The sequence below is a fragment of the Dasypus novemcinctus genome, chromosome 3, assembly GCF_030445035.2.
Source record: "Dasypus novemcinctus isolate mDasNov1 chromosome 3, mDasNov1.1.hap2, whole genome shotgun sequence".
In the NCBI taxonomy this organism is placed as follows: domain Eukaryota; kingdom Metazoa; phylum Chordata; class Mammalia; order Cingulata; family Dasypodidae; genus Dasypus; species Dasypus novemcinctus.
In genome coordinates this window covers 62,690,073-62,741,399 of record NC_080675.1, presented here as the reverse complement: position 1 = coordinate 62,741,399, position 51,327 = coordinate 62,690,073, and the positions used below count along the sequence as shown (strand labels likewise).

The window sequence follows — 51,327 nt, the reverse complement described above, 5'->3', positions numbered from 1 at the left end:
CATCTGTTTGGGGGCTCCAGGAGACCAGAAGAGCATCTTGCAACATCCTTGATAAAATGGAAGGAGAAGACTGCCCATCTGCAGTATATTCTTAAGTAGAGCACTCCATGCCATGGAGGCTGGTGCCCATCCTCCACTGGCAGCACAAGTCACCCAGGAGCTATTCCACAGCTGGAATTGGAAGCACCACTACCCAAAAATGGGGAAGGAAGAGACAATTGGGCACCAACTTCAGCTACTGATTAGTAAATTCAGCTGGCTAAAGCATAATCCTAGGGACAGTTAAAGTTTGAAACTGTTCAAGTCAGAAAGAGGCCAGAAGCTGCCATTTTAACTCCACCCCTGGCAGGAGGGGAAGTGCAGAGGACTGAAAATCCCAGTGCTGGTAGGAAGCAGCTTCTTTCCATCTAGATCAGATTGCAGCTCTAGCATAAGCCCCAGCCCCACCTCCAGCAGGGGGAGCTGGGGGGACCCGTGCCACCCCTGCAGGAAAACACAAGCTATGCCACAGAGGCCAGTGGCCATCCTACTCTGGCAGCACAAGCCACCTCAGGAGCTATTCTGTGGCTGAAATTGGAAGCTCCATTTCCCAAAAGCAGGGGAGGGAGAGAGAGTTGGCCACCAATTTCAGCTACTGATTAGTAAATTTGGCTGGCTAAAGTAAAACACTAAGAATAGCTAAAGTTTGAACTTGTCCAAGTCAGAAAGAGGCTGGTAGCTGCCATTTTGACTTCAGCCCCTGCACGAGGGGAAGCCCAGATGATTGAAAATCACAGTAAAGTACAGACTGGCATCTTTCACAGAGATCAGCCTGCAGCCCTAGCCTAGGCTTCAGCCCCACCTCTACCAGAGAGAAAGCTGGCAGGCCCTACACCAGCCTCTCCAGATAACTACAGGTACATTTGGCTGGCCCAGACTGAATAGTTGGAAGTCTACTGGGGCAACTGCAGTCATTTAGTCCCCACACCTGCAGCTCCATCCTGCCCAGGGCAGGGCAAAAAGGGGCTTGAAGCTTCATCAGTCTTCCTGGGCAACTGCAGTCTAGACCTACATGACTTGGATTATTACACAGGGCTATGGCTCTGTCCCTACCCCTGACAAAGAAGAAAGTTGGGAGAAGCTTCATCAGTCCCTGGGGCAATGAGGGCAGCTCGAGCCTCCACAACTTATACCACCATCTACATCCTCGGCTCCTACTACACAACCAGTAAGGGAGAAAGGGCAAGAAGCCCTAAACTAAAGAGAGAAACTGCACCCAGAATAAATATATCTATCAATAGTAAACCAGATGCTAAGACACGAACAAAAAATTACAATCCACACCAAGAAACAGGAAGATATGTCCCAGTTAAAGGAACAAGATAAGCCTCCAGAGACAAGGGAGTTGAGACAACTAATCATAGATGTTCAAGTAAATCTCCTTAATAAATTCAATGAGATGGCTAAAGAGATTAATAATATTAAGAAGACATTGGATGAGCACAAAGAAGATTTGAAAGCATACATAGAAAAATAGAAGATCTTATGGAAATGAAAGGCACAATAAATGAAATTTAAAATACACTGGAATAATATAATAGCAGTTTGACGAGGCAGAAAAAAGGATTGGTGAGCTTGAAGGAAAGGCCTCTGAAAGCAAACATACAAAAGAACAGATGAAGAAAAGAATGGAAAAAATTGAACAAGGTCTCAGGGAACTAAATGACAGCAAAAGGCATACAAACATATGAGTCATGGGTGTCCCAGAAGGAGAAGAGAAGGGAAAAGTGGCAGAAGGAATATTTAAAGAAATAATGGTAGAAAATTTCCCAACCCTATTGAAGGACATAGATATACCTGTCCAAGAAGCACAACATACTCCCATCAAAAAAGTCCATATAGACCAACTCTGAGACACATACTCATCAGAATGTCAAAGGCCAAAGACAAAGAATTCTGAGAACAGCAAGAGAAAAGCAATTCATAATAAATAAGGGATACCCAATAAGATTAAGTGCTGATTTCTCACCAGAAACCGTGGAGGCAAGAAGACAGTGGGCTGATATATTTAAGATACTACAAGAGGAAAAGTTCCAGCCAAGAATCTTATATCCAGCAAGACTGTCTTTCAAAAATGAGGGCAAAATTAGAATATTCACAGATAAACAGAAAATGAGAGAATTTCTAAGCAAGAGATCAGATTTTCAGGAAATACTAAAGGGTGTACTAGAGCTTGAAAAGAAAAGACAGGAGAAAGAGGCCTGGAAGAGAGTCTAGAAATGAAGATTATATCAATAAAAGTAACTAAAAAGGTCAAAAGAGTGGTGAAAATAAAATATGACAGATAAAACTCAAATAGTCAGGAGTAAACTTAACAAATGATATAAAGCACTTGTATTCAGAAAACTGCACCTCAGTGTTAAAACAAATCAAAAAAGCCCTAAATAACTGGAAGAACATTCCATGCTCATGGATTGGAAGACTAAATATCATTAAGATGTCAGTTCTACTCTAATCAATACATAGATATAATGCAATCACAATAAAAATTCCACCGGTATTAAAGAAAAAATTGAAAACATGATCATTAAATAGCAAAAAAAATCATAAAAAGGAAAAGTGAACCCTCATCACCAGACTTTAAATCATAGTACCTACCTATATTGGTAAAAACAACATGGTACTGGTATAAAGACAGACACAACAGACCAATGGAGCCAAATTTATGGTTCAGAAACAGATCCTCACAGGTATAGTCAAATGATTTTTGACTAGCCTGTCAAACTCACACAGCTCAGGCAGAACAATCCGTTCAACAAATGATGCTGAAAGAATTGGACATCCGTAGTTGAAAGAGGGAAAGAGGACCCCTATCTCATACCTAATCCAAAAACTAACTCAAAATGGATCAGAAAACTAAAAATAAAAGCAAGAACCATAAAACTTCCAGAGGAAATTATTGGAAAATATCTTCAAGACCTGGTGGTAGGTGGTGGATTCTTAGAGATTAGAGGAGGACTGAGTGGACTACTGGTGTTTAATGTATGCAGTAGTTTTAATTAGCTTTACTATTAAATTGTGGAAATGTATAGGGTGGATGTTAACACACAGTGAGTAACAGCTACTTTATAAATGGGGAAGTGACTGAAAATGGTAGTCTAGTTATGTAAATGTCAATTGACAGAATGCTTGAGAATAATTCAGGAACTGGATAACACAGTAAACCAAGATGTGGGTAAGAATTGTGGTTGATGGTACAGATGCTAGAGTGTCCTTTGTTAGCTAGAACAAATGTACATCACTACTGCAGGGTATTGGGAATGTGGAGAAGCATGGGAAAAACACAGCTGGAGTGACCTGTGGACTGTGGTTAGTAGTAATAATATAATATTCTTGCATCTATGTGAAAGATGTACTGTGTTGATGCTGAGGCACTATGGAAAATGTGAGCCAAATGTACACTACGGGCAGGGCAATAATCAGATGATATTATTCTATCTGTAGAAAATGACATATCACACTGTGGTGTGTTGATGGAGGGGTGTTGTTTGGGAATTCTGCACATGTGCATGATTGTTTTATAAGTTTACAACTTCTGTCATAAAAAAATATATTTAAAAAATAATAATGGGGTGGGTTGAGGGAAAAACACACCAAATGTAAGAAAAGAACTATGATTAGTAATAAGATTTTGACAGTGTTCTCTCATAGATTGTAACAAACGTCTCATGACAATGCAAGGTGTTGGTGGAGGGTTGATGTATGGGACCCCTGTATGATGTTATGCTTTGTAAGTTCACAACATTTACTATAGGGAAGCAGACTTGGCCCAGTGGTTAGGGCGTCCATCTACCACATGGGAGGTCCACAGTTCAAACCCTGGGCCTCCTTAACCGTGTGGAGCTGGTCCACGCACAGTGCTGATATGCACAACGAGTGCCCTGCCACGCAGGGGTGTCTCCGCGTAGGGGAGCCCCACGCACAAGGAGTGCGCCCCATAAGGAGAGCCGCCCAGCGCAAAAGAAAGTTCAGCCTGCCCAGGAATGGCACCGCACACACAGAAAGCTGACACAGCAAGATGATGCAACAAAAAGAAACACAGATTCCCGTGCTGCTGACAACAACAGAAGTGGACAAAGAAGAACATGCAGCAAATAGACACAGAGAGCAGACAACTGGTGTGGGGGGTAGGGGAGAGAAATAAATAAATAAATCTTAAAAAAAAAACATTTACTATACACTTAATTGTTTACATATGTTCATATATAAATGATATAAAGACAATAATTGGATTGGTGGGGGAAAATACTTTGTTTAGTAGTAATATTTTGACAATGCTCTTTAATCATTAAAAAGATTTAAAAACAATGCAAGTTATTGGTAGTAGGGTGAGATATTATATACATTTGTTTGATGTTGTATATGTTTATTTTGTAAGTTCACAGCTATTTTACATTTATTGTTTATGTGTGTTTATGTATGAGTGATATATTTCAGTAAATTTTTTAAAAATGAAGAAAAAAAAAAACAGCTGGGGAGTGGGTGTAGCCGTGTAGCTACAGAGTGCCTACTTCCCATGTATAAGGTCCTGGGCTCAATCCCCAGTACCTCCTTAAAAAATACAAACCAGGAAGTGATTGTGGCTCAATTGATAGAGCATCCACTTACCACATGGAGGGTCCAGCATTCGATACCCAGGGCCTCCTGACCTGTGTGGTGAGCTGGCCCATGCACAGTGCTGCCATGCGCAAGGAGTGTCATGCCATGCAGGGGTGTCCCCCACGTAGGGGTGTCCCATGCGCAAGGAGTGCACCTTGCAAGGAGAGGCGCCCTGCACAAAAAAAGTGCAGCCCGCCCAGGAGTGGCACCGCCACACAGGGGGAGCTAACGCAGCAAGATGATGCAACAACAACAAAAAAAGTGACACAGTTTCCCAGTGCTGCATGACAGGAATACAAGCAGACACAGAACACACAGTGAATGGACACAGAGAGCAGACAATGGGGGGAAAGAGAGAGAAATAAATAAAATAAATATCTAAAAAAAAAAAATAGCTGCAACTGCTGGCATCCTCCCCCACCAATATAGACACTTTGAATTTCCATTTATAATAGTGACAAAAAGATTCAGATACCTAGGAATCAATTTAATTAAAGAAATATAGGACCTATATGCAGCAAACTACAAAACAATGCTGAAAGAAATCAGTGAAGACCTTAACAAATGAAAAGACATTCCATGTGCATGGACTGGAAGACTAAATATCGGGAAGATGTCAATCCTACCCACACTGAATTATAGATTCAATGCAATACCAATCAAATTCCATCAGCCTGCTTTACAGAAATAGAAAAGGCAATTACCAAATTCCTTTGGAAGGGCAAGTGCACTTTAATAGCCAAAAGCATTCTAAAAAAGAAGAGTGTTATGAGAGGCATTTCAATGCCTGACCTTGATACATATTACAAAGCTACAGTGTTCAAAACAGCATAGTATTGGCATAAAAAACAAGTCACATTGATCAGTGAAATAGAATTGAGAGTCCAGAAATAAACCCTCACCTCTACAGCCAACTGGTTTCTGTCAACCTACCATATTCATGCTGATGGGATAAAACATTCTCCTCAACAAATGGTGTTGGGAGAACTGGATATCAATAACCAAAAGAATGAAATAGGATCCCTATCTCACTCCCTATCCAAAAATCAACCTGAAATGGAGCAAAGGCCTAATTATAAAAGACAGGACCACAAGGCTACTAGAAGAAAATGTAAGGAAACATATTAAAGTCCTTGTGATAAGTGGTGGTTTCCATGCAACACAACAAAAAAATAGATAAGTAGGACTGTATTAGACAGCCAAAGGGATGCTGACACGAAATACCAGAAATTGGTTGGGTTTTATAAAGGATATTTATTTGGGGTAGGAGCTTACAGATACCAGGCCATAAAGCATAAGTTACTTCCCTCACCAAAATCTATTTTCATGTGTTGGAAAAAGATGGCTGCCAATGTCTGCAAAGTTTCAGGCTATCTGGGTTCCTCTCTTCCTGGGGCTTGCTTCTTTCCAGGCTTAGGGTTCCTCTCTTCCCAGGGCTCCAGCTTAAGGCTTCAGCATCAAACTCCAACATCAAAACTCCATCAAAAACCCTTAACTCTGTCCTTTGTCATGCCTTTTATCTGTGAATTCCCACCCACCAAAGAATGGGGACTTAATGCTTTACTGGCACAAGAGGTTTACATAATTACTTATTCAAGTAAACCTATGAATCCAATATAATCTAATATGCCCAGAGGAAAAGATCAGTTTACAAACATAATCCAATATTTCTCTTTGGAATTCATCAATAATATCAAACTGCTACAGAGACTTTCTCAAAATAAAACACTTTTGCACCTCACAGGACTTTGTTAAAAGGGTGAAAAGGCACCCAACTCAATGGGAGAAAATATTTGGAAATTACATATCCAATAAGAGTTTTAGATCCATGATATATAAAGAGACACTACAACTCAACAGTAAAAAGACAAACAATGCAATTCAAAAATGGGTAAAAGACTTGAATAGACATTTGTCCAAAGAAGAAATACAAATTTTTAAAAAATCATGGAAAATGTTCAACTTGACTAGCAATTAGAGAAATACAAATCAAAGCTACAATGAGATAATGTCTCACACCTATTAGAATGGCACTATTAAAAAGACAGAGAACTACAAATGTTGGAGAGGATGTGGAAAGATATTCACTGTTATTCGTAAAGTAGAATGGTATAGGTACTGTGGAGAACTGTTTAGTATTTCCTAAAATAGTTGAATATAGATTTGTCACATCACCCAGCAATACCATTATGGGTATGGACCCAAAAGAACTGACAGCAGGGACACAAACAGACTTCTGCAAACTGATCATCACAACAATGTTATTCATCATTTCTAAAAGTAGGAAACAGCTCAGATGTCCATCAATCGATGAATATATAAACAAACTATGGTGTATTCATAGTGGAATATTATGCAGCTTAAGAAATGAAGAAGTAAACTGTATAACAACATGGATGAATCTGGAGGACATTATGTTGAGTGTAGCAAGCCAGACACAAAAAGACAAATATTGTATGACTGTGCTACTATGAAGCAAATATATTGTGCAATCTCCTAGAATTAATAACTGAATATGGGTCACGAGAAAATAGAAGAAGTTTAGAGAATAGAAAACTGAGGGTAAACTTGTGCAGAACTGGTAAAGGATGTATGTTAATCTTCAGAAATGAAAAGAAAAGATGAAAGCCCAACATAATGTTAGTAACTAGCAGTACTATTATGTCGGTACAAAAGTGGCTGAAAGGAAAGCTAAAAATGCAGCATGGGACTTTATAACACAGTAAAACTGCATGTGAAATATGAATATGGGTTAAATTGCATATGTAAGACCATCTTTCTTTGAAACTAAAGAAATGTTTGTTAATACTACGAGATGTTAACAAAAAAAAAAATGCATTATGCTAAGTGAAAGAAACCAGACACAAAGTACTCCATATTGCATGATTCCATTTATATAATATACAAATATAACTCAATTTGTAGAAATGAAATTAGATCAGCGGTTATGTAGGACTGGGGGAAGACTACTAAGTGGGTGGTGTTTTTCATTTTGGAATAATGAAATTGTTCTAAAATTTTTTGTGGTGATGAATGCACAGCATTGCAATTATACTAATAGTCATTGATCATACACTTTGGATAGATCTATGGTATGTTAATATGTCTCAATAAAACTGCTTAATAAATAAATAAATAAATAACTGTGCAAGAATAGCCAGAAATAGCAGCTATTACAGCAGGGGAAGCATAGAGAGATTGAGAGTAAAGAAGTTTCTTGTTTCTCTGTTTTTTGTTTTATTATTAGTAGTATTGAAATAATGAAAATGCTCCAATAATGATAGAAGTGATAAATGAACAACTATGTGATTATACCAAGTACCATTGATTGTACTCTTTGGATGAATTGTATGTTTTATTAATATGTATCAATAAAATTGTTTTAAAATACATACATATGATATGGGCTGTGTGTTTCTTCATAAATAACCTGGGCTGTGTGTGTAAGCTAAAAGTGTTATTTCAAGCTTACCTGGAATGTGGAGGATATGTGTTCATTCAAGCTTACCTGGAGAGTATGTGTTAATTCAAAACCTATCTAATACTCAGATAAAACACTTGAAACTCTAAAAAACTAACAAAAAGTCCTTTTCCATTCAAGCACTGTTTGACTCCCCACTCCTACATCCTCTGTGTAAAAGGAACCCAAAAATCCCTATTTGGGACTCAGTTTTTATTAGAACAGAAGTCTGCCAAGTCAGGCCAGTCCTAACAAATCTTCCTTCTCAGCTTGTCTCATCCTGGCCTTCCATACCACATACACTCGACTTCTCCCTCTCCACAACATATATACAGTGTGTGTATAGTCTTTCTCCATATATATATGTATTTTTATATAGTCTGTCAATGAGTCTTTCCATATGGTGGCCTCCGCATAACTGGGTTTTTACATGGCAGCTGAAGGCTCTCCTTATCGCAAGAAAAACCGGCAGAATTTTCACAGCCTTTTCTAATCTAACCTCAAAAGTCTCACTGTGTCCCTCCTGCTGAATTCTAGTTATGTAGGCAGTCACAACATCCCTCCCAGATTCACAGGCAAGGGACATCAATTTATCTCTTAATGGGAAGAGTGTCAAAGAATTTGTAGAGATATTTTTAAACCATCACAAGTGGGAAAAACAAATATTAAGGAGTTATAATAAAATCGCAGGGCTGGGATGAGTACTCATTTGAGGTGGATAGTCACGAATTTAAGAGCAGCCAGTTGGCACAGTTATATGTTTTCTCCAGTGACTTCTGGCTGTGCAGGTGCAGATCCAAGAGGACAAATAGCTAGACCTAACCTGGATTTTGTCCATCCCTATAAGCTCTAATAGGATTTAAGTACTATGAGGATGGGGACCTGACCTGTCTGGTTTTTGGTTGGATCTCAACATTAGAAATCGGTCTGGTAAAAGGAGTCCCTTAATATCTCTACATTGAGGTTGTACCCTGAGTCTTCTTTCACTGCCTTGGCTCAAGATATTCTTTCTGAGCAGGGTGTCTCTCTGCCTCTCCTGTCACCAACTTTACTCTATGACTAGGGGCGAGTCACTTAACTGCTAGGAGCTTCAGTTTCCACACCTATAAATTTAAGATTAGATTATCTCTAAGGTCTCTTTCTGGTGTAAAAATCGTCTTTGCTATCTTATCCCACTCATCTGATAACTTGCAACAAGGATGCTAAAATATACCCGCTCAGACAAAGACACTAGCACAAGTGCCCTCAGGTTTTTATCTTGCAACTGATCCGCTTAAGACGTAGCCTCGGGAAACACATTGAATCTAAAAGCAAAGTTTTCTACGCTCTATAAATCCTTGTTGAATTTCAGCAAGAGACCACAGAGAAAGAAGTATTGATGCTGGAGCTGTAAAGTACCTAAGAAAAGACAGCTCCAGCCCATTCTTTGCCCTTTTGGGTGTTTGCATCCTTCCTCAGCTATCACCCAGCCCAGTCAGATAAATATATCTCTTTTTATCTTTCCCCAGATGTCAATCCCTTTCTTTCCTGAATCATTTTTGTTGCTTTTCTCTGATCCCTCTCTACTCTGTCTCTGGCTTTCCAATACTTCACATCAGGGCCATCCACAGGGTAGTAGGTAACTGGGACCCCAGAGACCATAGAGATGTGGGGCCCGTAGAGACAAATACCACTTAGTCAGTAAGGCAGCATCTTCACTGAGCAGTCAGCATGCCCTGAACACTGCAGTTAACCTTGGAGTCAGATTTGCAGAGATGGCACCTGGCTCTGAAGTGGATTTGAAGTAAAATCTGCTCAGACCTGGCTAGTTCAGGTTCAAACCCCAGTTCCCTCACTAAAAAACATGTGTATGACCTTGAACAAGTTATTCCTTAATCATTCCACTCCTCAGTTTCCTCATCTATATGAAGTGAGGGTAATAGTAGTTCTGACTTCACAGGATTGTTGAGAGGATTACATGAGATAATATACACATGAAGTGCTTTGAACAGTGCCCGGCATATAGTAAGTGCTCAATAAAGGTGAACTGTTACTATTATCTTCCACAGTGCCTGAAATTCTACCATTAAGATTTCTTCCTTATGGTTAAGGCAGGGAGTCTTGCCTTGCTGCCAGTCCTGTTCTGCTCATATTTCCCAGGTTGAGAAGTACAGCTGGACTCTTGTCCTATTCTGTGATGAGATTCCTACCTTGGGCCCCTGTAAATGTGACTCTGCCTTGATAATCTTCCCAGTGTCTAATCCCTCTACCACCAACTCCTTGCCATTAGTCTCCTTGTGACTAAAATCAACCTCCTGAAACCTAGACCTATGCATGGAGTTCTGCCAGAGGGTAGTAGCTATTCCAAAAATATTAGTTGATTGACCAACTACTTTTCTGCAGGTCTCCTTGATGCTGACCTGGAATAGTGCCCCATGTTCTCTGTTCTCCCCCTGTCCTCAGCAGCTGCTCCCTCACTAACCATACCATGAGCCCGCTAGTCCTCCTACCACCCTCTAAGAGCAGACTGGCTCAAAATATCAGCCACATCAGTACCCCTTTTCCTTCTCCTTAGCTGTTTAACCAGATCGTAATGGTCAGACTAATGTGCCAACTTGGCCAGGTAATGGTACCCAGTTATTCAGTCAAGCAAGCACTGGGCTAATTGTACAGTGTATTAGTCAGGGTTCTCTAGGGAAAGAGAACCAACAAGAGATATCTCTCAATAGTATGCGATTTTATACAAGTCTCTCACATGACCGCGGAGGTGCACAAGTCCAGGTTCCACAGGCAGGCTGCAACCAGGGGCTCCAATGAAAGTTCAATGAAGGTTCTTGATGAGTTCTGGGAGACACTGGCTATCCAAAGTGAGCTAGGAAATTCTCACTCAATGCTGAAATCACTTCCCCTTTTAAGGCATTCTGATTGGATAAAGCATCACTCATTGCTAATGCTGCAGTAAAGTCAATGGTTACTAAAGTCCATAAATGCCCTTGTATTACAGTTAGCCCAGTGCTTGCTTGACCAAACAACTGGCACAATTACCTGGCCGAGGTGACACATTAGCATAACCATCACACACAGCAGGGACATACCATGGACTTTAATTATCAGTGGTGATTACATCTACAATCAGCTGAGGAGATTGCCTTCAGCAATGAGAGATGTCTTATCCAATCATTTGAAAGTCTTAAAAGGAGAAGTGACTTCAGCATTCGTGGAAAGATTTCCCATCTCTACCTCAAGCAGCCAGCGTTTCCTGGGGAACTCATCAAGGACCTTCATCTGAGTGTCTGGCTTGCAGCCTGCCCTACAGAATTTGGACTGGTTCATCCCTATGGTCATATGAGACAATCTTATAAAATCTCATCCTAATTACAAATATCTCTTGTCAGTTCTATTTCCCTAGAGAACTTGGACTAATACACAAATCATTAAATATCTAGGGTCTCTCTTCCAGAGCCCACATTTCATGATTCCCCTGCTTTAAAATTCTACCTCTTCAAGGTTGAACAAGTATCCATTAGGTACATTTAACATGTGCCCAGCTTTTTCAACCTTCTGCCCCTTCCTTGCCAGTCTCCAGAGTGTTCCAGTGAGAACCCTTCACTCCTCCCTAGTGCCAACAATCCCAAGACAGGTCTCCTAGAATCCCTGCCCAGGTCAAGGACTCCTACCTTGGTTTATCTAAGAGGAGATACAGATCTATGACAGAAGAGGTTAGGCTGCCTACAGCAAAGTGTACAGGACAAGATGGGAATGTATAATAAGACTGCAAAAGTAAGATGGAGCCAGATTAAAGATGTCCTGCTAAGGAGACAGGCAAGTTTGAACTGGAGGCTGGCATAACAAGAATGGTCCTTCAAGAGGGGGATTCTGGCCCAGGTACACTTACGTTGGGATGGGAAGAGTTTGGAGATGAGAAGACCAGCAAGGGGAACACAGATCTCTTGAAAGCTAGTAGAAAGGTAGAACTTTTAGCCAGGAAAAAAAAAATGCCTATACTGAGTCAGTTGCATAATATTTCAAAGGAGACACAGACCTTCAAAGATCATCCCTAAGACTCTCTAGGGAGTTCCTGAACTCCAGATTTAAAAATCCCTGGAGTAGAATCAGCACCTGGCATGTAACAGTCACTCAAGCAGTAGTGTTTAATCAAATAATCTACCTCACCTGGATAAGGATGGTACTAATAGAATGTACAATAGTGAATGAATTCCAGGCTATTTTAAAAGGAGAGGGGGAAAACAAGGCTTGTTTGCTTCTTGGACTTGGGAAATGAAGAAAAGGGAAGTTTGAACATCTAATCTAGCAGACCAGGTGCATGGTGGTACATCCAATTGGGAGAGGAAGCCAGTTTCCGTTCAACAAGTTCTAATAATGCACCTAGTATATACTTGGCACTGGGGACAGAAGAAAAAGAGGCAAATCCCTGCCTTGAAGGAGTTTACCATGCAGCAGTAAAACAAGCAAAGAACAATGACAACACAGTGCTTGCTGGGGTGCAGGAGAGATTTGCACAAAGTGAGGGGAGCTTGGTGGAATGCACAATCTGCTTTGAGAAATTTTTTTTTTTTAAGTGCTTCAGCTGAAACACAAGAAAACTTAAAGCTTTGCCTAATGGAATGAGGAATGCTGGTAGTACAGAGCCCTATAGTTTGAACAGGAGGAACTACACATTACACTCCGCACAGACCCAATAGCTCACAATTCCCCTTTATGTCCTTCAAGTACTGCCTGAGAGAGATAGAAGGAAAAGCACCAGGTTAAATATAGAAAAGATCACTCTGACAGCTGAAGGGAAGATGGGAAGTGGGAAACGATTTGAGGCACTGAGGAAAAAAATAACAGTAAGGAAATTGTATTCATGAGTTTAAATTCAAAGCTGTTTCCCTCACTGGTAAGATAGAGGAAAACAACAAAAGGGTGAAAATCTGGGTTAATTCTGCCAGGCAGACTCCAGTTGGACCTACCTCTGGGAAATTGGGTTTTACCAACAATGGAGCCAGATTTCTTCTGTTCTGCAGTTGTATTGGCCTCAGTGATATCTGAATAAACTGAACAAGGAACTTTTGCCAAAATGGGAAACCTTCTTTGGATAGTTTCTTGGGAACCTAGGAGGCTGTGCTTTAGCATGGGGCAGCCACCCAGCAGAGAGTCCTGGAGCTTTGATCAGGCCTGGCAGTCACACATGAGGCAAATCACACAGGTTTATACTTCTCCTTCTAAAGGGAAAATGAAGAAGGATTGAACTTAAGAGAGGAGAGCAATGAATATGGAGAGATAATAAGTACCAGAGCCTTATATAATAAGCCTGATTAATTGGAGGAGTAGAAGCAAAGGAAAAAGAAGAATTTAGATTGATCCTCAGATTTCTCAGAAAATTTGGGTTTTACTAGTGTCCGTCACTGAATAAAGAGTGGTAGCAATTCCAAGGAGGTGAGCTAGAGACAGCTGGCTGGAAAGAGAGATAATGAGTTCAGTTTAATTTTGTAAGTGTTTTTAATGTACCTTTGGAATATATAATCAAGAATATGTTTAATATACAAGCCTAGAGTTCAGGATCACAGTCTAAGCTCAACATATAGATTTGGGAATTAGCACATAAGTGATGACTAAAGTTATAAGTATAGATGAAACTGTCAAAGAGAAGATATGAAAAAAGAATGTAAAAAGACCCTGGGGAAAACCAATATTTAAGGACTAATTAGAGGAAATTGAGAAGGAACAACAAGGAGGGAACAACAAGACAGATAGCTTAACCACAAGAAGAGAAGCAAGGAAATTAAGGGAAGAATTTTAAGAATGGAGTGATCAAAAGGTCAAATGTCCCATAAAGATCAAATAAAATATCAACTGAAACATGCCTATTGGATTTTTAACAACTGGGAAGTCATTGGTAACCTTTTCAAGATAGGGGCAGAAAGTAGAACACTGAGGCTTACAATTAAATGGAAGGTGAGGAAGCATAAACAGCACTTTCAAGAAGCCTGACTGGAGGGAAGGACAGAGCTACAGGTGGGAAGGAGAATATCTAGAAGAGGAACTGGTTCACCAAGAGGTGTTTTTTGTTGACATTGTTTTCAAATGGGGAAGATTTTAGAGTGTTTCTATTTTGCAGGGAAGAATTCAATGAAGAAGAAGAGAAAAATACAGAAAATGGAAGGGCAAATTGACAGAATAAAGTCCTTGAGTTGACTGGAAAGGAAACACTTCAGCTCACAGATTAGCCTTGGCTAGGGGAGACTCATCATCAGGCTATGGTGACTGGAGGTAAAGGCTGGTGCTGATACAAGCAAGTGTGTATGTGGGAAAACTACTGTGGTTTGTGTTTTGTTTGTAAAATAGTGACTAAGTTGTTTATAGAAAGTGAGGTAGCTGGAGTGGACATGGGGACCCAGGAAGAGTAGAAGAGTGTTGAAAGAAACATTAACAGATTGTCGCTCAGTTGACAGTGAATGCTGTAAACCTACATCTGCACCTGCACACATGTATGTTGTGTGACTTCCTCCAGCATTTCTCAGGATCTCAAGTTTTGGAGAAGGAATGAGCTATGATAGAATAGGGACCTACAGAGGAGAGGCAGAAAATTTAATAAATTCCCACACAAACACCACCCAGTAGAAAAAAACTAAAGCAGCATCCTGCTGAACCCACATAGGCAGGTTATCAGAAGGCAGCTGGTGGGAAGCAGATTTAGCTCAATGGATAGAGCATCCACCTAGCACATGGGAGGTTCAGGGTTCAAACCCAGGGCCTTCTGACCCATGTGGCGAGCTGGCCCATGCACAGTGCTAATGCACACAAGGAGTGCCCTGCCACACAGGGGTGTCCCCCCGCGTAGGGGAGCCCCACACGCAAGGAGTACACCCAGTAAGGAGAGCCGCCCTGCGCAAAGAAAGCGCAGTGTAGAGCCACACACATGCAGAGCTGATGCAGCAAAATGATGCAACAAAAAGAGACACAGATTCCCGGTGCCGCTGACAAGAATCCAAGCGGACACAGAAGAACACACAGCAAATGGACACAGGGTAAAGAAATACATAAAAAATAAATCTTAAAAAAAAAAAAGAAGGCAACTGATGCCTGCTGATGTTCACAAATAAGTTATAGCTTATGCCTGCTGATGTGATGAGAATGCAGTTTATACTATTCACCCATCAGCTGCAGAAACAACACTGGCAGTGTATGACCACTGACTGTATAAACAAGTCATAGAAATGCAGCTTGCAAAGTCCACCCAGCAAAAAATGGAAGAAAAACAGGATATTCCCACACTACCCACCACCTATTTTCATAAGCCCCTCATGGGAGCAAAAGCCAGGAGCCAATCACCACCAAGCAACATCCCATCCCCCTGTGAGAATCAGATCACCCAACAGAGCTTCCCTACTTTGTCTCAAATTTGCCAATCAGCACAGACCCTGAAGTCTAGTACTGCTCCCCCACACCCCACCCCCTGCCAGAAAACAGGACCCCAGGGCAGAACTTCACATTTCTCTCCCTTGAGAATGCCCACCTTACACTCTAAAGGTGTATCTCTGTTCTCTTACTCCACCCTCAATAAATTCTCTGCTTGCCTGATTAATTTGTGGCTTGCCCTGAATTCTTTTGACGAAGTCAAGAACCTGGACACCAATTACAATAACAGGAGGACCTTGGAAATGAAGAAGATATGTGTAGCAGATGACAAAAGAACAAGGAGATTAAGGTTGGAAGCAAGAGAGAGATTGAAGGATGACTACACCATGAAATCTCATCTGGAAAGGGAAAGAAATAAAATTAGGAAAGGGCTGACAGACTTGGGAGAAGAGAGGAATCAAGAGATTGGAGATTACCAAAAGGAGAGAAAGCAGGTGGAATTTCACATCTATATTAAAGGAAATATTAAAGGGCTGTTCTTATGTTTAATCGTATGGAATATTGCCAAAGCTCTCTGTTTGTGATTAGCTTACATTGGGAAATGTGCAAATGAAGACAAAGGCCAAGTGTGTTTGTGAACCACAAGTTCTGCTTTAAAAGTTAAAGGAAACTTCTACTCATCTAAAATTGCTAACTGGGGGAGGGGGGTGGGTGGAAGCCAGGAACTGCTGTTGTTGTATATATTTTACTATTCTGAAAAAGCTAGAGACAGTGAAGCCAATGAGATATAAAGTCCTGCTTCTGATGTGACAGTCTTGGGGAGGATAAATCAATGACAAGCAAACTCCCATTTCTGACAATAGTTAGAACCAAAAGACTGATCAAGGACTCTGGCTGCTGAGCTGTAGCTGTAACTCTTTAGGTGGCAGGTTGAAATGTTGCTCGATTCATGATTTCCCCAGTGATAGCAAAAGTCATGATCCAGAAAGTATAGTCTTCACTAGGCGGCCATAGAGTAATTTATTTTGAGAACGTACTCTCCTTCCTCCTTCCCACCTCCTATCTGTCCTCCCATTCACCAAGCCCAATAGCAAATCAGATAGAAAACCCATTAATGCAGCACATACCAGTCAGTACACAGATTAGGACGGAGAAGGGTGAAGAGTAGATGTAAGGCAGAAACAACAAATATGCGGCAGAGTTTAGGTTTGAGAAAATTCTTAGTAATTAACTTCAGGTTGTGTCTCCAGCTCAAAAGACCCTGGTATAAAGAAATACACAAGATTTAGTATGCAGACAGAAGCTAGACCAAAAGTCACACACCGTGATCCCACGGGCCAAAGCCAGCATCATGACAAGGTTTGTTTGGCCCATGTAATGTTTGTATATATATGCTTTCAAATCAGAGATAATATGTTTCCAAGCGTTTTCAAAGCAGGAAATATCATGTTAAAAATATAGATTTCTGACTTCTCTTGAAAAATTGCAAGATCTAGCAACACCAGACCTGTTTCCTATAGTGCAACACCCAGATAAAGCTGAGTAGGGCCACCCCTTTACAGAGGCACACTCTCCAGTTTTCCTCAGGCCTTACAACCTTCTCATATATACCTAAAATTGAGGTCACCCTTGAGTTGCCAAGAAGCCTCGGGCCTTTAAGGTGTTATTCTTATAATAGAAAAGTATTTTTCTGTGTTTATGTTTCTGTCAAAGTGAGAAAACAAAATATACCAGGAGGGCAGATACTTTCCTGAAAATGGAAGAAAACTTTTTCCTTGTGGAAGTGAAAAGTATTCCTATGTATTTTAATATGCACACAAAGTGTTTTTGTATCAAAAGCTCATGAATTAAGAGACCATTTTTCTTTTACCTTGCTCACATCACCAAATTATGTTACCTGCCTGGAACTCTGTAGACATTTCAGTTGTGACCCTGGGCCAGACCCAACAGATGGCAAGCAGAAAAATTACCTAAATTTCATGTAACTTACCCACAGTATTCTTTATATTTATTGCAATTCCCTGCCACTAATGTTAAATCTCCATACCTCTGTGTCAAAGAGTTCATCACCACCAAGAAGACAATGTGTGAGCATAAAGAAGAATTTGAAAATATAAAAAGAAACACAGAAATTATGGGGATGAAAGACACAATCACAGAGATTAAAAATACACTACAGGGAGTTGGCTCTTCTGCTCTCACTGCTGCTGCAGCACAAACGTGACTTCCAACATTTTTTATTTATCTTTCCCTTTTCTCTTCCAAGATGTAACTACCCTCACATTTCGCTTATGTCGTTTTGGAGGAAAAGGCAGGGAGTGAATGTGCTATGTCTGGGGTAGAAATTTTCCGCTATGAGTGTTTTACAAAAGTGAACTTTCTGTTTGTTTGCTTGCTTCTTTGGCTCTTTTCTTTTTCTTCTTCCTTCCCAATTTCAGATTTATTTCAAGGCAAATTTGGTTTTGGGAGAAGAGGAAGAAAAGTCAGATTACAAGATCAACTACCAACAACAACACCTAAAACACATATATACACATATATATATGTATGTATGTATGTATATATATAATTGCAAACTTCTGAAGGCTTTAAATTCATGAAGGAATTGTCGCCTTTTGCAAAATAGCATTTGGATCTCAGAATAAGCAAGGAAAGACCCATGAGGAACATTGTCCAGAAGAAATATGATGACAGTGATGGGATTCCATGGTCAGAAGAAAGGGGTGGTACATAAAGTCCTTTGTCTCTGAAGGAATTCAAGAATGTTCAGAAGAGGCAGAATGATGAAGGACTTGCTGGGAGCCTTAAAATAGTGAATGGTCCAGAATGCAAGCACAAAGGAAGTTTGCTCAACCTCAGCGGAATGGTCCCGGGACAGTTCCAGTAAGGAGAGTGGAGCCATTGCTATACCCTCCAATTATTCAAATTTCTGACTCCTCTAATAGCAAGCTAAGAGAAGATTTTCTCTCCTTTCTCCCCCTTCGAGGTTCGTCTTCGCCACCCAACAGCATGGTATATTTCGGAAACTCTCAGGATGAGGAGGGCGTGGAAGAGGAAGCTGATGAGGCAGAAGGCGTCAAAACAGCCACCGGCAGTACTTCATCTTCATGCCAGCCAACCCCCAGGAAGGGAGAAACGCACAAGCGTGTTCCCAATGGGCTCTTTTTCGATGGCTGCAGCAGGTCATCTCAGGAGAAAGAGCCTGTTCAAAATCTCACAAAGAGGCCAGTGCCGGGAAGGAGAAGCACAGAGATCACCAGGTTGACGGCTGGAGGGAGCAGGCTTCCGTGAGCCACCCCAGCGGACCGTCCACGGGCTCCTCCACCAAGGCACTCGCTGCTCAGCACCACCACCGCTCTCTGCATCCGACTTAGACAAGCAAGGGACGCCAACAGGCGCTGTCCCTCGGGGCGGCGTCCAGGTCCACCCGCCTGCCAAGGCCAGCAGCAAGGTGAACCCAAAGGCAGCGCTGAAGGGGTGGCGGGGCCGCTGAGGGAGGGGCTGCGGAATTGTGAGACTGCAAGAGGCGGAGGGGGGGGGGGGGGCCGCAGCCGCGCCCCACCCCCCGCCCCAATCCGGAGGGAAAATGGGGTGGCCTGCTCTTCTGAAGCCCCCAGCAAAAAGGGGGCTGTGGCAGCAGCCTCTGCTGAACCAACACGTGAGAAAGGACGTGCCAGAGAGGAGTCTGGAAGGAGAAGGCCAAAGAGGGCCGCGGCTGGGAAGGGCGCGCCAGGCAGGCAAGCACACGGCCACGTGGCAAGCACCTCCTGTGAAAATCGTCCTACCACAAACCGAGCCCTTGCACGAGCCACACCACCCGTCGGGAAAGCGCTAAACGGGGAGCGGCAGGTCAGGCTGGGCAGCCGTGGACAAGATCCCTGTCCTCAGGCTGTCCGCCAAGGGTTTCCAAGGCATCGAGTCCGTCCGTGCTCTGGTAGGGAAGTACCCGACGTGCAGGTGACCCCTCTGAGGACTGGAGGCCCGAGTGCCAGCCCAGGCGTGCGCCTCGTGGCGCAGGTTCAGCACATCCACAAGCCGGGCGGGCACCGGGGCCCCAGTGTGCAGCGACTGGCCTGCATCAGGAAACGCCGCAAATCTTAGGCATAACTATGGACAAGCTCCAGCTCTTAGAAGGCTGTGAGCTCGACCTGGTCTGCTTCATCCCGCTGATTAAGGAGCTAGGCAGCATGCAGCAAATGACCAACCCCCAAAAATGGAACAAACTAGCAGTCATGCTAAGCATCCCCAAAATTGCCCAGGACTGGCTGGCAAGCTCCAGGAGACCTACTGCCAGCACCCGCTGTCCTATGACTCCCTCTCCCCTGAGGAGCACTGGCGGCTGAAGAAGGAGGTGCTGATGGAGAAAGAGAGCCTGGAGAAACTGAAGGGGCCCCTGGAGGGCCACACGGAGGATGGCCACAAGTTACACTCCCTTCACTGCTTGGAGCCCAAGAACAGGCTCATCCATGGCTGGCCCACAGGAATGGCTTCTGAAGCAAGCTCTAGGAGGTGGGCCAGGCGGGCTCAAGATGAGCAGGCGGCAACTCCTTTGTTCAGGAAAAGGAAGAGGAGGAGAATAAAAGTGTCCCCAGTGACTTCCCAAAGGGCACATATAAAGGAAGATCTGTTTCTTTTATTTTTTAATTGACTTTTTTTTTAAGATAAAGATTACACAAAATGTTACATTAAAAAATATAAGAGCTTCCCATATACCCACTCCCTCCCTCCCCCCCATCAACATCCCCTTTCATTAGTAAGGCACATTCATTGCATTTGGTGAATGCACCCTAGAGCACTGCCACACCACATGGACCATAGTTTACATTGTAGTTCACACTTTCCCCCAGTCCATCCAGTGGGTTATGGCAGGATATACAATGTCCTGCATCTGTCCCTGCAATATCATTCAGGACAATTCCAAGTCCCGAAAATGCCCCAATATCACACTCACCACTTCCTCCCTCTCCCTGCCCTAAGCAACTCCCGTGGCCACCATCTCTACAACAGTGATACAATTTCAAGATCCATTTCTTTAACAACTTTTTATCAAGCAACAAGAAATAACATGAGCATGTGCTTCAGTAAGAAACCTGGATCAGCTGAAATTGAGCAGAGTACTGGAGGTTAGTAAAAGAGAAAGACTGTCATGGTCATGTGGCAATCAACTGTGGGAAAATAGGCACCAACACTCATGAAAGCAGATTCCCGGTGGGAAAATCAGAATCATTTTCAAGGCATGGATGAAACCTCACAGTGCTCCCCAATAACACATGATCCATCCTGCATTACCTCAGTGCTGTGCCTGGAGTGACTGTTCCCTGGCTAAATATTGGCATGGTCTGGTCTACATCATACTGGTCTCAAGATCATAATCACCTTCCACATATTAACACACTGGTACTGAATGCATTCCTGCTGAGGAGAGAACAAGCTGGACGATGTGGTCCACACCTGCTGCAATCCAATAGCACCCCGAGGCTGGAGTGCTGAAAAGCAACATCATGATTTCCCCAGAAATGCTGTGCCAGGAAGGAATCAAGGTGCATGGGACCAAGCAGCAGAGCAGTCAGTTCATCGACTGCTTCCCAGGATCCTTTGTGTCCAGTGTGTTGTGGCTACAAAGTCGCTGAAACTGTGCACTTTGCTGCCATCCAGTGGATAAGCATGGACTTTGAGACCACCAAGGAAATGAAGTGTCACCAAATAAGTAAGCCATTCTCCATGGAGAAGTTACTCTACCAAATTGTACAAGCAGAAACAGAAAAGGAAAATGGCCTTACTCTCAGTACAATCTCCACCCTTCGGGATGAACTCAAGGATACAGAGCTGCAGCAGCAGAAGCAGGCTTTCAAGGCCTGCCTCCATTCCTCAACCTGCTACAGCAGCCACGATAGCAGTAGTATAGTGGTTGATGGAAAGGAAAGTCCTCGAAAATGGCTCCAGTTGAACACATAGGAGAAGAGATGTCAGGTCTGCCAACACATGTGCTGCCCATGGTTGTATAGGAGAATGAATGTGTTGTGTTCTGCCTGCAGTGTGCTCTGAGGAATGTGAAGAAGCAGAAATCCTGCTGAAGGCTGAAATTGATGTACAACTAAGATGAGGAACAAATTATCAGTCTGGTCAATCAGATCTGTGGCAAAATATCTGGTAAAAATGGCAGCATTGGGAAGTGGATTTGGCTCGACTGATAGAGCATCCACCTACCATATGGGAGGTCCAGTGTTCAAACCCAGAGCCTTTTGACCTGTGTGATGAGCTGTCCCATGCGCAGTGCTGCCACGTACAAGGAGTACTGTGCCACACAGGTGTGTCCCCTACATAGGGGAGCCCCACGTTCAAGGAGTGCGCCCTGCAAGGAGACCACCCTATGCCAAAAAAGCACAGCCTGCCCAGGAGTGGCGCTGCCACACACATGAAGAGCTGACGCAGCAAAATGACGCAACAAAAAAGAGACACAGATTCCTGGTGCCACTGACAAGAATACAAGCGGACACAGGAGAATACACAGCAAATGGACACAAAGAGCAGACAATGCGGTGGGGGGGGGGGGGGAGAGCGGGGAAGGGGAGAGAAATAAAATAAAAAATAAATCTTAAAAAAAAAACAACCAGCAGCATTGAAAACTGTCTCGGTAAACCTACACCAAAAATGAGGGCCCAAAAGAGAGTGCTGGTAGGCATGTCACCATCCTGGCTTTCATCCTTCAGTTCATCCAAAAGTGCTTCAGGCTCATCATGAAGATGCCAACTCTTACTATCGAGATATATATACATTCTGGTTTGGAATACTTTAGGATACAAACTATCTTTGCACTGGCACTAAAGATTTTCTTCTGGTTTTAGAGAACTAATTTTTGTTTCAGCATTTAACTGTTGAACTTTTTTTGTACTTAGAATGCCTAGATTGTGCAGTCAGATTTGTTAAACTGCTTTACATTCACTGTTTTAAACCCCTGAGGGGTTATTTTAATTTGTATCACCACAGTGACCAAAAAAAGCCTTTTTGTTTGTTTTAGGTTTTGTAACTATTGGGGGGGGGGGGTTGCTTTTTAACCCACTTTTGAAGAGGATGCACTTTGGAGAAAAAACTAGAAAACCATCAGTCAGGGGAGCAGATTTTCTAGACAGGAAAGGGAATAGAAGACACACACACACATAAAACAACTTGAAAAGAAATGGTTTTACTTTGGCTGTCTTTTCTTTTGTCACGATGAGTTTGTAATTTTTAAAACCAGACAGCCCCCATTCTGGTGCTTTGGGCACTTAGGAGAGCTGGAGTAAGGTGTTTCCTAAATAGGCCAAATGCAGAGATTTGAGTGACTATGTTCTCTTACCATCACATCACTGTACATCTGTTTAAGGAAAAAAGGATAAGAGAAAGAAGGAAGAAAAAGACTGCCTGCCTTGGTGGGGTCACATGAGGGAAAACTGTGCTTGATTTCATTAGGAAACTCATCATGTTATTTTTTGGTACTGTTGGCTATTTTATCACGAAAAAAAAACAACCTTCAATAGCATCCTTAAGAAAAAAAAATGAAAAAGTGATTGAAGTCAAACGTGTTTCTTTGTCATAGATGTACAGTCTTTCTAACATTCCATCTTCATCTCACTGCAATTGTTTTACACCATCACAAGTCAGCATTGATCTTCTTTTTAAATTTGTTTCATTTATAATCACATTTAGAGGCACTGGAAGGTCTGCAAAATTTTTTTTTTTTTTTACAGATTTATTTATTTATTCCCCCCCCCCCCCCCGTTGTCTGTTCTCTGTGTCTATTTGGTGCATCTTGTTTCTTTATCCGCTTCTGTTGTTGTCAGCAGCACGGGAATCTGTGTCTCTTTTTGTTGAGTCAGCTCTCCGTGTGTGCGGTGCCATTCCTAGGCAGGCTGCACTTTGTTTCACGCTGGGCAGCTCTCTTTACGGGGCGCACTCCTTGCGCGTGGGGCTCCCCTATGCGGAGGACACTCCTGCGTGGCACGGCACTCCTTGCACGCATCAGCACTGCATGTGGACCTGCTCCACACGGGTCAAGGAGGCCCAGGGTTTGAACCGTGGACCTCCCATGTGGTAGATGGATGCCCTAACCACTGGGCCAAGTCCGTTTCCCTGCAAATTCTTTTTGAAAGTAAAAATGCATTTGGACTCATCTTGCCTATTTTTTCTCTCCATGTTTTAACAAAAAGAAAATTAGGGAAAAAAAGAAATCCCATCCCTTTTGTACATATTGTACATATTTTGTACATTTTGTACATATTGTAAATTGTTTTCAATACTTAAGCCTTTTTCTTGGCAGGAGGGATGGAGAGGGGAAATGAAAAGACAAGATGAAAGAAATTCTTACATTTCAGGTTCTTCATCAGATTGAATGCTTACAGAGTTTCCTTGTAATATTTATAAGTACTGCTTACATCACTGAAAAACAATAAAAATAATAATAATAGAGTCGCTGTTGCCCTTCTCTAGTTGTATGTACAGTATGTGTGGAATAAAAAAAGGGAAATGATGTTTTCACACACATACACACACAATACACTAGAGGCATATACCAGCAGATTTTAACAGATTTGAAATAGAAGAAAGAAGCAGCAACCTAGAAGACCGGACAATCAAAATCAGACAAAAGAACAGATAGAGAAAAAGAATAGAAAATATTGAGCAGTGCTTCAGGGATTTGAGTGACACTACAGGACACACAACATATGCAAAATGGGTGTCCCAGAGAAGAGAAGGGAAAAAGGGCAGAAAGAATACTTCAGGAAAAATGACTGAAAATTTCCCAATTCTTATGAAAGACATAAATAGACATGTCCAATAAGCACAATGTACTCCAAATGGAGTAAGTCCTAATAGACTTACTGAGACACATACTAATAAGAATGCCAAATACCAAAGATAAGGAGAGAATTCTGGGAGCAGCAAGAGAAAAGAGATTCATCACATTCAAGAGCTCCTTAGTAAGACTAAGTACCTATTTCTCATCAGTAACCACGGAGGCAAGAAGGTAGTAGTATGACATATTCAACATATTGAAATAGAAAAATTGCCAACCAAAAGTTATTTATCCAGCAACACTGGCCTTCAAAAATGAGAGAAAGTTTAAAATATTCACAGATAAACAGAAACTGAGAGATTTTGACAACAAAAGTCCTGCCCTTCAAGAATTCCTAAAGGGAGTTCTGCAGGTAGGAAGGAAAAGACTGCAGAGAGTAACTTAGAGTAGTATGAAGAAAAGAAGATTATCCATAAGGGTAACTAAAAGGGTAAATGCAAAACCTAATAGTGCTGCACCTTCAATATACAACTGTACTCTTTAATTCCTATAAAAGTCAGAATACAATTGAACAATTGTTTCCTGATAATGAAAGTGGAAAATATAAAGTGATATATAAAAACCAAAGGACAAAAATGACTGAAGTACTGTCTTTACAATAATAACACTGAATGTTAATGGATAAACTCCCCACTCAAATAACACAGATTGGCAGATGGATTTAAAAAAGAAAACTAATTCGACTATACGTTGTTTACAAGAGACTCACCTTAAATGCAAAGACACAAAGTGATTGGAAGTGAAAGGATGGAAAAAGATATTTCTTGCAAATAGTAACCAAAAGAGAGCTGGGGTAGCTATACAAATATCTGACAAAATAGAGTTTAAGTGAAAAGCTAAGAAATTAAAAAGACACTATTTACTAATAAAAGGGGCAAACCACCAAGAAGAAATAATCATAAGTATTTATGTACCTAACCACAGTGCCCCAGAATGTTTGAAGCAAACAGTGAGAAAACAAAGGAGAAATAGACCCCTCTACAATAATAGAGACTTCGATACACCATTCTCATCAATAGATCATCTAGACAGAAGGAACTTGAATAATCTTATAAATGTAGTAGACCTAACAGACACAGAATATTGCACTCCAAAACAGCAGAATATACATTCTCATCAAGTGCATATGGATCATTCTCCAGGATAGACCACATGTTGGGTCACAAAACAACTGTCAATACATTTTTTTGGTATATTTTTTAATATAGTTTTATTTATTTTAAAAGATGCATATTGGGAGGTCCGCGGTCCAAACACCGGGCCTTCTTGACCTGTGTGGAGCTGGCCCACATACAGTGCTGATGCGCACAAGGAGTGCCCTGCCATGAAGGGGTGTCCCCGTGTAGGGAGGCCCCACAGGCAAGGAGTGTGCCCCGTAAGGAGAGCCGCCCAGCGCAAAAGAAAGTTCAGTCTGCCCAGGAATGGTGCCACACACACGGAGAGCTGACACAACAAGATGATGCAACAAAAAGAAACACAGATTCCCATGCAGCTGACAACAGAAGCGGACAAAGAGGAACATACAGCAAATAGACACAGACAACTGCAGGAGGGGGAAAGGGAGAGAAATTGAAAAAAAAATATATATATATATATAGGAGGGAAGTGGACGTGGCTCAACTGCTAGAGTGTCTGCCTACCATATTGGAGGGTCCAGGGTTCATGACCCAGGGCCCCCTGACTTGTGTGGTGAGCTGGCCCATGCATAGAGCTGCCGCGTGCAAGGAGTGCTGTGCCACACAAGGGTGCCCCCACATGGGGGTGCCCCATGCGCAAGGAGTGCTCCCTGCAAGGAGAGCCACGTTGCGTGAAAAAAAAAAGCATATCCCACCCAGGAGTGGCACCACACACACACAGAGAGCTGATGCAGTAAGATTACGCAAGGAGAGATGCAATTTCCCGGTCCCACTGAAAGTGCAAGCAGACACAGAAGAACACACAGTGAATGGACACAGAGAGCAGACAATGGGGCGGGGGGGACAGGAGAGAAATAAAAATAAATCTTTATATATCTATATTATATATAGATATATACATATGAGTTTCCCATATGCCCACTCCTACACCACCCACTTTTCCCACATCAACAACTTCTTTCATTAGTGTGGTACATTCATTGCATTTGATGAATACATTTTGAAGCACTGCTACACAGCATGGATTACAGTTACATTGTAGTTTATACTCTCTCCCAGTTCATTCAGTGTGTTATGGCAGGATATATAATGTCCTGCATCTGTCCCTGCAGTATCATTCAGGACAACTCCAAGTCCCAAAAATGCTCCCATATCACACTTCCTTTGCTCTCTCCCTGCCTTCAGCAACTTCAGTGGCCACTGTCTCCATTCAATTATATAATTTCTTCCATTTCTAGAGTCACAAAAATTCTTTATTAGAATACCAGTAAGTCCACTCTAATCCATATTTTATTTCTCCATCCTTTGGACCCTGGGGTGGTGATACTCACGCCACCTCTCAATTGAGAGGGGGTTTTGATCCCACACAGCTGGTATGACAATAAATTATAAAAGACTGAAGTTATACACAACATCTTCTCTGACCGTAATGGAATGAAGGTGGAAATCAATAACAATCAAAGAACTGGAAAATTCACAAATATATGCAAGTTAAGTAACACTCTTAAGCAATCAGTGGATCAAAGAAGAAATTGCAAGGGAAATTAGTAAATCTCTGGAGACAAATGGAAAACGAGAATGCAACATATAAAAAACTTACAAGGGAAGTGGATGTAGCTCAAGCTGTTGGGCTCCCACCTACCATATAGAAGGTCCAGGGTTTGATGCCCAGACACACTGGCTCATGTGGTGAACTGGTCCTCACGGAGTGCTGGTCTGAGCAGAGTACTGCCCCACAAAGGAGTGCTGCTCTGCACAGGAGTGCTGGCCCATGTGGAGAGCTGGCACAGCAAGATGAGGCAACAAAAACAGACACAGAGGAAAGAAAATAAGAGACACAGCAGATCAGGGAGCTGAGGTAGTACAGGAGAATGACCACCTCTCTCCTACTCCAGAAGGTCCCAGGATTGGTTCCTGGAATACAAGCAGACACAGAAGAATACACAGCAAATGGACACAGAGAGCAGACAATGGGGGAGGGGGATAAAAAAATAAATAGAACTTACAGGATTCAGGGAGCAGATGTAGCTCAAGTGGTTGGGCATCTTCTTCCCATGTACAAGATACCAGGCTTGATCCCTGCTACCTTCTAAAAAAAAAATGAATAAAGCCAACTCTCATTGGGGAGCAGAGGTAGCTAGTGGTTGAGTGCCAGCTTCCCATGCACGAGGTCCTGGGTTCAATCTCTGATACCTTCTTAAAAACAAAACAAAACATAGGATTCAGCAAAGTCAGTGCTGAAAGGGAAATTTATAGCCCTAAATGCTTATATTAAAAAAGAAGGGGGAAGTAAATGTGGCTCAAGCAACCGAATTCCTGCCTACCACATGGGACATTCCACATTCAGTTCCCAGTGCCTCCTGGAGAAGACCAGCAAGACAGTGAGCTGGCATAACAGGCAGGCACGGTGAGCTGATGCAGCAAGATGATGCAATAAAGAGACACAAAGTAGAAAGACAATGAGAGACCCAACAAACCAGGGAGCTGAGGTGGCTCAAGTGATTGATTACGTCGCTCCCACATGAGAGATCCTATGTTTGCTCCCAACACCTCCTAAAGAGATGATGAGCAGACACAGAGAGCACACAACAAACAGACACAGAGAGCAGACAATGAGCACAAACAATGGGGGGGGTAAATAAATAAAATAAATCTTTAAAAAAAAGAAGAAAGAGAAAAAAACAAAAACAAAACTGCACACATGGAGGAACTAGAAAAAGAAAAGCAAACTAATCCCAAAGAAAGCAGAAGAAGAGATAACAAAGATTAAAGCAAAAATAAATAAAACTGAGAAATTAAAAAATAGAGAAAATTAGCAAAACCAAAAGTTTGTTCTTTGAAAAGATTAATAAAATTGACAAAACCCTTAGCTATATTGGCAAAGAAAAAAGGATATAAAATACAAATACAAATGGCTAAAGTCAGAAATTAGAGGAGGGATATTACTACTGTCCCCACAGAAATAAAAAGGTTCATAAAAGGATACTATTAAAAACTATATGCCAACAAGTTAGACAACCTGGATGAAATGGTCAAATTCCTATACACAACAACATACACTAACTCTAGCAAAAAGAGAAGACCTCAACAGAACAATAACAAGTAAAGAGATGGAATCAATCATCAAAAATCTCCCAACAAGCTGGCCCATGCATAGTGTTGATGCACGCAGGAGTGCCGCGCCACGCAGGGGTGTCCTCCGCGTAGAGGAGCCCCACGCACAAGGAGCGTGCCCGGTAAGGAGAGCTGCCCAGTGCGAAAGAAAGTGCAGCCTGCCCAGGAATGGTGCTGTACACACAGAGAGCTGACACAGCAAGATGACACAACAAAAAGAAACACAGATACCCGTGCCGCTGACAACAACAGAAGCAGACAAAGAAGTGGACGCAGCAAATAGACACAGAAAAGACAAGCGGGGTGGGGGGGGGGGGGGAAGGGGAGAGAAATAAATAAATAAAAATCTTTTTTTAAAAAAATCTCTCAACAAAGAAAAGTGAGGGCCAGACGGTTTCAAAGGTTAATTCTACCAATCATTCCAAGAAGAATTAATAACAATCCTGCCCAAACTCTTTGAAAAAAATTGAAGAAGAGGTAAAATTACCTAACTTATTCTTTGAGGCCAAAATTACTGTAATACCAAAGTCAGAAATAATTACTACCAGTGTCTCTTATGAATATAAATGCAAAGATCCGCCACAAAATACTTACAAAACAAATCCAACAGCATATTAAAAGAATTATACACCATGATCAAGTGGGTTTTAGAATAAGAAAGTCAATTAATACAATACACCACATTACCAAAATGAAGGGAAAAAACACATGATCATTTCCATTAATACAGAAAAGACAATTGACCAAATCCAGCATCCTTTCTTGATTAAAAAGAAAGAAAGAAAAAACAACTGGAAAAATAGGAATAGAAGGAAACTTTCTCAACATGATAAAGAGCATACATGAAAAACCCACACCTAACATCACACTCAATGGTGAAAGTCTGAACACTTACCCACTGAAATCTGGAACAAGACAGGATACCCATTGTCACCACTGTTATTCAACATTGTACTTGAAGTTCTAGACAGAGCAGTTAGGTAAGAAAAATAAGTAAAAGGCATCCAAATTGGAAAGGAAAAAGTAAAACCTTATTTGCAAATGACATTATCCTATATACAGAAAATCCCAGAAATCTACAACAAAGTTACAATAGTATTACACTAACTCAGCAATGTGGCAAGATACAAGATCAACACACAAAAATCAGTAGTTTTTGTACTACCAGTACTGAGTAAGCTGAGGAGGAATACAAGAAAAAAATCCATTTACAATAGCAAAAAAGAAAAAAAAAATCTAATATATAGGAATAAAATTTAACCAAGGATATAAAGGACTTGGACCCAGAAAAGTATAAAACATTGCTAAAAGAAATCAAAGAACCCCTAAACAAATGGAAAGATATTCCGTGTTTATGGATTAGAAGACTAAATATCTTCAAGATGAAGATGTCAATCCTACCAAAACTGATTTACAGATTCAATGCAATACCAATCAAAATCCCAACAGCCTACTTCACAGAAATAGAAAAGGCAATTACCAAATTCATTTGGAAAGAAAATAGCACCCGAATAATCAAAAGCATTCTAAAAGAGAAGAGAGACGTGGGAACAATTTCACTGCCTGACCTCAAAATTTATTACAAAGCTACAGTGGTCAAAACAGCATGGTAGTGGCATAAAGATAGATACATCAATCAGTGGAACAGAATTGAGAATCCAGAAATAAACCCTCACATATATGGTTTTTTACAAACCTACCAAGACCATGTTAAAGGAATAAAATGGTTTCTTCAACAAATGGTGTTGGGAGAACTGGATAGCTATAACTAAAAGAATGAAAGAGGACCCCTATCTCACTCCTTATACAAGAATCAACTCAAAATGGTTCAAGCACCTAAATATAAAAGCCAGGACCATAAAACCACAAGAAGATAATGTAGGGAAGCAGCTTCAAGACCTTATAGTAGATGGTGGTTTCTTGGACCTTACATCCAATGTACAAGCAACAAAAGAAAAAAATAGATAAATTGGACCTCCTCAAAATTAAACACTTTTGCACCTCACGGAGCTTTGTCAAAAAGGTGAGAAGGCAACCGACTCAATTAGAGAAAATATTTGGCAATCACATATCCAATATGGGTTTATTATCAATGATATATAAAGAGATCATACAACTCAGCAATAAAAAGACAAACTATGGGATTAAAAAGGTGGAAAATACTTGAATAGACATTTGTCCAAAGAAGAAATACAAATGGCAAAAATACATATACATATGAAAAATGTTCACTGTCACTACAAATTAGGAAAATGCAAATCAAAACTACAAGGAGATATCATTTCAAACCTATCAGAGTGGCCACTATTAAAAAGACAGAGAACTACAAGTGTTGGAGAGGATGTGGAGATATAGAGACACTTATTCACTGTTGGTAGGAATGCAGAATGGTTCAGTCACTGTGGAGGACTGACTGTTTGTCAATTCTTAAAGAAGTTGGATATAGACTTGCCACGTGTCTCAGTAATTACCACTACTGCATATGCGCCCAGAAGAACTGAGATCAGTGACACAAACAGACATCTGCACACCAATGTTCACAGTGATGTTATTCATGATTGCTAAGAGATGGAAACAACTCAGGTGTCTATCAACCGATGAATAGATAAACAAACTGTGATGTATTCGCATGATAGAATATTATGCAGCTGTCAGAAGAAATGAAGTCATAAAGCATTTGAAAACAATGATGAATCTGGAGGACATTATGTTGAGTGAAGCAAGCCAGACACAAAAAGACAAATTCTGTATGTTTGCGCTACTATGAACTAAATATATTGTGTAATTTCATGGAGTTAATAACTGAATATGGGTCACCAGAAAATAGAATGAGTTAGAGAATGGAAAGCTGAATATTAAATTGTGCAGCTCTGGTAAAAAGAAAAAAGAAGTGTGTTGAACTTTCAAATGAATATAAAAGATGAAAGTACAACATAATGTTTTTAACTAGCAATACTATTATGTGGGTTCAACAGTGGTTTAAAGAGAAATTCTAAGGTCATGTATATTACTAAATGGAAAGCTAAAAAAAATGTAACATGGGATTTTATAGCATAGTAAAACCTCAAGTGAAATATGAATATGGGTAAAACTTTATATATAAGACTATTTTCCTTTGAAACTATTTTCCTTTGAAACAAATGTGTGTTAATACTACAAGATGTTAATATCAGACCAAAAAATACATTATATATTAAATGAAAGAACCCAGACACAAAGTATTACATAGTTCATAATTCCATTTATATAAAATATAAATCAATTTCTAAAGATGAAATTACATTAGTGGTTATGTAGGGTGGGGGAAGGATAGAGGGATTGAGAGGTGACTGCTAAGAGGTGTGGAGTTTTCTTTTTGGAGTAATAAAATTTTTCTAAAATTTTTTTGTGGTGATGAATGCACAACATTGTGATTATAATAAAAGCTGTAGATTATACACTTTGGATAGACTGTATGGTTTGTGGACATATTTCAATAAAACTGATTAGAATTAAATAAATAAATGTGCATAAATAACCAGAAATGGCAGCTGTGTACAGCAGGGTAAATATAGAAAGATTGAGAGAAGAATAATTTTCTTGCTTGTATTATCATTATTATTGAAATAATGAAAATGTTCAACTAATGATTCAAGTAATGAAAGCACAGTGATGTGGTTATACCAAATAACATTGATTTTACACTTTGGATGAATTGTATGCTTTATTAATATGTATCAATAAAACTGATTTAAGGAAAAATTTTATTTGGAAGGGTAATGTACCCTGAACACCCAAAACCATCTTGAAAAAGAAGAATGAAGTTGGAGGACTCACACTTCCTGACTTTAAAGCATATTGCAAAGCTACAGTGGTCAAAACATCATGGTACTGGCACAAGGAAAGATATATTGACAAATGGAATCAAATTGAGAGCTCAAAAATAAACCCTCACATGTATGGCCATTTGATTTTTGACAAGGCTCCCAAGGAAACAATAGTCTCTTCAACAAATAGTGCTGGGAGAATTGGACATTCATATGCAAAAGAATGAAAGAGAACCCCATCTCACACCATATACAAAAATTAACTTAAAATGGATCAAAAAACAAGAAGAAAATGTAGGGAAGCATCTTCAGGATCTTGTGTTAAGCAATGGCTTCTTAGACTTTACACCCAAAGTGCAAGCAACAAAAGAAAAAATAGATAAATGGGACCTCCTTAAAATTGAAAACTTTTGTGCATCATGGGACATTGTCATGAAAATGAATAAACAACCTTCTCAATAGGAGAAAATATTTGGAAACCAGCTATCTGAAAAGGGTTTACTATCCAGAGTATATGAAGAAATCCTACAACTCAACAATTTTTAAAAATCCAATTTAAAAATGCACAAAAGACTTGAAAAGACATTTCTCCAAAGAGGAAATACAAAAGGCTTAAAAGCACATGAAAAGAGACACTCAACATCACTAGCTATTAGGGAAATGCAAATCAAAATCACAATGAGCTATCATTTCACACCTACTGGAATGGCTACCATTAAAAAAAAAAAACGTGGAGTGTTGGAGAGGATGTGGAGACATAGGAACACACATTCATTGCTGGTGGGAAGGTAAAATGGTGCAGCTGCTGTAGAAGATGTTTTGGCAGGTCTTCAGGAAGCTAAGTCTAGAATTACCATATGACCCAGCAATCCTGTTACTAGGTATACACCAAGAAGAATTAAAAGCAGGAAATCGAACAGATATTTACACATTGATGTTTATAGCAGCATTATTCACAATTGCCACAAGATGGAAACTCAAATGTCCATCAACCAATGAATGGATAATAAAACATAGTATAGACATACAACGGAATATTATTCAGCTGTAAAAAAAAGAATGAAGTCCTGATGCATGCAACAACATGGATGAACCTTGAGGACATTATGCTGGATGAAATAAATCAGACTCAAAAGGACAAGTATTATATGATCTCACTGATATGAACTAATCATAATAAGCAAATTCGTAGAGTTAGAATCTACAGTATAGTTTAGCATGGGATAGATTGGGGGTAGAGAATGGGGAGTTGATGCTTACTCTATACGGAATTACTATTTAGTTTGATTTTAAAAGTTTGGAAATGGATGGTGGTGATGGTGGCACATTGTTGTGAGTGTAGTTAAAGCACTGAAGTATATAAGTGAATGTAGCTGAAATGGGAAAGTTTAGGTCATATATGTTACTAGAGTAAAAATTAAAAGAAAAAACATAGGAGTTTATAACAGAGTGACCCTATTGAAGATGGGCAATAGTTAACATACAAGTATAAGAATATTCTTTCATGAATTATAACAAATGTCCAACACTAATACCGGATGTTAATAATAGGGTGGGGAGCAGATATGGCTCGAGTGGTTGAGCTCCTGCCTCCCACATGGCAGGTCCCAGTTTCAGTTTCCAGTGACTCCTGGAAAAAAAACAAAAACAAACAACAAGCAAAGCAAACCAAAAAACCACTCAGGGAAGCCAATGTGGCTCAGTGGTTGAGTGCCAGCCTCCCACATATGAAATGCTGGGTCCAATCCCCAGTCCCCAGTACCTCAAATAATAATAATAATAATAATAGGGTGATAAAGGGGGGGGATACACCTAGTGTAAACTATGGATGATAGTTAATAGCATTGTTCTTAATACTCTTTCTCAGTTGTAACAAAGGTGCCACACTAAGGCAAAGTGCCAACAATAGGGGGATATTTTGGAATGCTGTATTTTTTATATGATTTTTCTGAAAACCTACAAACTAATTCAAAAAAATAATAGAAAATAATAATAGGACATATTCTAAAGGCCTGTGTACTGGGTGTCTTAAATGAGGAAATTCATGTAAATTGCTTCACACAGTACCTAGATCATAGAATCTCACAGTAAATGCTGATTACCACCTTAAAAAAATAAAAGGACAATTATAAAAAAAGTGCTACCATCAATTGTAACAAATGTTCCACAACAACGCGAGATGGTGAGGTAGTAAATGGGAATCCTGTATTTTATGTATGTTTGTTCTGTAAACCCACAAATTCTCTTAAAAATTTTTTAAGATTTATTTATTCTCCCCTCCCCCACGCCCAATCCCCAGCCTATTTTTGCTGTCTTTCTCCATTCGCTGTGTGATCTTCTGTATCTATTTCTCTTTTTGTCTTCTTTTCTCATCTTTTCTCCCCTAGGATTCACCAGGATTCCATCCCGGGGATCCCTAACGTGGAGAGAGGTTCCCTGTCAATTGTGCCACCAGTTCCTGGTCTCTGCTGCGCTTCACCTTGACTCTCCCCTTGTCTCTCTTTTGATGCGTCATCATCTTGCTGCGTGACTCACTTGAGCGGGCACTGACTCACCACATGGGCACTCGGCTCACCATACAGGCACTCTACTCACCGTGCAGGCACGCTTTCTCTTCTTCTTTTTCACCAGGAAGCCCCAGAGATAGAACCAGGTCCTCCCACATGGTAAGCAGAAATCCTATCACTTGAGCCACATCTGCTTCCCTCTAATAAAATTTTAATGCAATATAAAAATATACTGAGCCAGAATGCCTGAGGTACAAACCCAGTTCCATCACTTTATGGCTGTGTGACTGTGAGCAAATTATTCAACCTTTCTGTGCCTCAAATTCTTCCTCTGTAAAATGGAAAGAGTAGGAGGTCCCTTACCTTGTCTTTTAAGTAATGACTAACTGGAACAGGGATACAAAAGCCTTTTTCCCATCTTCAAGAATGGGATAGACCATGGTACAATTTATACCCCAGAACTTGCAGTGGGATTAGACAGAGACTACGCCCAACTCTGCATAGCTACTTCTTTTTTTTTCCTGATTCCCTTACCCCTTACCAAAGTCTCCTAAAAGCATTGTCTTTATATATTGTTTGCCCACAAATGTCTATTGCTGGCTCAGCTTCTAGGGAACCTGGCCTAAATCAGTACCAATCTCACTGAGTTGTTGATAGTACAAGCAGAGCAATTAGAACAGTGCCTGGAACATAGTAATTGCTCAGTAAATCTGAGCAGAAAATGGGCCAGAGAGAATGGTGATAATGGTGATCATGGTGATGATGTTACAAAACCATCGGTTTTCAAAGAACCTCAGACATTCCTAATTTTTAAAAAAAGGTCTCAATTTTTTCCCAGTCCCTGCAACTTCATATTGAGTTAATATTTCCAGCTACTATGTCAGGCTACCAGCTGCCATTAGCAAGGGATTAGAGAATAGGTGGGTTTCTGGGATTGGGTCACAGTAATGCACCCCTGGACAAAAAAGAATAGAAAGAAGATAGAAGAAATTACCATGGACACTACACTGAAATTTTAATAAGTTCAGAGGCCTTATTAAATTCTCTAAAGCCTAGCACAGTGTTTAGCACATAATTGTAAAACCTCCTACTCTTCTTGCCCTCTAAAGGTAAAGTCTAATTTTCCCTCTGTATGAGTGTGGATTAGACTTATCACTTCTATGGTAAAGGATAAGGCAGAAGTGATGGGATGTCACTTCCAAGATTAGGTGGTTTCCATCTTGAGTGTTCGCACTTCCTTCGCCCTGTCTCTCCTGGAAGGAGCCATGTCATGAGGAGCCCCATGGAAAGGCTCACAAGGCTAGGAGCTAAAGCTCTCTGCCAACAGCCACTGCAGGAGAGTTTGGAAGGGTATCCTCCAGTCTTTTAGGGGATGGTAACCCTGGCCCACAGAATGCAACCTCATGAGAGACACCCAGTGTCTGGATTCCTAACCCTCAGAAACTATTAGGTAATAAATGTTTGTTGTTTTAAGATGTCGAATTTGGGATAATTTGTTAAATAGCAATAAATAACTAGTAATATGGGAAGGCAATGAAATTCTAGATATCGATGCTTTGGTTGAAGAATAGGGACTATGACCAAGAGGCAACAGATTGGAAATGGAGTTACCTGTGTGTATTAAGGGCATCAAAAGATGCAAACTGGAGAACACCAATGTCAGCAAGCTTATATGGAAAAACAGAAATAAATGTCATGGACTACAGAAAACTCAGTTTCAAAATTTTAGATTCCTAAACTCTCTGAGGTGGCCCTGTTACTGCAGGGCGCACTACCAGTAGAAACTCAGTAACGCTAGACAAATGCAAAGTGCTCCTGTTAAGGAGAGAGCGAAAACAGACATTTCCTTGGAGAGAAAGAGCAAAGGCAAATTCTCAGCCTACTTTTTTAATCAAGAATTAATGCTTTAGTCTTCTGCTGCTAAAACAAGGATTATCAGATAATGCAAACTCTTTGTATTCAGAGTTGCCTTTTCTGCTCACCTGAATGTAAATTAATGAGATGTTCCAGTGAATTCAGTCTTAACTGGGTTTTAAGAAAATTTCCAAAGTCAATACATTAATAGACTCCCTAGAAACTTTCCAAGATGTCCAACGTTTCCAAGGCAGCTCTGTAAGTTCTTGCTCAAATTTTTTATTCCTTCCTGATGACCCTGTTTTTCCTCTTGGCAGGATGATGAGGGCAAAGCTTAGCAGGGCTAAGACTTGAGTTTGGCCCCAGCTCTATTTAACTGGTCATAGAACTTTGAATTAAGACCTTTTCTTCCAAAACTTACTTCCTTATTTGCCAAAACTTGTTGATAATTCCATACTTCACAGCACTGAGGTGAGGGTCAAAATAAGTAATAGATGAAGAAGCACTTGGTAAACTGTAATGTGCTGCACAAATAGAAGGGAATTCCTTTGCCAGGAAAGTTTTTCAAAGGAGGCAGCCTCTCAGCTCCTGTCAACTCCTCAGTGATTTCAGACTTCTTATTAATAGGAAATGTTTCTCTTCAGCATCTGCTCTCTCTTTGATTATAAAAATAACGATATCCCTGTGCTTTCAAAGCACCAGCCCACCTCCTTTCCTCTCCTGTGGATAGTATTATGATTTCTGCTTCTCTGAGGCTGCTCTCAGACTTCCCTTTGACTCCCTATCTGTCTCTTTCACCTGGGAGACATTTTTCCCCAGTAAACGCTTGAGTTCTGTGAATGCAGAAACCATGGTGGAGTAATTCTGTTTTCATTTTTCCAAAAAAGGCCTACCTGCTGATTGGAGCTCGTTCTCGGTTTTGCAGTAGCCCTACATTTCGAATCTAAATTATCTGAGCCATTGCAGTACAGGACTGCCCGTGGGCAACGGATGCTTAAATTCAGACCAACACCTTCTTCCTTTCTGAAGGCATCGAAATCCCCAGTGTTCTACATTCCAGTTCTTACCTGCCGCCAACCTAAACTGCACTGCTTTCCACAGGGAGACGGTTGGCAGATAAGAATATGAGCTTAGAACTATCTGCGCCACCCTGCACAAGTGACCTTACCTCTTGGAGCTTCAGTTTCCTTGTGAGGATGATGTTAGCTGCCTCACAAGGTCACAGATAAACACTATAGAGGACATTGTACGAGGCATGCTTTAAAAAGTGCCTGGCAAGATGGGCTCCACAAATGTTAACTATTACACTATCATTGCTATTCATAAGGTTGCGATTTCTCTCTCAAGCCTCCTGCCCCACCTTCCTTTGCTCTCCTTCACGTTCCCTGCCTCCTCTGCACAGCCCTTCTTACCCCACTAGCCTACAGTGTACCTCGTTAGAGCTCCCATCACCCTTGTCTCTACCACTCCTGCAGAAATCAGCCTATTCTTCCTTGTGCTGTTCGTTATCTTTCATGCGTGGTGTCATTTAGCCCAGTCAGGCTTTATTGGCTGATTTTGCAGCGTGTTATGAGTATTTTACCAGACAGACCGACATCCAGGCCCAGTCATGTGCAAGCTGATTTTTTTTTTTTTAGGATGGCCTGGGGATTAACACCGGACCTCATCCATGGGACACAAGTGCTCAACCACCGAACTATACCCACTCCCCACAGTAGCTGAGTTTTAAAACAGTGTAAGTATACACTCATGAACAACACTAGAAAGGAAATATTGGCCATTCTCAGGCTCCAACAGTGGACCTGGTTTTCCTTGCAACTCCCTTCGTATTTTCTAAAGGTGTTCCTATTAATGAAGAAGATACAGTTCCAACACAACTTCGTCAGTAAATTATCAGAAATAAAAATTATATGAAAGATATAAGATTGTGTCCTGGAAAGGTGGTGAGAGGATTCTAGGGTGAGAAAGTGATCACATAAAAGTTATTAGATTTTAATTAATCTAAAGTCAGCTGGCTAAAAATCTCAAAATGTGAATCAGGGAATCTGATCTTTAAAAGTAGAGAAAGGTTGGGGTAAGGATGGAAAAGCTGAAAAAGAGGGCTGGCAATCGACAGGCAGGAGGAGCACTAGAGAGAAAGAGGCCCCACCACATAATCTGTGCTCACAGAGACTTGAGGTCCAGGAATGGCCTTCCAGCAGCCACCAAAATCTGAGGGTGCCTTCTAGAGGGTGACACATCCCTTCTCTTTTCCTGGCCCTATTCAAAGAGACTAACTCAGGCGTATTCTTAAGGCCAATATTAAAAGGATGATTTCAGGATCCCCTACCCAAAGAAATGTCTTTCCACCAGTTTGCTGATTCTTGAAAATCCTTTTCTTTTGCTACTAGGGATAGAGGCTTAAAATGCAAATGCAGTACCAGACATTGACTGAACAATCAACAAATGCAAACTGTGCTAAACCATCCTCTCTGGTTTTTATTTGGGTAGGAAGGAACCCAAGAGAACATTGAGGGATGAGGTCCCAAAAGTGAGTCAAACAACTTGGAGCTTCAAACAAGGCTAAGCAGAAGTTTTGTTCCAGGATAGCTTCTTTCCCACTCCGCTGGAATGATGCAGGTAACTCTGCTACTTAGGACACAGTGTGTAACTCTAGTGAAGTTGTAGACCTACATGCGCCAACCCTGGAACCATGCCACAATCAAAGTACAGCGTTCAGTAGTAAAAATAATTTTAAAGAGATTTCATCCATATTTTACAATTAATATGCAAGGGGATCCTAAGTATAGAATTACCCTATGACCTGGTAATCCCACTTCTCGATATGTACCTAAAAGAATTGAAAGCAGGGGCTTGAATAGATATTTGCACACTGATATTCCTAGCAACATTATTCACAATTGCCAAAAGATGGAAGCAACCCAAGTATCCATCAAATGATGAATGAATAAATAAAATGTGGTATATACATACATACAATGGAATATTATTCAGCTATAAGAAGGAATGAAGTCCTTATACAGGCAACAGCATGGATGAACCTTGAGGATATTATGCTGGATGAAGTAAGCCAGACACACTTATATGAAATAATTAGAATATGCATATTCATAAAGTCAGAAATTAGAATACAAGTTAATAGGGTCAGGGATGAGAGTGGAGAATGGAGAGGTAATGTTTAACCGATATAATATTTCTGTTTGGAAAGATGGAAAAGTTCTGGTAATGGAGTATGGTGATGGTGGCACAACATTGTAAATGTGATTAACACCACTGAATTGTGAGAAATTTTATGTTGAATATATTACCATAATAAAAATCCATGAAACAACTGTATAACACAAACAGTGAGCCCTAATGTGAGCTGTGGACTTTATAATTATATAGTTATAATAATACTGGTTCTTCATTGCAACAAATGTACCACACTAATGCAAAATGTTAATAGGGAAAATTGTGGAGGGTGGTATATGGAAACTCTGTACTTTCTGCATGATTTTTCTGTAAACTTACAGCTGCTCTAAAAAATAAATATATATACATATATGTTATATATGTACATATATAGAGAGAGACAGAGATAGGGAAGGAGGGAGAGAGATTGAGAAGAGATCAATTTATAACCCTACCACCACCATTACCAATACACACACAAGAATACCCAAAACTCCTTTGAGATTCTTTTTGATGGACTCCAGGATGGGACAAAGAGAGTCCATAAACACTCTGACATCAGTCATTTCATCCCATCATTTTTTTTTTTCAATACATTCATTCAGATCAACCAACATATATTAGGCACTAATGTGCCAAGCACTAAGACAGAGGATACAAAGATGAAGAAGATAACTGCCTTCAAGAGCCTCACAGCGGGCTCACCAAACCCCAGGACTTACGACACTAGGACTGGCTGGCCTCTTCTTAGCCATCCTCCACCCACCTCATCAGGGGCATGCAGACTATACAACCAGACTTTGGAGGTCCAGAAATGGTTTGGGCATGGACTTTTTCACTCTTCTCTGGCCTTTAGACATTTTTACCTCTAGGGGTGTTTACAGTGGCCTGTATTTCAGAAAGTTCCAGGCTCCTCATTTATTGTTTTTGTGTGTTTGTTTGTTGTTTGTCTGTTTTAAAGATTTTTTATTTATTTATCCTCCTCCCTTGCCTCTTGCTTGCTGTCTGCTCTCTGTGTCCATTCACTGCACGTTCTTCTATGTCTGCTTGTCTCCCTTTGTTGCATCATCTTGCTGCACCAGCTCTCCCCAGGTGTGGGCCATCAGCTCTCCATGGGTGCGAGCGAGCTTGCCTTCACAAGGAGGCCCTGGGAAGCAAATACAGGGCCTCCCGTATGGTAGATGGGAGCCCAATCGGTTGGGCCACATTCACTTCCCCTGATTCATTGTTGTTTGTGTTTTCAGAAGGCAGAATAGTAATGGGAAGAGCCCTGAGCATGGCCTTGGGTCTGGGTGGGTTCCAGGCTCACCACTTCTAGTCAATTACCTTGTTCAGCCCAGTCTCCATGGTAGGTAAATGGAGACAATAATGTGAGGATTTAAAGAAATGCATGGCAGGAAGCAGACTTGGCCCAGTGGATAGGGCATCTGTCTACCACATGGTTAGGGCGTCCCTCTACCACATGGGAGGTCCGTGGTTCAAACCCCGGGCCTCCTTGACCCGTGTGGAGCTGGCCCATGCGCGGTGCTGATGCGCGCAAGGAGTGCCCTGCCACGCAGGGGTGTCCCCTGTAGGGGAGCCCCACATGCAAAGAGTGCGCCCTGTAAGGACAGCCGCCCAGCACAAAAGAAAGTGCAGCCTGCCCAAGAATGGCACAGCACACACAGAGAGCTGACACAAAAAGATGACACAACAAAAAGAAACCCAGATTCCCGGTGCCACTGATAAGGATAGAAGTGGTCACAGAAGAACACAGCGAATGGACACAGAGAGCAGACAACTGGGGTGGGGGGAGGGGCAAGGGGAGAGAAATAAATAAATAAATAAATAAATCTTTTAAAAATAAAGAAAATGCATGGAGGAGTGGATGCTGCTCAAGCAGTTGAGCACCTGCCTCCCACATGGTAAGTCCCAGGTTCGGTTCCCGGTGCCTCCTAAAGAGGACAAAATAAATAACAAGCAGACTTAAAGCAAAAACACGCAAGCAAAAAGACAAGGAAGCCATCTGGGACAGGGAGGAATGAAAAAAGTAAAGAAATGCATGTATTTAAGTGCAAAGCTACACTAATTAAAGATAGTGGTAATAACTAAAATGTATGGAATGTGTTCAATCCTCAAAATAATCCTAACAGTAGCAACTCTGTCAAGTGTGTACTTTTATCCCCATTTTTACTAAAGAAAATAAGACTTAAAGAAGTTATATATGTTGGCCAAGGTCACAAGAACAGGAATTTGAAGCTTGTTAGTCTGACTCCAGAGGTCCAGGTGCCCATTACCCTATTGTATTCTCCCATGGTTGGATAAATTTTTACTCAGTTGTCTTAGATACGTTCAAGTCATTTGCTATTGGTTACTTATTATAAGTTAAAGGCATTGATGCACACTGTAGAGGAAGAGAAAGAAATACAGTCATTAGAAGCTTAAGTAACAGAGGTAATCATTAGAAGGACTTGGAAGAAACTCTCCTTTCAGGCTGCTGCAAGGTCCCCCTTACTAAATACAACTGTTACTCTTTTAAAGACTACTAACACATGAGGTTCCTTACAATTATGGAACCTCATTAGGGAAGTGTTCTTGATTTTTTTAACCTTGAAAAATCCCTCCTCCTCCTTTGGATGAATTTATGCTTTATTAATATGTATCAATAAAAATTGATTTACTTTTTAAAAATTGTTCCTCTTAAACCATCACATTAGACTACCCCTTTTCTACCATTCAGGTGGCAATCAGAAATTTCACTCTTTTAAATTGAAGACAGGGTTAGCTTCCCTCTGCAATCGCCTATAGAGTCTTTTAACTGTGTGATTACTCTGCCATCTAGCTTCCTAAGCTTATATAACTGTTCACCAGACTCTCCTGGGGTGTATGGGGCTGAGCACTGCTTTGGTTCAGAGAGCAATGTTTTAAACCACTTAACAATTGTTCAAACATGTATATATTTATATACACCCCAGGCAACAAGAGGAAGCACGAATTCTCCTCCTCAACAGGAAACGCTCCTCGCTTGAAAGGTCAGTGAGAGATCCCTGAGCCAACAGAGACTTCTGTTTTTTAAACAAAAGGTCAACTAAAACTGTTCTTTCTTTTCAAGAATCTAGAATGCAGATTTTGGACTTAAACTGAGTGAGGTGAATGTGAAAGGCCAACAGCACTGAACAGCCATCTGTGGATTGACTAAATCTTATAAATTTAGTTGAAAAGAGAAAGCTTTTTCTAGTAGTCTGTGTGTGTTTCATAACAACGGTGCTCGCTTCACCTAAGGTAGCAAGAATAGTATTTATTAAAGAAATATTATTGTTCCTAAGGAGGTGGAAACATACCCCTCAGGAAATAAGGGGAAATTTCTATTTTGGCCAGAACCTAGGTTGGAAATCATACTAACACACTGTTCTTTACTAGAGTCACCAACCTCAGGAAATGAACGTTCTTATCTCCCTCAGGCTACAGGACCCTGCTGCCACCGGAGCGTGAATGCCTGAGTGTTAGAACAGAGACACGGCTCCTCTCAAACAGAACAGGACCTGACTCATTCCTATGAAATGGCTCCTTTGTGACGAAAGGACTTGCATCTGTTGCCCCAGAGATCCTGTTCTGTGTTTTTTCAGAGTAGTCCCATCACACACTTACACAGTTTTTTTCTGTTAAGGCATCTAGTCCAAAAACGTTTCCAGTTTAGAATGAGTGGGTGAGGCGGAGGGTAGTGGGGGGGGAATATGCCTCGCATTCCATCATCAGTTTTTAAAGAATCAATTATAACAGAAGAGGTAAGGATAAAGAGATCAGATATGCAACGTGACCTGTGAGGAAAAATCGTGAAAGACTTTAAAACGGACCAAAAAGATAACTGGGCCTTTACAATGGAACAGGTTTGCTGTTTATTTCACAACCTTCTGTATTATCTGATTCTATAGGGTGTCCTTGCTTTTGAGCTATTTACAACTCTGTAACATACAGATAAATGATGGCAATGCAAAGAGTTCTTGTCTACAGAAATGCAAATAGATTCCACCTATTGAAGGGACAACTGATTTTCCTTCATCCCCAAAAAAAGCCAGTTTTCAATCTATTTAAAAATTTATTTCACAGTTTATTTTTGTTTCAGCTCTTTGAATTTTCCTTATTGGTTCTCTCATTTAATTAATGAGTTATATCTGTGAGAAAAGAAAACAGAATGGGGTTACTACGGCTAAGAGATTTAAAATGGAGTGGGGACGCCATTCAGGAAGTTACTTTTCTACAGCTCTTAGCCAGATAACACAAAGTATGCAAAACCAAAAGCAACAATGTTTCTGAGGATGTCCGGACAAGATAAAGAAATCAGTAAACTGTCTACCTTGAAGAACATTTGGAAAGCCCCAAATATCCACTAATCATAATTCTTTACAAAGAATTTATGTAATTTTCTCCTTTTCCTTTACAAGTCCTTGCTTGGACGGGACACAGTTTGGGTTGCTCCCTAGATCTGTGCTCCGGAACTGCAATCCTAAGGCTCCAAATAAATGCTTTTGTTGTCTTTGCAGCTCAGTCAGTAAATTCTCAGTGGTGTTCAGAAGTGGGATCTGAAGCGACTGCCACCTCTACTCCAGAGTGGCCATATTAGCGCACAGCACCTGCTCGGGCCCCTTGTGCTCTTTGGTTTCCCTGGCAGCCCTAGGTTTCTGTGGTGAGTCCTCTCGGTTCTGAATCTTCCTTCCTTTCATTGAGGTTCTGGCCTTTGGGTGTCTTCTGGTCAAGGGCATTTTGAGCTTTGTTCTTCTGGTTTTATTTTAAACTTTATTTTTTTGGTTTGGACGGGTGGCAGCAGTCCTTTTCAGTGTCCTTTTGGTTTACAGGAATTTCTCCTGTTTGGTGAGTACTCAAATATGGAATCTCTTCTTTCTCTCTTTCTCTGATATTATACAAAGGGATGCCTCCCTAACGTTTCAAACGGCCTTTGCCCTGACTGAAACCAATCACATAATCATTTTGGTGGGCACAGGTCAGGCACTTAAACGTATCGCTTTTAATGAAAAGCCTCGGTTTCGGAAGGTCAACACTCCCATGTACCGATAAGGTGATCACAGACAGGCAAGACGGAAAATAGGTCGCCTGCCACCCTCAAGACAATTTTCAGACAACTAGAGCACAGGCTGCCTGCCAGGTTTAAGAAGTATTCCATGTAAGGCGCACTGTAAAATGCCTCATTAACTCAACCCTGAGATAAATCCTGTCCGGCTTTTTAGGCTTTAGGATTGCTTTCATTCAGAAACAATGAGTTCTAATTCTTCAAAAACTTCTAATGCTGCACTGTCATCAAGCACTCCAGTTGGTTTTATATATAAGAATTATGGTCCTGCATCATGTAAATGCTTACCTCGCTGAACCTGACTATAAACAATCTTGAATTACAATGACCACACTGGAAACTTTTTAATATGCCCAAATTAGTGGATTTATGCGCACAGTTAGAATATTGGGGCTATTAGATCAAACAACCTGAATGGAATACTTTTTTTTAATTGGTGCTTGGAGGCTTCCAAGTGTATGACAAATTTCAAAATTGCATCTTTTCAAGAAACAAATACCAAATTAACAAGAGAAAGACATCTAAACACATAACTGAACTTGAAAAACTGTCTGAAACCTCAATTTTCCACCACCTTCCTTTCTTCTATTTATCTTAGCCTTTAGAAGTTGCCCTTTTATAGTAAGGGCCCTGCAGCTCCTTCAAACCCACCCCTCTTAGCCCCTTTTAAAATAAAACCTAATAAAAGAGGCTCAGAAACTGCCTTCATCAGCCATACTCCTTGAACTAAAATTGAAAAGCCATAACCAAGGAAATTCCAAATCCTATTGAATATACCCCCAAAACAATGACATGCATTCTTCAGTTGGTATACCAAATCAAGCAAAGGAATGCCTCATTCCAAAATTGTTTCTTTAAAGGACTCCTTACAGAAAGCTTAAGAAAAATAAAAATCTAGACTTAATAAACCTCTGGCTGAAAAGACTGGACTGGTGGGTGCTGCCCTTCGGCTCCTGCTAATCCTTCTGATCCCCTTTGAGTTCCTTCCCTGCATCCTCCTTTAACTGACTGCTAGAATCTGGCAAATGCCCTGTAAAACCAGACCTTCTGAGACTAGCAAAATCGCACCCTTGGTAACTTTTAACCCTTAGTCAAGAGCAAAGTTCAGGGCTATTGTAAAGGAATTTCCCAATCCTAAAATGATTTTTTTTTTTAATTGTGAAAAATTTAGAATTCTAATTGGAGTTTACAACCCAGGATTGCCTGGCCTCTTTCAATTTATACATGTGGCTTTAAGTCTAGGTAAGACTATATATATATGTAGATCAAGGTAGTTAAAAACTGGAAAATGATGTAAGGGACCTTACAAATATTGAAGGTAGGAATGCTCCCAAGTAGACCTGCCAAATCTGAAGACTCCCTGAATAAATCATGAGCTGTAGTTAATGGTACAGTTATAATAATATCCTTGTACCAATTGTAACAAATGTAGCACACTAAAACAAGGTATTAATAATAGGGGGGAGGGATTTATAGAGGAACTCTGTATTTTCTGCATAAATTTTCTGTAAACTTACAACTTTTCTAATAAAAAATATGTATATTAAGGGCTTATTAAAAACCATACTAAAAGCTTTTCCTCAAAAGATTGTTTGGTTCATAAACCAATCTTGTAAACAAACAAACAGAAAAGAATATATCTATCCAAGATTAAAAGAAGGGATTCTCTCAAACCTTTGGTGCTGATTCAGGTCTTTCATGTTTTGCTGATGTAATTAAACTTTAAATTTTAAAGGGGTACTGTCCTCATTATAGAACTGAGGGATAAGAATTAACAAATGATTATGATTACTGAATCATTCTATAGATGCCTTTTTACTTCCTAGTATATTGTAGACTAGCCAAAAGTCAATACCTGAAATTGCTGAAAATTGCTGAACTAGAATCCAGTTGTCCTGGTCTCTGATAATAATAATTAGAAAACGATATAACCTTTAACTTGTGATTGTAAAAACCTTGTAACTGACCTCATTTTCTATCCCCCATCCTATTTTATAACTTTTAAATCTTATGATCACCTTTTATGTTTATTTAAGAGGGAACCACTCCAATTACCATTAGCATAAAACTGTCTGTCCTTGGATACTATAAAACTATCAGAATTACTGCAGTTCAGGGAGGCAGATTTTAGGCCTTCAGGCCATCTGACCTCCATGCTATGTGCTGGCAATAAATTCTTTCTCTCTTTTTGTCTCAGGAATTGGTCATTTAAAGTACTAATACATAGGGCAAAAAAGAAAACCCTGCTTTTGCTAGTATCAATTATTTGTCATGGACTTAAACCAAGTATCAGGAAGTTAATTAAAAAACATAAGCTTGTTTAAGTGGGAAGACATGTGTTTAAAAACAAACAAACAAACAAACAAAAGCCTGTTAAGCATTTTCAAGAAAAGTCTGGGTCAGGATGAAACTTTTTTTAAATTTTAAAATGGGGGAGCAAATGTGGCTCAAGTGGTTGAGCACCCGCTTCCAACATGAGAGATCCCAGTATCAGTTCCTGGTGCCTCCCAAAAACACAAACGAAAAGTACATAAATGAAAAGACCAACTCAGGGGAGCCATTGTGGCTCGGTGGTTGAGCACTGGCTTCCCACATATGAGGTCTGGGGTTCAATCCCCAGCCGTGATACCTCAAAAAAAAATTTTTTTTAATGTCTCTGGTTGCAGCCTTTAATAACAAACAATATAAAAATAAGTACCTCCAAGAAAAAAAATACAAAAAAACAATAGCTATCTATATTGCAAGCAACAGGGACATTGGAAATGAGATTGTGCATTTTTAAAGGGAAAAAAGGCAGACACTGGGCACATGAAAGACCCTGTTTAAAATGAATTCCTCTTGTGCTTCCTTAAAAAGTAGATATTTTAAATTAAAAATTGCTTAGAACCATGGTAGCCATGATGGGGAAGTTCTCCTTTAAATAAGGTTATACATTTGAAAAGATGCCCTTAAAAAAAAATTCCAGACTCAACCAAATACTGGAGTACATTCTTTAGTTAATAACAGATATAACAATACTAAAACAGCCTCTTTAAAAAAAAAAAAAACCCAGAAAAAAAGAACCCTGATTAAAAATTAAAAATAAATATAGTGGGGCAAAACCAGATTGCCAGCTTTTTACATAAACTAGTGAGTTTCATATCTCTATATTTTGTACTTATATCTCTATATTTTATCTTCCTGTTTATAAATCTGTTTTTTCTGACTCATGGCTGAAAATTATAAGCTATAAACCTGCTATTTGTATATTAATTTAATGTGGTTAATTGGGGAAAAGAACAACTCTTCTGAGTTGTTAAATGCAAAAAAAAAAATAGCATGCATCATTTTAGGAGATGTTCTTTAACATATACAAGTTTACCAGGTAAATAAACTAATATTATTTCTACTAGATACTTAAATGAAAAATATGTATGTATAGGCTTACATGTAACCCAATTGAGTTATTATTCTGACAAGATTTTTTTAAGTTTTATTGAGGTATATTCACACTCCATACAACCCATCCAATGTGTATAATCAGTGTCCGGCTGACAAGTTTTAATTAGGCAGTAATTGTGTTTTATAAAAATCAGCTTGGAAACTGTTTCTAAAATCATTTTGGTGACTTAATTATATAATATATACAAGATGTATTTTACTAAGGAAAAAGAGAGTAGTTTTGTCCTAAAATAAAATGACTCATTTTTACAGAATAAGAAATAAGGGGGAAGCGGATTTGGCCCAATACATAGGACATCAACCTACCACATGGGAGGTCCAAGATCAAACCCGGGGCCTCCCTGACCTGTGTGATGAGCTGGCCCACGCACCGTGCTGATATGCACAAGGAGTGCCGTGCCATGCGGGGGCGTCCTCCGCATAGGGGAGCCCCGCACGCAAGGAGTGTACCCCGTAAGGAGAGCCGCCCAGCACGAAAGAAGTGCAGCCTGCCCAGGAAAGTCACCGCACACACAGAGAGCTAACACAGCAAGACGATGCAACAAAAAGAGACACAGATTCCCAGTGCCGCTGATAAGGATAGGAGCGGTCACAGAAGAACACACAGCAAATAGACACAGAGAGCAGACAACTGGGGGTGGGGGGAAAGGTGGGGAAGGGGAGAGAAATAAATAAAAAATAAATCTTTTTTTTAAAAAAAGGGAGCAGATATGGCTTAAGCAGTTGAGCTCCCACCTCCCAAACGGGAGGTCCTGGGTTTGGTTCCCTGTGCTTCCTGAAAAAGTAAAAATGAACAACAAACAAAACAAATGAAAACAGCAACTCAGAAGCTGATTTGACTCAGTGGTTGAGTACTGGCTTCCCACATACAAGGTCCCAGGTTCAATTTCTGGCCCCAGAGACCTTAAAAAAAAATGAAATAAAAAATGTAGGACAAAATCTGAATGAATATAGAAAGTTGTAGAAGGTTTACAAAAAGGAATTTTATTTCTTGTGATCAAAATTAAATAAGATTTGATACATCTATCTATACAATTTTTTAAAGCCTCAGTACCAAATAGTATACAAATACAAAACTAGAATTTGGTTTTCTCTCTAGTCACGACAATGTTTTCTTTGATTATTAATCTGTTCTTGTAAGAGTTTGTAAAAGTTTGCTTTTTCAATGTAAAAGAGAATCTATGTTTTATCAAAATAACTTCTTGTATTTTATATTAACTTGATCACATCCTTAATTATTTAAGCGAAACAAGTTTTCTCACTTTTTATAAAAATGTTTTTATTACACCAATATAATTGCCATTATCTTATTACCCCATCTTGTATTTTTAGGAATTAACAATGTATGACTAGAATTTTTAGGAATACATATAATTTATTGTAAAATTGAGAACTTTACAGATAAATATACATGCAAAAATACCTGAAAAAGCTAAAAAGGTCGAAATATTAACATCAATAGACTTTATTCTGTGATTTTATGATGTTGCTATTTTCCTTGCAATTTTCTGTATGTTTTAAATCAAAGGAAAAAATAATATTATAATTCCAGAATATATCGTGATATGTTTAATCTTTCTCTTATTGCTGGATACTGAGGTAGTTTCCAGCTCCTAATTCCAACTCTCACACTAGGGAAAAACTCATTTTTATGAGTGCACACTATGACAGTTTGAAATTACTTAATGAATCCAAAAAGAAAAAGATTATGTTCTTAAACTAATATATTCCTATGGGTGTAGGGCCCTCTTGATTGGACTATGTCTGTGAGGCATGACTCAAATGGGATCTCTGCCCTCTAAATGGAGCTTTATTAAACGGAGATATGAGAGACACACACAGAAAAAGGAAACTGCCATATTGATCCTGCCATGTGAAAGAGTACTGCAGGAAAACAAAGAGGCCCCGAGAGGCTGAGCGAGCTCCTGGAGAATGAAATCAGCAGATTTTGTGGTAATGAATGTACGACATTGTGATTATACTAAAAGCCACTGATTATACACTTTGGATAGATCGTATGGTATGTGAATATATCTCAATAAAACTGCTTTTTAAAAAATAAATGTGCAAGAATAGCCAGAAATAGCAACTATGTACAGCAGGGGAAGCATAAAGATTGAGGTGATTTTCTTTCTGTTTGTCTGTTTTTTATTATTATTATTGAAATAATGAAAATGCTCTAATAATGATTGAAGTGATGGATGCACCACTATGTGATTATACCAAATACCATTGATTGTGCACTTTGGATGAATTGTAAGCTTTATTAATATGTATCAATAAAATTGATTTTTAAACAGCCAACCTCAGCAGCCCTTTGGCAAACTCAGACACACAACATTAGGAAATAGAGCATGCCCTCATTTTCCACACATCAACCTCATTTCAATTTTGACTTTCCTCCTGGCCAGTAGGGAAGAAGTGCAGGTAGAGCTTTTCTCCTACTATGAATTCATTTACAGTCCATGAATTGCCAGATTGCTAAGGAGATGGTAATTACAGGGAGGAGGTCATATGTGTCATGAAATTGCTTTTGTTTATCAAGCACTCAGCAGCTACGTCCCCTGCCTGGTGCCCACAGTGCCTCCAGAGGTAGGGTGCAGCTTCAAAACAATTGTTTAATCAGAGAAGTAAATAAAGAAGGCAAGCACTGGCTAGAGCAGGACAAAAGTCTGCATTCGAGTTTACAAGTGGTTTATCCTTATTTCTGTGTTAGCATTTGTGTTCATCATTCTTTAAATTCCACTGATTCTGCATCAGAGGAAAGGAGGCCTGGACTATGAAGCTGAAGTCCTGGTGAACTTCACAGCATATGGAGCAGAAACTAAAAATCTTCCTTGCTGAGGGGTGGTTTAGGTAGTGGAGAGCCCTGCTCCTGTGCCTCTAGATCCAGAAAAGCTTGCGCCTTTTGCAGATGTTGATTTAAAGGCTTGATGTTTCTAGATATTGTTGGTGCCA

At 40.3% G+C, this 51,327-nt stretch overlaps 1 pseudogene; it reads left to right on the top strand.

The window, feature by feature from the left end:
- Positions 1–10,670: 10,670 nt before the first annotated feature.
- LOC101431358 (protein Jumonji-like) lies at positions 10,671–37,636 on the top strand (annotated as a pseudogene).
- Positions 37,637–51,327: the final 13,691 nt, after the last annotated feature.